Here is a 72089-nt window from a genome sequence, read left to right as displayed (position 1 = left end):
TTCGGACAATTTATATTTAATAATCATTCTGGTACCACTAGCACTGGTTAATGATTGGATGGTTTTCTCAAAATATTCAGAGGGAATAAGACCTTCTTGAATGTGATTCATGTTAGCTCCACTATCAACAAGAGCTATAGCATCTTTAATGACAAATCTATTATTAATAACAAATGTTACTTTTATATACCATTTCTGATAAGTAATTTGGTTTACGAACATTAAATATTTATTTTCAGAGGGGGTTCTTCGGATACTTCATTAAGTTTGGCTTTATTCTTTTGATCAGCTAATGTAGAAATTTGTTGTTATAGTTAAGTTATATCCTGCTTGTCTTGTTGCTGATGAGTTTTTAACTCTTAAATCTCCAGTTTTAATTTATTAACTTCTCTTCGGAGATCATTAAGTTTAGCAGGGGTTTCAGGTTTAGGAGTAATATTTTCCATTCGCTGAACAACCTCTTTAAAACTATAATAATTAGGTTGCATGTTTTCATCAGAGGATTCCTGAGATTTTTGATAACAAATTTCAAGCATTTTAAGCTTTAAATTTGGGTCTTTAATTTGATCAATAAGTTTTAAAACATCTCTTTGTTCATCAGTAAGAACATTAATACTAGGTTCTGTAGATAAGCCATTCATTTCAACAATAGCTGTCCAATAATTAGATTCAGCATTTAGATTGCAACATCCATTTCTACAACCTTCTTGTACTGGTTCTTCTGAAGAAGTATCACTATCTAAATATAATTTTGCAATTTCATCACTATTTGGATCAGAATTAGCTTCGGAATCAGAGGAGTTAAGCATGAGCTTATAAACCTTTATTTTTTGTTTAGTTCTGCATTTATTGGCATAATGGCCTATTTTGCCACATTTCTAACGTTTTGCTGAAGACTTATCTTTTTTCTAAAAAGATTTTGGAGTTAAACTTTTAACAATTGTTTTTATTTTAGAGGATTTTTGCTGAGGAAAGTATTTCTTTTTCTTTTTATTAGTAGATTTCTATTCTTTCATTTTTCTTGATTTCTTATTTTTCTTCAGGTAAGGAATTTTTAAGTCATAAGCAAATTGATCACAAAATTCTTCCAATTCTTTTTTACTAGAAAGATTTTTTCTTTTCATTTGATATTGTAATTTTAGGTCATTACAGAGGGACAATCCTTCTTCGATAATAATGGCTATTAATTGACCATAAGTATAATTATTATAAAGAATATTCATACCACAATTTTGGTCTCTAAGTTTCTTTCCGATTTTTTTGGCAAAAAGAGTAGGTAGACCATCAATGAATTTGTCTTTCCAGTGGTGTAGACGACCCCGAACGTCCCGGGAGGGAATCCTGTTTTGTTCATTGGGGCTTACTACAGTTCGGACTCAATGTCATGATCCTGTATCTAATCTCGCGGAGTGCAATGCAAGACCGATGAATCATCAAAGAGTCCAAATCCGGCAAATCGTTTTGAAAAACTGATTTTTAGAAAGAAGTATCAAACATGGACTGCTTTTCCAGATACAGAGTTGCCACCTAAATATTTTATTTTGGGGGAGTTTAGGAAACCCTGACTTGTGCCTAAGGCCACATGTCCGTCATCACCAAAGTTGTCTCGGCTCAGGAACTTGGGTACGATTGGGGAAGTCACTTTGTGAGCACCCCCGCTCACCTGATCAAAGATCGGCCTCTACTAACCATGATATCGAGTTTTGAAAACATTATGTGCTCTTATTCCGGTTTATTAGCCTAGAATTACTATGTGATGCGCACAGCATACAAGTATAAACTGGATCGCCAAAGTTGGAACAAAACATCTCATGTTTGTTTTTTAAAGCGGTTTGCTACTCGCAAGTAGGCTAAAATGCGGATTTTGCCACCCTTAAGTAGGCTTAGATAATATGGTGATTTGCCACTCTCAAGTGGGCTTAAAATTCACAATCAATGAATTGTTCCAATTCAAATAATCCAACCTCCACCCACAGGCATTCAGGCAATTATATCACATAAGCACATAGCCTCATGGTAAGCATGCTATCATGACAGTCACTCGCACGCATGCAAGGATGCTAAAACATAAACACTTACCGAGTACTCCGAGCTAAAACAGAAACTAGTTAGTAATCAATGCATGATCCTAACTATGCTAAGAATGTCTAATGCAACACATGCAAAAATGCAACTACAATAGACTCGGCTATTCTAAGATGGCATATGAGATGCAACAATCGATACGTGTATTCAACTTGAAATTGAAATACAATGCAGTTAGCATGATGCACCGAGCCCGGTGCATGCAATACAGATGAATGAATGCAAACATGCGAACATATAGAAGCTAATTGAAATAGGCCCTAAAACTAACCATCATAAGCTGGTAAATAAAAGGGAGAAAGACGTGGGGTTGGAAGACATACATATCACACACGCACACTTATTACAACATTGCCCTCTCTCAGAGAGTCCGAATGAATAGTACAGAATAAACTAGCTAATCTAAGCTAATTAAACTAATTATTACACAACATTAATTAATTAACGAATTAACTAAGGAAACTAGCGTGCAAATTAAACAAAATGGCCTGCCTCAGCTCTGTTCCGAATGATAGGGATGCATGCATGCTCAAGTCGCCTTGTCGGGAAATCCATCGCGATGCCCCGATTTGCCTCTATTTGCAACTGGTCCCAGAACACTGTACAAAGCTCCAAAAGGCTGCTGACCAGTTTTTGCTGCTGGTTTCCGGTTTGCTGCAACAGAGAGCAAGAAAGGGGCATGGCAAAGTACTTTCAACATATGTGTGTATGACCACTCTCTCCATCATTGCACAAGCTCCAGGGAGTGTAGTCCTCGATCCTCGTGCCACCAATCACGCATCTCGATGCATGATGGCCGAGGAGTCGGATTGCATGACTCAATGGGACATGAATGCACATATGAACAACTAAAACCAACAACTCCATCATGGATGGTCAAGAGTGTTGGTGACCGGGAATCGAGGCACATTTGATCACTTGGAGTATGAAACATTCCTCGTTTCCCGTGTTTGAACTAAACCCTACTCCAAACACAATGCAACAAATAGAATGGCATGGCATGTACAAAATGTAACTCTAGTATGCAATCCTAAATGTAATGCGACTAAGTGATGTAAACATGCAAAGGATGACATACAAGCATGCAAATGGCATACACAATGCTATGAACTAATCAATGTCATACTCAATGCACATGAATTATATGGCATGCATACACAATGCACTAACATACGCGATGTTATGAACGAGGCATACTCAATGCAATGATCGAACATGCAACAACATGGATTATATGGCATACACAATACAAGATGGACTTAAACCAAGATAGGTGAGCCTTAGCCACACCTAAATCAGTGGCCAAACATGATGAAATTAGGTAACCAAACACATGCAAATATACACAAATGCAAGGGACCAAACCTAAGGCACCAAATGCAACTCTACCAAAGCATGGCAATGGATGAAATATGGCATACAATCACACATTTTTTAGCTCTGAAATGACATGCAAGATGTTCCCGAATCATGTAAACACCTCACACAATGCATGCTAAATGACCCGGATACCGAAACTAGTGAAGTGCATTACACTAGAGGTACACAAAGCAATGCTCAAGTGACCCAACCAACCCCAAACAGTCCCTATGCAGGTCCAAGACAGTGGGAAAATGGTCTAAAATGGTGGCTCAAAGGGCACGAAAATAAAGCTCATGCAATGGTCCATAAATTAGGCATACAAGCACAACCCTCAAATGCATTTAAGGAGTGGAAAACATGGGAACATGGCAACCTTACATGCTCTGAAATACCATGCACAATGACCCTAAAACATGCAAACACCTCAATATAAGCATGCAATAGGCTTCAAAACTCAAAGCTAGGCAAGGGTATTGAACTACAACCATGCATAACAAACATCAATCGACCAGGAGGCCCAAAAATAGAGCTAAGGCAGTCCAAAACATGCACAAAATTAGTTTAATGCATGGCCAAAAAGTGCTAGAATCAAAGGCCAAACTAGCATGCAATGTAAGCTAGTAAAGAGGATTTGCACTACAAGCATGTGAGGCAATCAAGAGGCCACTAAACCAGCAAAATTCAGAGGTATGACATGCAAAATAAAGCCCAAAAACCCACTGAAACATAGTTAATGCATGCAAGAATGGGATGCTCATTTGATAGGCTATGAACAGGGTTATTCTACACATGCAAGATGGACACTCAATATGGAAAAACAAGCTTTGGACAGAGGCTATGAAGGTCCTAAAACTCACCAAAAACGGCCTGAAACATGGCTTGGAAGCATGCAAATAAGGGCTCCTTTGTTAGGCCAAAATATGCTAGGAAACAAAACACGGGGAGAGAGGGTCACCCCTCTCTTATTTTGGCACTCAAAATAGCATTCTAGCCACTAAAAATCCACTGGATTTCAATGGCTAAAATTTCAAACAAAGGTCAATGTAAAAGCCCTAATGCATGGCTCAAAATAAGGTAAAATGAAGCATGCAAGGGGGTAGATGACCCCCAACAGAAAAATGATCTTAAACAAACATGTTAAGGACCTCAAAATAAGACTTTTTTTAGTTTACACCAAAGCTCTAAAATGTTTGCAAGTATGGCTAAAAGATGAAGCAAAATAAAGCTCAAAAGAGGGAATAGGGTGTTACCCTTGTAGCTCAGCAACTCCAGCAGCTTATGGACCAAAAATGCAGCTCCTTGGAATCTCTCAAGACCCTCTAAGAAGCTTAGGTTGGTGTTGGAAGTGTTAGGCTAAGAGGTAGTGTGCAAAGGGGCAAGAACATAGCACTTTTTAAGCCTACAGGGAGAGATATAGAGGGAGATAGATGTATATACCTTAACCAAAACTTTGAACCTTCACAAAGGAGGGGGAGGCCCTCCTTTATATCCAAGAGGGTCCAAAGCTTCTCAAAGAAGCTAAAAAACTAGCTTGAAGATCCTCCATACACGTGCATGGAGGATCGATTATGTGTCTTCCAGCTGGCACAGCTGGTAACAACTCACAGAGACAAGACTGAGGGAGGCAGGTCGACCAGTTCAGGTGGTCGGCCGACCACTTGCCCTGGTCGGCCGACCAGTTCAAAAGGTTCAGGTGGTTGGCTAGCCACTTTAGGTAGTCGGCTAGCCAGTTCAAAAGGGTCAGGTGGTTGGCCAGCCCATTTGGTGGTCTCCCAACTGAATGCAAGCTAGTGGTGTGGTGGAAGACCAGACATCGTGGCCCAGAAACCAAGGAGACCAACTTCCTGTCAAGAAAATCGGCCGGCGAAGTGAAAGGTGGTCTCCATGGAGAAAAGGTGGTCTCCCACCCTTGTACCACCTTCCAAATAATGAAAATAGAGTCCATGCTAAAAATGAACCAAGACGGATGCAAAATGAGGGTTCGGGGCCAAAACGCGCAGCCGAGTGCCCCGAAAACTGACTGTTAAGCATCGAAAGTGGCGTGCAACCACAAAGGTGGTCTTCCAGGCCACAGTGTCCCTCTAGAGAGAGGAAACAAGGTGTGTGCCAAAAACCGTGCCAAACGGAGAAAGTTAAGTGGTCCCAAATCGAAGCGCATGGCCGACGGCTCCGAAAATCGAAAACTGGTCTCCAAATGGGAACAGTGGCCTGCGACCACGAAAAGTAGCCTACGTCCACTGAGAGATGGTCTACAAGACCTCTCCCTCCCTTTGGGAAGAGAAAACAAGATCTGGTTCGCAAACTGAGGCAAAGCACAAAAGGGTCCCGAGGTCCGAGGGTAAGGCTCTCAGCCGAAACTCTGAAACCTCAGAACGAGCACAAAATGCACCATCACCGAGCGCTCAATCAATGACGTCTGAGTTTTAAGGTCGGTCAAAAATGGGGTGTCTACAAGTGGCCACTATTAGCATCAGTTCTTTGCATTACTTTCATAGAAATAAGGATGTGGAGGCTAAAGATTAGAAATTGATCTTTATAAAAAAGCATAAACCTAAAATGAAAAAATTTATCAATTGAATTCTTCACAATTGCTCCATCACTAATAGTTACAACACTTGATGAACACCGACTCTTATTTGACTTGAATCCAATAAGTGCAAGAGAGAAGATTTATGGGAGGTGTGAATTACTTTTCATAATTTGTGATACTCAATTTTAAATTTTTAAAATTGATTTAGTCTTCTTTCTTTTTAAAAATCATAAATTAAGAGAAATAGATTTTTTTTTTAATAGTTATATGGCACACTTTTAAATTTTAAAATGGGTTAGTATACTTTCCTTTTAAATTTCATAAATCATTAGATAGTTATATTTTTAATGTTGAGAAAGTGTTACCCAGTAGATTTTTTTTTTAATTTTTTAATAATAAATAAAAAATTAATTAAGAAACTTAGTATGTGAGTTTGGAAATAAATAAAAAAATGTAATTTTAAAATCTTACTATATTGAATTTTGAAAGGAGCGTTATTATAAATTTTGAAAAAGATTTTTATATTAGTTATACAATAGATAACGTGACCATTTGAAAGGTTTTTATAAATTTTAGATTCTGTTGAATTGTTTATTATATTTAATGACAAATACTTGTAAATCTTGAAATAGAAAATTATATATATATATATATATATATTTATTTATATTTAAAAATCATAAATTATGGAATAATTAGAGTTTAATTGTTATGGTTAAATTAGAGTTAATCAATCGACTTTTTTTTTAAAAAAAATAATTAGATTTCAGTGAATTGCTTCCATATATAGTAGCACACAAATTTAAATTTTGAAATAGTTGAGCATACTTTCCTTTTAAAAATCGTAATTTATGGAATAATTAGAGTTTTATTATTATGATTAAATAAGAGTTTAACCAATAGAATTTTTTTATTATTTAAAAATCAAAAAATCATAAAATTTAGTTTGAGGGTTTAGAACTCCCACAAGTCTTGTCATTAGAAATATCCTTTTCCTTATATATATAGGTATCCATATCTTTTTTATTTCAAATTTTACTTTTTTTCATAAATATAATTTTTTTTAGAAATTATGAAAAATGGAAGGAAGATTTCTAAGACTATCAAATAGGAAGATAATAATAGAAGAATTGAGAGTAAAATTTTTCATTTATTTTTTTAATAATTAGATTTGAAATATTTTAAATTAGTACTTAGCATATCTTTTTTAGTTCAATATGTATATCGATATCTTTTTCCTTTCAAATTTTACTTTTTTTCATAGAAAATAATTTTATTAGAAATTAGGAAAAATGGAAAGGAATATATATAAGGCTACCAAGTAGGAAAGATAATCTCTAACTTTGAATGAGAGACCAAGTTTGGGAGTTTAGAAACATTGAAACTATACTACATTTGTATACATATAGTATAGATTTTCTTTCATTCTATTAAAACAACATTCCTTATATTATATACAGATATACAATAATATTAAATATTCAAAATAAAAATACACAATAATATTAAATTTTTAATATGATATTTTCCTTTCTTGTTGACTCATTTTCATTGCCTATATATACATATTGCAATAGCTAATCCGTACATATAAGGAACCACTTTCTCATACAACAAAGAGAGACAAAACAATAGCAAAAAGATTTAAGGTTTTGATCTCCCGAATCATCTCATCCTTCTAATTCTACCACTCCAAAAACCCTTCCAACTTCCTAGAAAATCTTGTCCCTTCATTCCATCAACTCTCCCTAAATCCCGTCTTCATTGACTGCCCATCGGTGACCCCACCCCCTTTCAAACCCCACCGCTCCTCCTTCAAGCACCACGTGTCCTCCATCTTCTCATCCGTCGACTGTGGGTTCGGCACACAGTACACCTCTAAAGATGACCTCACCGAATCGCCAGAATTCAAGTGGGACGAGATGCCGCATCGCGAAATCTACAACTTCTCTATCTCTGGCGATTCCGACAACGACCTCTTCCCTCTTCCTTCGCTGCACACGGCGACGAAGAAGAAATTACAAAGCAAAAAAAAAAAGCGATTACACGACACCGTATCAGCACTTCCTCGGCCGACAGTGGGTTGTTTGGCGACGAAAGAGACGAGCAAGAAAAAGAGATTGTAACGCTAGTTTCGTTTTCCCAAAATCACAAGTAGAGGATGAAGGGAGCGAAATGCAACGTTTCAAAAATGAGGGAATGTGTGGTCACCAGAGATTGAGTCACCGGTGAGGTTGTCGGGGTTGAAGAAGTTGATACCGTCGTTTTCGGCGGAGGGAAAAATGAAGGAGAGCTTCGTGGTGAAGAAATCGGAGGACCCATATGAGGATTTCAAGAGATCAATGATGGAGATAATATTAGAGAAGCAAATGTTTGAGGTGAGAGATTTGGAGCAGCTGCTGGTGTGTTTTTTCTCACTGAATTCGCATCATCATTACAGGGTTATTGTAGAGGCTTTTACTAACATTTGGGAGACATTGTTTTGTAATACTAGTTGAATTTTTGCTCATCATCATCAAGTTTCTTTCAATGTTCTTTGAAGTTCTTGATAATTGTTAAAAGGAAAGACTAAAAAACAAATTTACTGGCTTTGTGTTATTAATTATTAGTATCTATGATTACTAAAGTGTTGATGGGGATGAATTTGGTCATGCATGCTCCATTTTCCTTTTGTTTGTTTGCTTTTTCTTTCTTTTTTGTTTTTTGTGATCTAAAATATTTGACTTAAAAATGGTTCTTTTTTTTGTTTGTAGTGGGATTTGTATTGAACATTTAAAATTTCAGGTCTATTATATTAAAATTCCTAAAAAAATGTTAGTTTAGAAAATATTGCTAAAAATTAAAAAAAAAATTATAGTATTATTATTAGATTTGACTTTAATTGTCTCACTTTAGTCACTAAAAAAATTATGTTCTACTTTGATTTGTAAATCCAAATCCAACCTAATTTCAAAATTATCTTTACTGCTAAATCTACCACATCTCAAAATTTAATTTTTTATTCGACGAACCAAAATGAGAAATTATTGTAGGTATCTATACGTCATTCGTGAAGATGTTGTAAATCCAAATGTGGAGGAAAGTAGTGGATTTGAAAGGGAGATTTGATCAGCCCATGGGGTGACTTAACGAGGGGGTGGTCAATTGGGTGTGGGTAGGGATGACAATTTTAACCCGGCCCGATGGGGAACCGATCCCCCGACCCCGATTGGAACGGGTTTTTCCCAAAAATTATCCCCATAGGACCGGCGATGGTATTAAAAATTAAATCCCCGACTGTTTTCGGGCCAGGAATAGGGCATAGGTTCCCCATCCCCGGCCCCGGCCCAGCCCCACCCCGAATTATCCCCGCATAACTCCCCGAATATTCCCCATATATATATATATATATATATGTTTGACTCTGCCTCTCACTCACATGCATTTCGTTTCTCTCTCTCATAGTCTCAGTCTCTCTCCCTCTCTCTCTCTCTCTCTCTCTCTCTCTCAGCGCAATTGCTCTCACGGCGTCGCCGTCGTCCCTCCATTGCCAACATCCCTCCTCCTATCACCGCCGATCGCCGTTGTCCCTCCATCGCCGCTGTCCTTCCTCTCCATCGCCATTGTCCTTCCTCCCCATCGCCGCTGTCCTCCTCCTCCCTCCTCATCGCCGTCATCCCTCTTTTTTATCACCGCTGTCCCTCTTTCCATCATCGTCATAGTTCGTCGCCTCTCCATCACAGCTGATTGTTGTCGTCTCTCTCTCTCTCAATGTGTTAGATTTTTTTTTTATTTTTACATTTGAGCTCAGATCTGTTCGATCTATTGAATATATATATTAAATCTGGTGTTGAATATATATTTGAGGTCAGAGCTATTGAATATATATTTGAACTCAGAGTTCAGATCTGTTGAATATACATTTGAGCTCAGAGTTCTATTGTTGTTGTTGATGATGATGATGATAAACAGATATCATTGTTGTTGTTGTTAATGAATATGTTGAATCTTTGTTGTTGAATGTATATGTTTGTTGTTTTTTTTTTTTTTTTTTTTGGTCAGGGAATTTTTGGGGTCGAGGAAACCCGATCCCCGTTTAGGGGCGGTGGTAGACTCCCCGTCGGGGATCGGGGCCAGGGACGAGGAAATTTCTACCATCGAGGATCGGGGACAGGGAGTGTGATCCCCGACCCTGCCCCAGCCCGTTGCCATTCCTAGGTGTGGGCTCGGAAGGTGCATAGGTGGGGAAGAGGATAGGAAAGAAGGAAAGTGGAAGTAGAGTAAAATAGATAATATTTTAGTAAATAATGTGGTCAATCTATACTATATCTATACTATATATATAACCAAATGTAGTTGTTTTGTCAAAAGCCTCCAAATATTTATTCCTAAATTCTCATAATTTTAAAACACTCTCTTTCCTACATGGCAACCTTCTTTGATTGCCTTTCATGTTTTTTATTTTTCTTCATTTTTTATTTGTTTGATTAAGTAAAATTAAAATTAATTTCATTATTTATGGATAAAGATTTGAATTTCAAAATTTGTCCATATAGATAAATAGATAAACATATAAAAACTAAAAATTAATTTTATAATCTACAGATAAAGATAAAAAATAAACAATTAATTTTAAAAAATTAATTTCATAACTTATAGATAATTTAAAATTTCTTCCCATAAATAAACAAATAAAAGTTGATAAATAACTTATAAAAATTAATTTCATGGCTTACAAATAAAGATAAAGATTAAATAATTGATTTTTTTTAAAAAAAAAAACAAAATTACTCTCTTCCCCCCCCCCCCTCTCATTTCATACTTTAATTAATTTCATTATGGATAAACATATAAAAATTCATAAATAATTTATGAAAATTTATTTCATGACCTATAGATAAAGATAAAAATTTTAAAAATTGTTTAAAAAAAATAATTTCATGACTTATAGATAAATAAACCTATAAAAATTGATAAATAATTTATAAAGATTAATTTCATGATCTACAGATAAAGATAAAGATAAAGATTAAGATTAAATAATTTATTTTCAAAAAATTAAAATAATAAAATTTAGTTAAAGTTATGATTTGTTAATCTATATATCTATCAAAAACATATATATCTAAATCTTTATTTTGATTTACTTATTTTTTTTTCTCCTATCACATATTATCTTTTTTTATTTTAAATTTTTTTATCTTATGAAATGTTCTTATCTATAACTTCTTATCTCCTATTAAATTCTTAACCTTCTCTTGATAATTTTTATTATTCGTTATTATCTACCAAATGATAAAGATTAAAAAAAAAATTATCGCTCTGAATGAGAATAGCATTAATAATGAAATAATAAAGGCTACATGGGAGAAGGCAGCACAAAAATCTCACAAAATTAGTTTTCTTCACTATATTTATAAAAGGTAATAATCTGAGATTCTTTCTATTAGTTATTAAAAATAATTTGCATTAGATCATTGTTATGTTTTTTTTTTTAATTTTTTTTATAAGGCTGTCATTCGTTATAGTATTTCTTCAATCCCATTTCTAAATTCTCTCTTTGAAATTTTTGCTTTTTCAATAATTCAGTTTAGAATCAATTTCTTATCAAATTTGTTTTCTTGATCCTTATTTTATTGAAGGATCGAGACGAATAAAACTTTCATATAATATATGAAATTAATGAATATAATACAAAGATGATAGGAAAGTACTACATATTTGTCAATATCTCTATGTTATTATTACTTGATTTGCTAGATTATACTATCAATTTAGAGCCCATATGATTTAATTCAATGTTCATGACTCTATTTATATCTGACCATTTTTTTGTTGAGTAACCGATATAGTTTTTTTTTTTTTTTGGTATATAATGATTAAAGCTATCATTTGTTATATTTTTTCAAGTACAATTCAAAAAAAAAATTATCATTTTTTTTATAAATAAAATGGATTAAAACTAGTCTCTTATATAATTTTTATAATACTATGACATTCTTATCTTGATTAATTTTTTTAAAATGACGTAGGAACTATGCAAGTATTATTCAAACTATGGAGAATGATTTATATTTTGATATGATATGAGTATGTCATTGATAGAGGAAATCAAAGATAGAGAGTTGCTAATATAATCAATTAATGATTTGTTTGAGAAGTTCTTTTTATAAGTAAGGCAACAAACTTAGGTTAAAATTTTTTAAAACTACTTATAAATTATAATTAAAAGTTGATATTTATTCATAATTTGATCCCACAATAATAATATACACCGCTGATTTAAAAGTCCTAGTAAATTTATGATAACTTTTCTGAGCTTATAGAATTTCTCTATTTTAATGTTTTATTTAGTTTGATACAAGTTATTTATGTTATCAAGTAATTGTGACACTATTATTCTCAACAATTTTTATAATTAATAATTTCTTATGCATATCAAATTTTATTGTAAAATTTTGTGGGTTAATTATTGTTAACATCTACCTAGATGGCTTAATATTATGACTTGTCACTATTAAGATATAATTTAAGATTAAAATGATTTATTTATCACACAAAATATATATAGTCTATTTTTTCGTGCATCGTACAAGTTACCGCTAGTATATATATAAGTAAATGTAGTGGGGTTTTTTAGACTTTCAAAATGTCAATCTTAATATCTGAAACGTTCTCTCGCCTATATGATAGTTTCTTAAGTCTTTCTTACTTTATTTTCCCAATTTTTAATTTTTAAATATGATAAAAAGTCAACCAAAATATCAAAAAAAAAAATTAAATAAGGATATGATTGGTTAAAATCTATTTATATCTTTATTTTAATAAGTCACATGATTTACTCATATTTTTTCCTTCTCCTCTATCACATATTAAAAATTAAAAGTTTTGAAATAATAAAATTTAAATAACGATTTGATTTGTTAATCTATATCTATCAAAAGTATATGTATCTAAATCTTTAATTCGAATAAATCATAGGAGTTATTTATATATTTTCTCTTCTTCTATCACATATATTATTACCTTTCCTTTCTTGTTTCATTATGTTTTCCATTTACTCATGCGAGTTTCTGTTAGTCAAGCCAATAATAGCTTCTTCTTTTTTTTCTTTTTTTTCAGTCAAGCGAAGAGCAACTTCTTTTCTTTCTTTTTTTTTAATTTTATTTTTCTTACTCATTTGACCAACCATGATAGCTGTGACTTTAACCATCATTTTTATGCTCATTTTTTAATATTATTTTCTTTGTTTTATATTATATACATCAACTTGATTATTTATCATACACCATTGTCAGTCATGTAATCATGATCATCACCAACATCATCACCATAAAATTGTGGAAGGAGACCAAGTCCATCGTCGTCACTGCCATTGGCCTCAATATGTTAATGATTTGGATAAGGCATTTTGGATAGTAAATGCAACGAGCTAAACTAAAGTGAGTAACAGGGTGCAATTTCTGTTATTATTAATTTTTTGATATATATATGTGTGTGTGTAAAAAATATAAAAATTTATATGGAAGTTGATAATTTTTTAAGGTGATTATGAATTCAATGAAAGAAAGTTGTGCAAAATTTAAAAATTTTAACATTTGGGCTTGGCCAAGTTTGTCAAATTTAAAAACTTTAACATTTGGGCTTAGCCAAGTTTGTTTATTTCAAAATTAGTCAAAATTTATACATTGTATTCCTTACATATAATATTTTTTATTTAACTATCTAATTTTTTTTTTTTATAACATGATGTTTTCGCTAATAGTTTTGATTGTTATCTTAATTTCATAAATTATAAATTGATATAATTTTTTGTACAATATAAAAATAACATGAAGTTTGTTTAACAACTATAAATTCTATGTATAACATGGATTATATCATAACACAAGTTACCACAAAAAATTGTGTAATAACTCATTTTAAATTATAAGGCCCCCTTGCATGGCATGGGTTAGCACTAGTTATAGTTACGATTTTTTTTTTGTCAGTTAGGCATTTTTTGGTGGGTTAGGAACCAAGTTGGAAACAAGTTTCACTACAACAAAAACATACTTTAGTGGCACTACACTAGTGGCATATTTTTAGAAAATGCCACAAAAAATGATATTTAGTGGCACGTTTTTGAAAAATGCCACAAAACGACAAACATAAAAGGCTCTAGTGACATTTCAATGAACAAGTATCACAAAACTACAACAAAAACATACTTTAGTGGCACTACACTAGTGGCATATTTTTAGAAAATGCCAGAAAAATGATATTTAGTGGCACGTTTTTGAAAAATGCCACAAAACGACAAACATAAAAGGCTCTAGTGACATTTCAATGAACAAGTGTCACAAAACTATAACAAAAACACACTTTAGTGACACTATACTAGTGGCATGTTTTTAGAAAATGCCACAAAAATAATATTCATGACATTTACCAACAGATGCCACTAAACTTTATTAGTAATGGCATTTTTAAAAAAATGTCAGGATACTAGGTAGGTGCAAATTACTTTTTATGGACCTTAGGTGAAAAGTTTCATAAACAAATATTTTATAACATTTTGAGAAATGCCACTAAGTCAAAAACTTTCCAAGCTTGTAATGACATTTTTGAAAAAACAAAAAATGCCAATATATTTTTAAAATTCTTACAATGCAGTAAATGATTAAAAATAAATAAATTAAACTCAATATACACTACAAGAAAAAGCATATTCGGCGACTAAATTTCCTGACCAAAAAAAATTTGGTCGCTGAAAGTATAGCTTTCAGTAACCAAAACAGCATTAGTAGCCAAAAGTAAAGCTTTTTGGCGACTAAACAATTTTAGTAGCCAAAAGTCTACAATTGGCGACCAAAAATAAGTTTGGTAGCTGATTATATGGGTTTTAGTGACAAAAAAAATTTTAGTAGCCCAAAGTAAAGCTTTTTGGCAACTAAAAAAATTTAGTAGCAAAAAGTCTACAATTAGCGACTAAAAATAAGTTTGGTCACTGATTATATGGGTTTTACCGACTAAAAAAATTTTAGTAGCCAAAATTAAAGCTTTTTGGCGACTAAAAAAATTTTAGTAGCCAAAAGTCTATAATTGGCGACTAAAAAATAAGTTTAGTCCCCAAAAGTGGTTATTTTTAGCGCGGGAGAACTAAAATTCTAAGGCGGGAATTAAATTTTTTGGTGACCAAAATTTTGGTAGCTGAAAGTGTATCTTCAGTGACCAAATTCGATTTTGGTCAGCAAAAGTTAAGTTTTTTAGCAACTAAAAAACAATTTGTAGCCAAAAGTATAGAATTGGCGACCAAAAAATATTTTTAGTCGCCAAAAGTGGTCTTTTTTTATTTTACTAGTAAATAGTTTATTTTACATAAATTATGTTCAATAAAATAATTATGTTTATACATATACTTTTATATTAATATAGATGTATGTACTATATAAATAATATATGTTGCATGTATAATCATATGGTGCTATAGAGGTGTAGTGGGAAGAGTGTGGTGTATAAGGTTTATGGTGCGGGAGGTTGGCGGTTCGAGTCTCTGCAAGAGCGTATCAAATTGTTCTACAACGAATTATCGTCACGAATGGCACTTGATAGCATCACGAATAGTGCCTACCATGACATTAAAGTGTCACTGAAAGGTTTTAGTCTTGATGGTGTAATGACACTTATAAGTGTCACTAACTCTTTTTTTAATGACGCTTGATAGTGCCATAAATAATATCTACCATGACATTAAAATGTCATTGAAAGTTTTTAGCCATGATGGTGCAGTGACACTTACAAGTATCTACCGTGGCACTCGTATCTACCGTGGCACCGATAGAAGTGGCACTTGTTCAAAATGTCACAAGACCAAAAAATGTCATTAGAAGAATAGTTTGTGGCACTTTCAAATGTCACTAAACTAAGAAAATGTTGTAGTGTTTTTCTTTAGCACCCAAAGTGGAAAAATGTTGCTGAGTAAATGTGTAATTTACTCTATTTCCATCACAATAGTATAACTATTGTTAGAATTTAGACCAAAAGTGAGACGAATATGAACTTAAAGAGGGAATCCTTATTTGAAAATGGAGAAAAATGCTATAAGTATAAACAAGTTCTGGATTAATTAGTATGATTTTTTATTTTTTATTTTTCAATGTGCTTAGTGAAACCTATGTATAGCATTCACTTCAAGAAAATACACATTCGGTTACTAAAAAATTAGTTGCCAAAGCTTCATTTTTGGTCGCCGAAAGTCAATGGTGACTAAAAATTTTAGTCGCTGTAGTCGGGTATACCTTGTCGGCGATAGTATTGGGTACTAAAATTTGTTTGGTCGCTAATTTACAACTTTAGGCTACTAAAAATTCATTAGTCGCCGAAAGTTTTCACATAAAAATGAATTCCGCTATTGGCAACTAAAAGTTTTAATCGCCAATAAATTTGTGTCACAAATAATAATACATTTAGTGACTAAACATTTTAGTCGCTAATAATAATATATTTAGCAACCAAACAGTTTAGTTCTCTTTAGTTTCCACGACTAAACATTTTAGCCGCCAAAAGACTGGATATTTTCATTATTTTAGTTGCTGAAGGATGCCGCGTTCTTTCATGACTAGAATATTTAGTCGGCAATAGTTTCTTTCCTCATTTTAATTTGTTTTGACTACTAACTATTTGGTCGCCAAAAATATTTTGTTTTTTTTTTTTTTACTACTAAATATTTAGTCACCAAAAACATTTGCTTGCATTTTTGGCTACCAAAATATTTAGTCGCCAAAAACTTTACAATTTATTTCTTTTTTTAAATTAATTTCTCGGCCATCTGTATTTATTCCATTATTAGTGCAACATGTACCCTGTATATAAACAAAATAATCATTGAACACTAATTATATTAGGCACCATTCCACAACGCGCACACATTTCACTTTCAACTATCCAAAAAATTCATTTTTAACGTCAAATTCTAAATGTAATAGAAATTATGTACAAACCAAGTATAATCCAACCTCAAAAGTATAATTCCATACATAATAGAGGATTAACTAAATTTAATATTCAAAAGGTAATCTGTACCAAGCCAAAAGAGTAATTTGTACCACACCAAAAACTATTTTGTACCTCGTCCAAAGGTAATTTGTACCACACCAAATTTTAGATATATACCATGCTAAAAAAGAAATTTGTACGAACAATCCTAATCCTAAAAACAATGTCTTTTGTACTTGTAAAAAAAGTCATATCTACAACACCATGCCAAAAATCATCAGTAAAAATAAAATTAATCATTAGTATTAACTAAATATTGGCATATTTAAAATTATAAATAAACCATATAAAACTCAAATTTACTTAATCTTTTCAAATTAATCATTAGTTTTGCATACTCGAATATATATGAAAGAAAAATATGTAAAACTCGAACGCATATATTAGGCAACCAGCAATCTTTTACAAGTAATCATTGTCCATAATTAATAATTATTTCTCCATTTTTGGGCCTCGAACGCCCTTTTTTTGATTAAGTTTAAGACATTCTTGACCCTAACTCTCAACCTACGTGTCCTATTTACGTACCATCTGTCCTTGCAGGTCATATTTGGTACGGAAAAGCTGCCGTTACATCCCAACAGTGGTTGGGAAGCCCCTCGAATGTTTTTTTTTTTAAATATGTTTTGGGGATTTTCGACTCTAATAAAATACTTACATGTCTTATTCATTAGGGGTGAACAGCAGATATACCGATCCACCCAAACTGACCGAACTGAACCGATCCGCTACATTTTGGATGGATGCATGATGACGAGCAGACAGTTGCGGATTGATTTTTTCCAATTCGCCTAGTTTTGGACGGATGGCGGATTTGAGATTTTTTTGGCCGCAACTGAACTGCCAAACCGCGAATACCCCTAATAATTTGTAAGACTTTGTGTTTTCAATTTATTTAGATATTCTGTTTGTATTTCAATTGAAAAAGAGTTTAAATATTATGTTGAATATATTCGGTTGAAAAAAAGTTTTCAACTTGAATATATTTTTTAAATTGAAAAAAAATAAATGTATTATTTATCTATATTTTTTTATTTTTAAATCTAACTCAAAAAATAATAAATTAAAAAAAATGATATATGCTGGTTAGTTTTTGTTTGCAAAAACAAATATAGATGTAGCAATACAGAGGCATACAATCTTTACTACTGCTCTGTTCATGGTTTTGGTGGTTTGAATTGTTTTTATATTTTAAGAACCACAGATTATAATACTTTATGTGGATGAGGCATGCAGTGATTGTAATACTTTTTTAAGTCATTGACTGTAATACTTTTTTTTTAATTTTTTTTCAGGAAGGGCACAAGTTGAATTATGTTGCAAGTTTATAAAATTTTAAACCGCCAAACTGATTTGCATCCATCTGTCAATCCGCCAATCCGCTCAATCCACATCCGCCAGATTGGAGGATGAATGCGGATTGATTTTCTCCAATCCGCCAATCTGGTAGACGGATGACGGATTGGCTCCGTGGCCGTAACCAACAAGCGCCCACCCCTACTATTCATTGTTAAAGCTAACAAATTTTAACAAAGTATATATGATATTAATAAAAAGAGATATAACAAGCTATGACATGATTTTGCTGAATTAATAAGTCAAGTATCTTGGTTCATTATCATATCCAAATCATAAAAGCAAATACATCAAGATTCGACATCAACATCTGTATCAAAATCACTTTGCAGGTCATATTCTTCTTCTGTGTCATCACCCTCCCTTATTAATCCATCTTCATCATCACAGATGAAGGCATCATCTATAACACCCTCGGCTTCTACACCTCTAAGAGATTGCAAAACTAACACACATGTAACGCCCCCAAATTAATTATACAATTCAACTCCAAACATCTAATACAAAGTGATATAAGTGAAATAAGAAGCTTTCATTAATTGGAATTAATATACAAAAGATGCCACATGCAGTGTATATTCATAAATAGTTCACCCTGAAAGTAATAATAAAGAATGAAAGCTAAACAGGTATTTATATGCTCTAAAGGCTTACATCTTTCCAAGGCTTCACTTGGTTACAAAAAAATGAGTCAGAAGGTCAATACACATAAAGTGCTAGGCTTGAAAAGAAAGTAAATACAAAATGAACAAAAATGAGCTTTAGCTGCACAGTCCTCCCAAGTTAAGTTCTTAGCGGAGGTATATCACCAGCACCTGAAAATGGTTTTTCCCAAGTAGGGTGAGCCAAAGCCCAGTAGAGACAATCTAACACAATATATGAATCTTAACAAAGATAAAAACATGAAGTGTATATACAATGCCTGTGACAAGTTCATTTACAAATCTTTCGCATGCCATGTCAAGTTTTACATCACAATCCATGTTATCTTAATCCCCTTTTTGATTCAATTCATTTTATCTCAATTCATGAGTTATCTCCATTTATTACAAACAACCAACTGAGGACACAACTCAAAAGTTCTCAAATCAATCTAGTCATCACACAAACACTTCTATTTGCCATTTTGTGAAAATTTCGTTCACAAAAATCGGCACTCATGTATACACAATGTTTTCGGGACTTCCACCCTGGATACATAGGCTAACTTCTTTCAATGGAGTCCATCCCATTTCTTCTCCCAAACATGGAGTGTATCCCCTTTCTCCGATCAAACATCATACATATACCATATATATAAATCATAATCATATTCAATGATAATGGCTAATTGATTAGTTTTAATTCGTCTAATCCTTATACAATTTCTACAACAATCATACATATCCTTCACCGATAGCCCAAAACAGATATCTATAAACAGATAGACAATCTCAAAGATAGAAAATTATCCAAATTTTCATAGGTGAGAGGTAATACATATCGAACTCTACCATTTATATAAGCATTCATCCAATTTCATGTTTCCAATGCCAATTTCATTATTTATGCAAAATAATTATTTAAGAAGTTTTAAGGTAAAACCTCATTTTCGTCCAAAATTCCTCTCAAGTACCAAAACCACTAAAATTCTCAGAACACACCCCATCTCTATTCCCATAATCATCATTTTGCATTTACATTACAAAACCCCTCTTTTGATTTTACAACCTAAACCCTATGTTTGCTCAACATCATTCCAAGTTTCAATATTTCTTACACAACAACAGATAACTAAATTAAAACTCATAGAAGAGTATAAAAAGTAACCTCAAGTCTAGAAGTCGAGAGAGAAAATGGAGACACTTCAAACATGTCGAAACCCAACTCTATTCGGATGAGAATGTAGCCCTCGAGATGCTTTATCTTTTTATCAAAGAGGGTAGGGTGGAGAAACCACTAAATCTAGGTAAAAAAGTAGAGAGAGTGTGAGTTTTAGAGAGAGGAGCTCTACATCTAGGGTTTTAAGGAAGAGAGTGATGAAAAAAGGTGCTGTTGCGAACTGATACACGTACAGTCCACTCGAGCGCAAGAAGTGACGCTCGAGCGTCAGACATAATAAGTTGTTCCGCTTGAGCGCAAGAAGTGACGCTCGAGCGTCAAGACACAAAACAAAAAGGCATTACCGCTCAAGCTCAAGAAATGACGCTCGAGCGCAGAATATATACATCCAGTAGTTTTGTAGACAATAGACCAACTCTCGAGCGCCAGAAGTGTCGCTTGAGCGTAAGAAACGCCGCTCGAGCGTAGAATACACCCTCCCAGTAGTTTTGCAGACCTACAAAAATGCTGAGAGTTTACAAAGCCCGCTCAAGCGCAAGAAGTGTCGCTCAAGCGGAGAAGCAAAATTCTAGCCAGCAAAAGTTTGAAAACTAAGCAACCAACCTATTCCAAATACAACCACTACAATCCAATCACCCAAATTTAAGGAGATACAATGGAAGCAAAAAGGTAAACAACAACATGAAACCATGAAACCCGAATCCGAGATACAATAAGGGTCGGGTCGAAATCGAAATCGCTATAACACAGTTTAAAGTAGCAACTGATCTCTTTAAGTTAACAAATTATCATAGATTTGTTAGAAAATGAAAAAAAGAGTGGGAAAAAAAGAAAAGAAAAAAGAACACCAAGTTCTTTAGCAATGGAGCTGCAGGTTTAATTAGGGATACTACTACCATACATGCCAATAAGTTACCACACCAAGTAATTTCTTACGTTCAAGAGGATGGACAACATTAGAGTAAGATTTTTACCTTTTTTTTTATTATTAACCACATAAAACACTAAACCTTTAGCAGTTTCAGATCTTACCTAACAGCTACAATAACTATAACGCCCCAAAATAATTATAATAAACTAACCATAATGATAATTAAATAATAACATAAATCAAAGTACGATATCCTTCAATTTCATGAAACTCAGTTGTACAAAAGAGGTGACACATGCGAATATACATTCATAAGTCCTAACCCTAAATCTATAGCATGTGACAACAACAAATTAAAATGTAGAAGGTAAACAGATAATAAAAATGCCCTGAAGGCTACAATTTTTCAAGGCAATGCTTGGTTACATCAAAAGTGAGTCTTAAGCTCAATACATATAATGTCGTAGGCTTGTACAAACATTAAACACAAAATAACAAAACTGAGCTTTCAACTCCACTGTCCTCCCAAGCTAAGTCCTTTGGTTGAGGCATCTCACCAACACCTGAAAATGGTTTTCCTATATAGGGTGAGCGAAAACCCAATAAAAATAATCCAACATAACATATGAATCTTAACAAATATATAAGGGTGAAATGCATCTGCAATGCTCATGACCAAAATGTTTTACAATTTCTTTCCAAAACAATGTTATGTCCAGTCTATATCAAAATTCTCAAAGTCATGCTCTTTACAATAGAAAACAAAGGGGAATTCTCAAACCAATACAACCTTTCACGAATGTTTCGCCTGCAAGAAACCGTCAAACGACACCCATATAAACGTAGTCTATACAAGCACTACTATTGCCATTTTACGAATATTTCGTCCGCGAAAATCGGCACCCATGTATACGCGCGTTTTTCGAGACTTTCACTCTGGACACACAGGCCAACTTAATTTCGTGATACACACATCTTTCCAACATTCACCCATTTTCTGAAATTCACATACATATGCAACGTATTAAATTAGTAACAATGTTCAATGCACAAATGAGAAATTAGTTTCAATTTACCTAATACTCATGTAATTTCTACAACAATCATCGTTATCCTCCACTGATAGCCCAAAATAAATATTTCTAGACAGATATATAAAATCTCCAATACAGATAAACTTTCCAAATTTCAAGGTGAGTGATAATACATTTCAAACTCCACCATCTATATCAATATCCATCCAATTTTACATTCCCAACATTAATTCCATTTATTTATACAAAATAAATATTTGAAACATTTAGGTCAAAACCCCTTTACTTCCAAAATCAAATCCAAGTATCAAAACCAATAATTTTATCACTACTCAACCTCATTTTCACTCCCATAGCCATTTTCCATACAACCATTTGAAAACTCCTATTTTGATTTTAAACCAAAACCCTAGGTTCGTTCAAAAACCTTCAAAACCACAAGTTTGTTTTATAAAAACAAATAGCTAAGTTAAAAATCATAAAAGAGTATAGAGAACCCTTACCTCCAAGCTAGAAGACCAAGGAGAGAATCGAGAAACCTCAAGGAAGTCGAAATCTAACTTTGCTCGGATGAAAACGAAGCTCTAAGTAAGCTCTACCTTTTTCTCAAAGGGAGTAGGGTGAAGAAATCAATGGATCCAAGTGTTTTAGAAGAGAAAATGTGAGTTTTAGATAGAGAGGGTCTCAACTTAGGGTTTTAGAAAGTTTAGAAAGAGATATATATATATATATACATATGAAAAAGTTATATAAAATGATCTTTTTACGAATTAATATGCACAGCTCGCTCAAGCGCAAGAGTTGGCGCTTGAGCGATCAGACACAATAAGTTGTTCTGCTCGAGTACAGAATACACACTCCCAAAAGTTTTACAGACAAAAGATAGTCACTTGAGCGCAAGAAGTCTCACTTGAGCGAAAAACACTACCTCCCCAATATCTTTGTAAGCCTGCAAAAGTACTGGGAGCTCATAAAGCTCGCTCGAGCACAAGAAGTTTTGCTCGAGCGAAGAGGCCAAATTTTGGACAACAACAGTTTGAACTGACTAGCAACCAACCAGTTTCAAACGCAACCAAGACACTCCAATACTCAAACTTAATGAGAAATAAGGAGAAACACGGTATGAATATCTAAATAAGACAAATGAAACCCGGATTCAAAACATCAACGAGTCGGGTCTAAACCAAGAACGCTATAACCTCTTCCCTTAAGGAATTTCATCCCCGAAATTTTAAATCAAACATTAAAATCATGTTTAAACCAATTACAACAATGATAATCAATCAATTCCAACATTATGACCCATCCTTCGGTCATTCATTCTTATCAACATGATAAACAAGTTTTCCATACTGAATATACAATTCACATTTTCAAAACATATACAATATTTATATTACATCAACATCATAAAAGTTTCAATACATGGTTAAACATTAACAAATAGATTCGGATACCTCTCACGGACTTCCAACTCACGTTTCCAAGTTACTTCCTCGACTCTGTGATGTCACCACAATACTTTTACCAAAAGAATTGTCTTGGCTCGCAAGACTTGGTCTCGAGTATCCAAGACTTTCACTGGTCTCTCCTCATATGAGGCATCATCATCTACCTCTAAGTCGATCCAATCCAATCCAACACGTGCGATGGATCTAACTCATACTTCTGAAGCATTCAAATATGAAACACATTATGGACCATGGAAAGCTGTGGTGGTAACGCCAAGCGATAAGTTACCTCTCCAATCTGCTCAAGGATCTCAAAAGGTCCAATAAATCTAGGAAATAACTTCCCACTCTTTTTAAATCTCATCAAACCCTGCCTAAGTGATAGCTTCAAGAAGATATGATCTCCTACCTCAAAAGACAAAGGTCTCCTCCTACGGTCTGCATAACTTTTTGGGCGACTCTGGACAGTAACCAACCTTTTACAAATAAGTGAAACTTTCTCCGTCGTTTCCTAGACTAACTCTAGATCCAACAAAGGTGCATCACCCACCTCGGCCCAACACACAGGGAATCTACACGGTCGGCCATACAAGGCCTCAAATGGTGCCATGCCAATACTCGACTGGAAGCTATTGTTATAGGCAAACTCTACTAAGGGCAAATGTCTCTCCCACGATCTCTTAAAGTTAAGAACACAACCCCAAAGCATATCCTCTAGAATCTGATTAGTGCGCTCTGACAGCCTGTTAGTCTGAGAATGATATGCGATGCTAAAAGTCAATCTCGTGCCCAAGGTCACCCATCTTACACCAAACAAGATCGGAGATGATGATGAAAATGAAGAAGAATAAGAGTCCCAGCTCTACATCAATGGCGATTGGGCCTTATCTTTTTTCAATCTTCTCAAGAATCTCTCAATTCTTTCTCTTCACCATGTTCATATTGATAGTAATATATATATAATCTGTGAGTTGTTGATTTGGGTGATTTGTATATATATCATCATCACTAGGTTCATGGTGATAATGATATATACGTATGTATATTCATTTTCATTTTCTAGATATATGTGTATGATGGAGAGGACAATGAGGGTTGTAGAAAGAAATGGAGAAAGAAGGGTCGAGTTGGGTTCCAACTTCTATGCTTTTTTTTATTGTATTTTATAAATATGTTCAATTTTCTCTGGTTTGGTGAAAACAAAGACAGAAAAAATTAGTCAAAAACAGAAAAATTTGTGAGCAAAATTTTAACCTAGAGAGCAAAATTTTAACCTAGAGAAATTCTCAAACACAGAGAAAATTAGAAAAATTGAGCAAACCGGAGAAATTTTGATTCAGAGAAATTTCAAAACATAGACAAATTTCTCTATGTTTTAAAATTTCTCTAAAAAAATGTTAAGAGACCTCAACCACTATGCAAATATTGTATGTTCTTTATCCTATAAACTTAATACCAAATGCCTTAAAAAAAAATTGCCCAAAAATAAAAATGTAAGCAAAAATGTTGTAGAGTTACATAATTAATTTTAATTATATTTGGATTTAAATTGAGTGTCGTCCTTATACATTACAACAAAATCAAACACATAAATTAAAATAATTGAAGAAAATAATATGATGAAAAATAAATGGGATTGAACAAAAATCTTCTTCAAACTCCTGGTCTCTTTGAAATCACTTTGAGTTCGAGGGGGGACCATTAGTAAATACAATAGTAAATATATCTTTTATATATATTATGTATTATTTCCATAAAAGGATAAATAAGATAAATGGGGAAAAAAGCAAATTAAATAAAACTCTAATAATAGAAGAATTGAGAGTAAAATATTTCGTTTATTTTTTTAATAATTAGATTTGAAACATTTTAAATTAAAGTTTATCATATCTTTTTTAGTATATATGTATATCCATATCCTTTTTATTTCAAATTTTACCTTTTTTCATAAAAAAATAAATTTTTATTAGAAATTAAAAAAAATGAAAAGGAAGATTTATAAGACTACCAAGTAAGAAAGATAATAATAGAAGAATTGAGAATAAAATATTGCATTTATTTTTTTAATAATTAGATTTGAAATATTTTAAATTAGAATTTATTATATCTTTTTGAGTTCCATATGTACTAGTATAATACCTGTGCTATGCACGGGTTAAAATAAATAACTAAAATTATTTTTAAAATTAAATTATAACAAAAACTTTATTTAAAATATAAAATAAAATTTATTTAATATTAATTAGTTCCCATATAATAATTATATTTACGATAAAATATAAATATATTTCGTCTTGATGAATTTCGTAATTTTTGTTTTTCAATTTACCAATTATCTCATATCTGTTATGTAAAATCAATTACCTTATCAATAAATCAAAATTGAAGAATAAATAAAAAATAGAAAAAAATATAGAGTATCAGTAACCCCAATCTTCAACCCACTCCTCAAATAAGATTTTGATAATTTCGATCCTACTAGGTTGCTAATTATAACCTCTAAAACAGTCTTATTAAATATTAGTTAATTATATTTACTAATATTTTAAAGGTTAGACCAATTAAACATTTTGCAAACCCTATAGCCATTTTCTTAATTTGAACTCCATATAGATCATTTTTAATTTTTGATTTTTCATATTTTTTAATTGTTTTATATTAAAAAAATTTAGAACTAATATACTACACAAATAAATTAAACTGAATATATATATAAAACAATTTACTCTAGCCCATAGGCCTAGAGTATTTGAATGAAGATGTGCTAGACCATTTTAATAGCTAGTACCTAAATCTCAATATTTATTTAGTACGTAACTTGAGCAAAAATGATTACCTGACTTATAATTAGCATGGCTCAAATAAAAGGTAATGCATGTACTATATGTGAATTTATAATTTTTTTTTCTCATTTGTTAATAAATTTATGCATAATCCACATTTCAAATAAGAATTTTATAAATTTTTAAGAGTTAATCACAAACTTTAAAAAATAAAATAAAATAAAAATAAACATGATACATTATAAATATGTATGAAATAACTTTATTAATAAACCATTTTTATTAAAAAAATTCTATACTTAATCAAATAGTTCTTCTAGCATTTGAAAATTTAATATTTATGAGTAAATTTAATATTTTCAAATACTCCAAACATTTTTCATATTTAAAATTTATGAATAAATTTATGTAATTTTAAAATTTTATACTTTATTAAAACTTTTAGCATTACAAAATCAATAATTAAGTTTTATCAAATATGCTTTAAATCTAATCATCAATCCATTTTTTAAACAAAATTTTCTCATTCAAAATTTTACCAAATATTTATTTAAGAAAACTATCCACATATTAGTGCACCATGTTTACGATCATTATTAAGCTTATGTAACTTAAGCCCTAATCTAAATGCACCTTGTATTTTTTAAATTTTGTTTAATGTTTGGCATGACACATAAAATGGTTATAAATTATAAGTAAAATTTAAATTATTACCTTAAAATAAATTGTAAATTTATTTGGTGCAATATAGCTTTTGATAATCTAACATTTTTATTGTGTAAATATACATAATGCCTCAAAAGTTATTACCAAGACGAAAGATATGAAACTCTTATATTCATATGTATTTAAGGATTTCAAATATTTCAAATAAGTTTTCAAAAAAGGAGTTACAAATTGTAATTTAAAAAACCTCTATATTTTAGCCAAATAAGCTATAAAAATATCAAATAAATTATAATTTAAAATTACAACCAAATAAACTATCACACAATAAAATGTAATATAATATAATATAAAAATATAATAAGTATAACATTATTTAAGAAAAAGTGCACCAACTATAAAATCTGAAAATTAAAAACAAACCTTATAAAAATTTAGAAATATGAAATCATGAAAATTACAAAACATAAATGCATAATTTATAACCATATGTATCACCCAAAAGAAGAAGAAACTTCCAATAAAAATTTGTTAATAGAAATGCAAATTTTCTCAATAGCCTTTATTATCCATATTTATGTACTTGATAAATATAGATTTTAAACCGTTGAACCTCGACCAAAGATATTGGAGATTTATTTTATAAAATACACTTAGATTAAATAAGCATGCAATAAATTTTTAGAAATTAACATAATTGTTAGATGCATAATAGAAATAAGGATGCAAAGGCTAAAGATTAGAAATTGATCTTTATAAAAAACCACAAACTTACAATGAAAAAATTTATCAATTGAATTCTTCATAACAACTCCATCACTAACAGTTACAACATTTGATGAACACCGACTCTAAGTTGACTTGATTCCAATAAGTGCAAGAGAGAAGATTTATGGGAAATGTGAATTACTTTTCACAATTTGTGATACACAATTTTAAATTTTTAAAATTGATTTAGTCTTCTTTCTTTTTAAAAGTCATAAATAAAGAGAAAATTAGATTTTTTTAAATAATTATATGGCACACTTTTAAATTTTAAAATGGGTTAGTATACTTTCCTTCGAAATTTCATAAATCATTAGATAGCTATATATTTATTGTTGAGAAAGTGTTACCCAATAGATTTTTTTTTTTAATTTTTTAATAATAAATAAAAATTAATTAAGAAACTTAGTACGTGCATTTGGAAATAAATAAATAAATAAATAATTTTAAAAGCTTACTATATTAAATTTAAAAGGAGCATTATTATAAATTTTGAAAAAAATTTCTATATTAGTTATAGCATAGATAATGTGACCATTTGAAAGGTTTTATAAATTTTAGATTCTGTTGAATTGTTTATCATATTTAATGACGGATAATTTTAAATTTTAAAATAGAAAATTATATATATATTTAAAAATCATAAATTATGAAATAATTATAATTTTTTTTATGATTATAGTTGGATTTTAGTAAATTGCTTCCATACTACTGGCGCACAAATTTAAATTTTAAAATAATTAAGCATACTTTCCTATTAGAAGTCGTAATTTATGAAATAATTAGAGTTAACCAATAATTTTTTTTTTAAAATAAAAAAACAATTAGATTTTAGTGAATTGCTTTCATATATAATAGCGCACACATTTAAATTTTCAAATAGTTGAACATACTTTCCTTTTAAAAATCGTAATTTATGAAATAATTAAAGTTTCATTGTTATGATTAAATAAGAGTTCAACCAATAAAATGTTTTATTATTTAAAAATCAAAAAATTATAAAATTTAGTTTGAGGGTTCAAAATTCTCACAAGCCTTGTCTTTAGAAAGACCATTTTCTTTATATATATATATATAGATATCCATATCTTTTTTTATTTCAAATTTTACTTTTTTTTTCATAAAAAATAATTTTTTTTTAGAAATTAGGAAAAATGGAAAAGAAGATTTCTAAGACTGTCAAATAATAATAGAAGAATTTAGAGTGAAACATTTCATTTATTTTTTTAATAATTAAATTTGAAACTAGTATTTATTATATCTTTTTAAGTTCTATATGTATATCCATATTTCAAATTTTACTTTTTTTTTCAAAAAAAAAAATAATTTTATTAGAAATTAGGAAAAATGGAAGGGAATATTTATAAGGCTGCCAAGTAGGAAAGATAATCTCAACTTTGAGAGAGTTTAGAAACATCGAAAACTATACTACATTTGTAAATATATATAGTACAGATTTTCTTTCATTCTATTAAAACTACATTCCTTATATTATATAAAGATATACAATATTATTAAATATTCAAAATAAAAATACACTAATATTAAATATGATATTTTCCTTTTTTGTTGACTCATCTTCATTGCCTATATATACATATTGCAATAGCTAATTCGTATATATAAGCAGCCCCTTTCTCATACAACAAAGAGAGACAAAACAATGGCAACAGGATTCAAGGTTTTCATCTCCCGTATCATATCATCCTTCCAATTCTACCGCTCCAAAAACCCTTCCAACTTCTTAGAAAATCCTGTCTCTTCATTCCTCCAACTCTCCCCAAACCCTGTCTTCATTGATTGCCCGCCGACGACCCCACCCTTTTCAAACCCCACTACTCCTCCTTCAAGCACCACGTGTCCTCCATCTTCTCATCCGTCAACTGTGGGTTCAGAGCTCGGCACACAGTACACCTCTGAAGACGACCTCACTGAATCACTAGAATTCAAGTGGGGCGAGACGCCGCATCGCGAAATCTACAACACCTCCATCTCCGGCGATTCCGACAACAACCTCTTCCTTCCTCCGCCGCACATGGCGGCAAAGAAAAAACAATACGACGACACGACACCGTATCATCACTTCCTCGACCGACAGTGAGTTGTTTGGTGACGAGAGAGACGGGGAAGAAGAAGGGATCGTAACGCTAGTTTCGTTTTCACGAAATCACAAGAAGAGGATGAAGGGAGCGAAATGCAATGTTTCGAAAGAAGGAAAGGTGTGGTCACCGAAGATTGAGTCGCCGGTGAGGTTGTCGGGGTTCAAGAAGCTGATACCATCGTTTGAGGCGAAGGGGAAAGTGAAGGAGAGCTTCGCAGCGGTGAAGAAATCGAAGGACCCATATGAGGATTTCAAGAGATCGATAATGGAGATGATATTAGAGAAGCAAATGTTTGAGGTGAGAGATTGGGAGCAGCTGTTGGTGTGTTTTTTCTCGCTGAATTCGCATCATCGTTACAGGATTATTGTAGAGGCTTTTACTGACATTTGGGAGACATTGTTTTTTAATACTAGTTGAATTTCCGCTCATCATCATTGAGTTTCTTTCAATGTTCTTTGAAGTTTTTGATAATTGTTAAAAGAAAAGATTAAAAAACAAATTTACTAGCTTTGTGTTATTAATTATTAGAATCTATGATTACTAATGTGCTGATGGGAATGAATTTGGTCATGCATGCTCTCTTTTCCTTTTGTTTGTTTGCTTTTTCTTTTTTTTTTTTTCTTGTTTTTTGTGATCTAAAATATTTGACTTAAAAATTGGTCTCTTTTTATTTGTAGTGGGATTTAGGAATTTAATATAATAGACTTGAAATTTTAAATGTTCAATACAAAATCCCACTACAAACAAAAGAAAACCCATTTTTAAGTCAAATATTTTAGATCACAAAAAACAAGAAAGAAACAAAAAGCAAAAAATAGAAAAAGGGCACATGCATGACCAAATTCATCACCATCAACACATTAGTAATCACAGATTCTAATAATTAATAACACAAAAGCCAGTAAATTTATTTTTTAATCTTTCATTTTAACAATTATCAAGAGCTTCAAAGAACATTGAAAGAAACTCGATGATGATGAGTGGAAATTCAACTAGTACTACAAAACAATGTCTCTCAAATGTCAGTAAAGGGCTGGTAATGACTACGCGAATTCAGCGAGAAAAAACACTCCAACAGCTCCAAATCTCTCGCCTCAAACATTTGCTTCTCTAATATCATCTCCATCATTGATCTCTTGAAATTCTCATAAGGGTCCTCTGATTTCTTCACCATCGCGAAGCTCTTCTTCACTTTTCCCTCCGCCGCAAACAACGGCATCAACTTCTTCAACCCTGACAACCTCCCTAGTGACTCAATCTCCGGCGACCACACATTTCCTCCTTTCGAAATGTTGCATTTCGCTCGCTTCATTCTCTTCTTGTGATTTCGTGAATACGAAACTAGCGTTACGATCCCTTCTTCCTCGTCTCTCTCGTCGCCAAACCTCCTACTTTCGGTCGAGGAAGTGCTGATACGATGCCGTGTCATCGCTTTTTTTTTTTTTTTGCTCTGTCATTTCTTCTTTGCCGCCGTGTGCAGCGGAGGAGGAAGAAGAGGGAAGAGGTCGTTGTCGGAATCACCAGAGATGGAGGAGTTGTAGATTTCGCGACACGGCGTCTTGTCCCACTTGAATTCCGATGATTCGGTGAGGTCATCTTCAAAGATGTACTGTGTACCGAACCCACAGCCGACGGATGAAAAGATGGACACGTGGTGCTTGAAGGAGGAGTGGTGGGATTTGAAAGGGGGTGGGGTCACTGACAGGCAGTCAATGAAGACGGAGTTTGGAGAGAGTTGAAGGAATGAAGGGACAGGATTTTCTGGGAAGTTGGAAGGGTTTTTAGAGTGGCAGAATTGGAAGGATGAGAAAATTCGAGAGATCAAAACCTTGAATCCTTTTGACATTGTTTTGTCTCTCTTCGTTGTATGAGAAAGTGGTTACTTATATGTACGGATTAGCTATTACAATATATATACATAGGCAATGAAGATGAGTCAACAAGAAAGGAAAATATCATATTAAATATTTAATATTATTGTGTATTTTTATTTTAAATATTTAATATTATTGTATATCTTTATATAATATAAAGAATGTAGTTTTCAATAAAATGAAAGAAAACCTATACTATATACTATATATATATATATATACGACCGTGCTAGGGAGCTCGAAAACGAGCTCCCCCGAATCCCCCTAATCTTGATTTTTTTTTTCAGAAGCAGAAAAAGAGAAGAGAAGGGAGAAGGAGGAAGGAGAAAGGAGGAGGAGGAGGAAGAGAAGTGGACTGGAGGGGGCCATAACAGTGGGAGGAGGCGGAGGCGGGGCCGGAGGCGACGGCAGAGCTGCTGCAACGATCGGAGCTGGGCGACGGGCTGGGCGATCGGCGGCGACGTGCTGGGCGATGATCTCTTCTCTCTTCCCCTCTTCTTCTCTCTTTCTCTCCCTCTTCCTCCGAGCTGTTGCAAAGTCGAACATGGAAGAAGAAAAAAAAAAAAAAAAAAATCCCCAAAACGACGTCGTTTTGGGGATTAGGGGGATTAGGGAGAGCCAAATTCGAGCTCTCAAACATTATTCATATATATACAGATGTAGTATAGTTTTCGATGTTTCTAAATTCTCAAACTTGGTCTCTCATTCAAAGTTGAGATTATCTTACCTAGCAGCCTTATAAATATTCCTTTTCATTTTCCCTAATTTCTATTGTAAATTATTTTTTTATGAAAAAAAGTAAAATTTACAAGAAAAAAGATATGGATATACATATAGAACTCAAAAAGATATGATAAATTCTAATTTCAAATATTTTAAATCTAATTATTAAAAAAATAAATGAAATATTTTGGTTGATATAACGTTGGCCAGTCTTCCTCTACTTAAGTTCATTCACAAAGTTTTTTTAGGGATTTTAACACTTTTGTTTCCTGCTGTGTGTGAAAGCCTACAAAAAGGTTTATCAGACAAGGTCTAAAAGTCAGTTCAAAGTCGCTTTGCTTCCCTTTCTCTCTGCGGGAAGTGAGAGCATTAAAAGCACAAATATCAGTCTCTTGAGAATGGGGACACAGAAAATGTTACAGTATCAGGACTCATTAGGCATTGCCCATTGTTGATGAGAGGCTGATTCCAACGCTAATTTTGCTTCCTACTCGGTGGCCTCATCCCCAAACCAACGAAAAAGTCATACCTTCCCTCACAGCAAATCCATACATATATCCATTCATGTGTATATATTCATATTTTGTGGGGTAGTGAATTAAATTTAAGCCCTTGACTATTCATTGTATTTGAAGTCCGTACGTTAATCACATTTTCATTGCTTCACTTCACCCATTCTTGATCAATTTTTGAATCAATCGTTACGGACAATGAGCCCAAATGTTGCAGGACAGAAGGCCACATGGCCCCATTTGTTTGGGATTATAGGAAAGGGATTGAGATTGATACTAAGGTGAGACCCACTATATGAGATGTTTGTTTTGAGAGATGGAAAGAAGACTCATATAGTATTAGGACTGGCCTTGAAAGGGGAATTGAGATGGAAAAGGTAGAAGTGGTGTTAGAAAAATAGTCCTAAGGACTAAATTTTTTTTCTTTTTTTATAATTTTTTACATGTTGGGCATATTTTTATTTTTTTTTTGAACATTAATGTCTGATGTTTAATGTTTTTGCATTTTTTTATTTTTTTAATTATTTTACATAAAAATAATTTAACAATCCCTACACTAACAACTATCATCAAAACAAACATAATTTTACTTAATCCCCTCACTATCAATCCCCTTACTATGAATCCCTTCCATTCTATTTCTGAAAACAAACGGGGTTGATAATTGAAATGGTTGCTGAAAAGAAAACCAGGAAAGGAAAGAGAAACCTATGATGTATTTGTTAACAACTCACTACAGATTTATCTATTTAAACAAATAAATTCTATTTACAGTCGAAAAATATCAGTCCATCCCTCTATTCAAACCAGGGGTTTTAAATACCGGCAGTTATGTATTGTATGGGCCATTAAGTAACAGGATTTTGAACTTCTGATACCATTATTTACTAATATATCGACAACTACTGTCCAATTTCGACCACTACGCCGATGTTTATACATTCCCTATGCTCTTGTTTAAATCTATGCTCCTGACCCTACATGCTAATAACCAAAACCCACCACAATTCCATTTATCCTGCGGAACTATTAAATTTATAGGTTACTTTTTAACCTGTAAAAGTACAATAGAAAATCATGTGCCACATAAATAAGGAAATTGATTGACCACAAACAAAAAGAACAGAAGGAAGTAGACTTACTGGGAAGGTTTCTTAGTACAAGTACACTTTTAGATTGTCAGCTTTCACTGATTAGAGTGTTTAGTCGATCAACTGCAGACTGTATTTTGTGCCTTTCTTCAAGGACCATGTTGCCTTCCTCAGATGACTGCATTATGATCATATGGAAGAGAATTAACTTACATGTGCATGGAAACACAACTGATGACTAGTTGCTAAAAGCATAAAAATGGTGTTGGGCTATTTAGTCACTAGCTGTTCAAAGATAGAACTGATGTGCTGCAACAGTGCAAAAATCAGATTTAATTTAGTAAGAAAAGAAAATAACTCCAATAATTGTAGGCTGTGTGAGCATGTTAATTAACCAAACAGTGTAACATTTTAAGTACTTACCCTAAGAATGAAGCTCCTTTGGGAAATCTATGTTTTGGACATGCTCAGGAACTACTGCTTTTGTTAGAGAATGAAATTTAGCAGAGGGAGGAAACTGACAAACAAGGAAGTAGTGATTACATCACGTAGTGACTACCCTTGTAAATATACTGACAATCATGCTCCACTAAAATCTCAATAACCTTTATTTTCTAATTCCTTAAAAGTTCAACTCAACTGGACAAAACTTGATCCCTGTTTACTAGGGTAGGAAACATAAAATTGTCTCCTCTAATTGGATCCGTACATAGCCATAAACTCAAGTAAGTTCAAGGGTCTGTGTCCTTTATCTTGACATCAATCCATGCCTCATTTGGCCTACTTCCTTCTAAACTTTCAATTTAGATAAAATTACTCTTTTGTGACTTTGCGCCAGTTGGGCTTCTTGCACACAATAATACCATCTTCATCGGCTTTACCTAAATTGATATTCAACTGGTGCCAGTTTTAACTTCCTACAGATGCATTCACTTCTTATTCTATCATCTCTTTTAACACCTTTGACTCATCTTACCATCTTCATTTCAACAATTACTCAATTTTTCAAACATATTTCTTAACTATCCAACTTATATACAAGAAGCACAGACACAACCCAACATGATAATTTTCAAAAAATGCAAGACACAAAACGTGAGGGATATGCACAAAATATATGATTTTATATATTTATTACATGTCATATATAAAAATATATCATCCAAATATAATAAAAATGCAAAATAATACTAATTTATTATAAATCTACATTTTTTTTGGAACAAACATTACTGTTTTTCTTTTATCATTATATCTTAAATTAATTTGCTCAAATTTATAATTAGTTTAATGTGTTTTAAGCGAGAGCATGTTTCCCCCAAGTGTCCAAAGTGTGTTTGGGACTACAAAAATTAAAATAATTAAATAAAAATTAATATAACACATTTGGACAAGTTTCTGTCAGGAAGTGTTTAAGCGAGAGCATGTTTCCCCCAAGTGTCCGAAGTGTGTTTGGGTCTACAAAAATTAAAATAATTAAATAAAAATTAATATAACATGTTTGGACAAGTGTCTGTCAGGAAGTGTCCAATGACTGAGTGTCCAACATGGATCCAATACAATAACACATGAACATGCTAGTCCATGCTTCTTAACTTATATCATATTAAGCAGTCATTTGATTTCATTGTAGCTAATAAATATACATTTTTATCATCAACAAGGCATGCTGCTGTCACTACATAAGGGTCTACAAGCATAGAAATAGGAAACATTAAATGAATTCTGGAAACAAACCTTCCAATCTTGCATTATTATATTATAGATAAAGTTCTAGACTATATAATTTTATTGTCCTTGAAATAGAAACATATACACAAAGCTCAGTTCACTATAAAAAACAAAATGATCAAATTTTGGATAATGTTTTATTGCCTTAAAATGAAAGATAAACTTTAAAGGTAAATAGGACGACAATGATGTCTCTTGCTTTAGGTGCAAAATCATACCTGTACCACGAGTATACTCTGTAAAATGAAGTCAATATCTGTCTTGCATGATGAAAGAATTTTCCAGACTTTAACATCCTTATGCATCAGTAGGACAACAGAAACAATTGCAGTTATCCTACTCTTTTCAGTTACCAAAGATCCCATCTTCCTTAAAACAAGATTGAGTAGTTTGTTGCTCCTATAAAACAAGATATAGCAAGGCAGGAAATAATAATGTCTTGTGCTTCTAAGGACTGGGATGCGGGATTCATCATCATCTTCTGGAAAGGACTGCATCAGAAGTAGAACGATTCAATATTAAGTGGGTATTGTGACAAAAAGTAGAGGCCAAAGAAGTAGCATGATAAAACAATAAAACATCTCCCGAAGATATACATGCCCATAGCTTTTGCTTGGGCCCATGGAGCACCAAGGACCTAATTAGAAAATAAACTACAAAAACTAACCATGATCTTTTTTTTTGGTTGCAAAGTTTCAATCAAAAATATGCGGGAACAATTCAAAAAAACCAACCACCAAAAAAATGTGGAAAATATTTTGAGGATTCTTTACATCTGGAAAACCAATGCCAGTAATTGATGGATGACAAATAAATATTATACTAGCATATGTTGGTCCAGGGGCATGGAGGAGGCTTGGTAACCAAAAAATGGTTGTTAGCTCTAGGACATAAGGTCACCACCACTTTTTTCAGAGTAAGACCGGTTAAACAAAATGCCTTGGCAACATGGCTCTATATGGAGTTTTCTCGATTGAGCCAGTTTTTGTGTTCTACGTGCTACAATGTTGAATAATTTGTAACATACTCACAGGTTAAAGCTTGAATGACCTTCAACAAGGGTTGTATCCAAAACCAACGTAGAAATTAGAGAACATATACGATGAGAAACTTCTATGGAACTTTGCAAAATAGACAGTCAGTCACTTTTTGATCAACAAAAGCAGTGTCTCTTGATAGCATATGCAACAGTGACTAGGCCCAGATGATCATTTACGAAACCTCTAGTCTCCATATAGTTGCGGGGGGCTGTTAAAACCTATCACCTACTTCACCCACTAAACCTAACCCACTACACCACTACCACCTCACCTACTCCACTAAACCCACTACACCACTACCACCTCCACTTCACCTACACCACTACCACCTCCACTTCACCTACTCCACCTACCACCTACCACCACCTACTCTTCTATATATAGGAATCATTGTAGCATTCAATAATTCAACAATTACAAACATCAATCAATAATACAATTCTCTTTTTCTCTTTATACATTAAATTTCTACATGGTATCAGAGCAAGGTTAAGCACTTAGTATTTTTCGCTTCACCGGCGGGCGGCAACCTCGCCTTGGCCGTCCGCCGGACCTCAACCTAATCTGCTAAAATTTTTCTACACATACCTTGAAATTTCCTTTCTGAGTGCACTACTGTTCAGTCGCCGGAGACCACCACCGCTTGCACGTCGATGTCCCTTTGCCAAAGCTCCGTCGCGACACCGGCCTTCCTTGCGTCTGGTTTCAATCCCCTGCTATTCCAAGCCACAAAATAGGGCACGACTTTTGAGGGCTCGATATCTATATCCATGTATATCTTTTGGGTAGTCTATATACACACTCATACAGTGTCTTCTACACCGGTAACATGGTACAAGGGCCCAACCCTTCTTGATGCCCTCGACATGATTACAGAGCCCAAGAGGCCATCAGACAAGCCTCTTCGTCTCCCACTTCAGGATGTCTACAAGATTGGCGGTATTGGTAATTTGGCCCACTTTTTTGATTAACACCAGCATATAATTTCAAAGAGATAACTATATTATATAATTTTTTCTATTTTAAAATATTTTTCCACCGTCCAAACCTTTTTTTTATCTTATATATATAAAAAATTGGATGGAACTCACGTGGGTGCTACTTTTTCTTTTTCTTCTTTCCACAGCCCAACTTTTCCTTGAACCTCAATTTTTTATTATTAAAAATAAAAAAATAAAAAAATAAAAAAATAAAAAAAATTCATTCCATCTAATTTTTCTGCTCAGTCTTGTACCTTCAAGCCATTCGGATTTGCACAATACACTCATTTTATTTCTATCGGGATTTCGCCCTGATCACAATTTTACACCAAAAAAAAAAAAAACAACAACAACAACAACAAACCCAAACAACCACATCCACAGGCGGGATTTTTCTTCTCTACTCTGCCGCCGGTCTCTTCTTCTTGCCTCCGTCCTGAGCGGCCCTTGCCGGTGCTGCCTCCGTGTTTTCCACGCCGCCCAGCACGTTCACTCCCCCATACTCCTCCACTGCAGCATATGGCGGACCTCCAAATCGGAACATCACGGTGGCCTTCCGCTTCAGCTCCTTATTTTCCGCCTTTAGCACACTTATCTCTGCTCGCGCATCCTTATACATGCGCTGGAGCAGAGCCAGTTGGGCGTTTAACTGCTGCACCTCATTTGTCCTACTCTGCAGCCGGTGCGACAAGTTTGTGACCGCAGTCATGGTTTCCACACATGACTTCAATGTATACTGATTGGCCTCAATATCCGTTTGTACTGCCATTTTTTGCTCCACCGACCGCATCGGAAAGTTCAACGGAGCAAAACCAGAGGTGTTTGGTTGAGGTTCACGGGCCACCGCACCTGTTATCTCTCCTGTTGACTCGTTGAGGTCGGGAAAGAGAGTGAGCAGACCACGGGAAGAGGAGGCCATGTTCTGGGTAGCTGAACGGGAAGAAGAGGCCATGTTTTTTGGGTTGTTGAGTGTTTCCGAGAAGGGTTGGATACAGAGTATTTACAGATTGTTTCAGAATGACAAGTTCAGAGGTTTCAGTCTGGTTTGGTTTCCTCCGCCTCCGCATTGGTTTATATTGACACTGACGACGCGGCCGACACGCCGCTCTGTCGCTCACGTGCCTCGCCGCGTCTCCGGCTCACCTTTTGATGGCTCGACGCTTTCTGTCGGGCACGACTTTTGATGAAGTGGGCGCGCTTTTTGAGGGCGCAACTTTTGATGGCACGCCTTTTTATGGATTGGGCACGTCTTTTGATGGCACGCCTTTTTGAAAAATTAGGCACACATTTTGAGGGTGCGACTTTTTAAGGGTCCGACAAGACTCTGTAAACTGTCCCGACATTGATTCCGGTTAGCTCCTTCATGGGTCCGACAAGACTCTGTAAACTGTCCCGACATTGATTCCGGTTAGCTCCTTCATGGGTCCGACAAGACTCTGTAAACTGTCCCGACATTGATTCCGGTTAGCTCCTTCATGGGTCCGACAAGACTCTGTAAACTGTCCCGACATTGATTCTGGTTAGCTCCTTTATGGGTCCGACAAAACTCTGTAAACTGTCCCGACATTGATTCCGGTTAGTTTCTACAAGGGTCCAGCAAGACTCCGTAAACTGTCTTCTACAACGGTCCGACATGACCCCATAAACTGTCTTCTACATCGGTCCGACACGAGCCAGTGTCTTCTACATCGGTCTTCTACAACGGTCTGACACGACCATACAGTGTCTCTTATCCTCTTTTATTTTTTATGTATTTTCTTGTTTTGTTACTCTCTCCAAACTCAAGTTGGTTAGTTCCTATCCCCCTTGAGTTTGCGGGGGGCTGTTAAAACCTATCACCTACTTCACCCACTAAACCTAACCCACTACACCACTACCACCTCACCTACTCCACTAAACCCACTACACCACTACCACCTCCACTTCACCTACACCACTACCACCTCCACTTCACCTACTCCACCTACCACCTACCACCACCTACTCTTCTATATATAGGAATCATTGTAGCATTCAATAATTCAACAATTACAAACATCAATCAATAATACAATTCTCTTTTTCTCTTTATACATTAAATTTCTACATCTTTGTACACATTTTCTCAAAGTTAAGGAATTTAGTTCTTGCAATCTGTCCCACCAAATGGTGGCTATAGCTATAGGAAGACTTGGTGACATAGACGGGTCAGTGAATAATGGCCTTGTTGCTCTGATGGAGAGAGGAATCTATGATTCACTTTTTGGGAAATTGTAACAAATAATTTCAATAAAATATTTCAATTTCTTAATTTACTATGTTCAATTCAATTCTATGTATACTTCTATCCATATCATAATTGAATGTACATAAATGGCTGTACTGGTGCTCTTATTTGAAATAACAACTATTCTACGACGTTTTAAGTGGTAGTGCTCTTATTTGAAATAACAACTATTCTACGACGTTTTAAGTGGTGCTAATGATTTAACGTTTATCTTCCTAGAGTTTCAAGGACTGCTACTACTTGTTAAATTAGGCTTGGGATGAACAGAGAAAAGGTAATCTGGAGGTAAAATTATTTTCTGGTTTTTTCTTTTTTCCACCCTTGGGTGGAGAGAAGGAACCATTCTAAATTGCTAGAATCTTAAATAATAAAGGTGTTCATGAAAACCAACACTGCCAGCTAAATTAGACAGAATTAGTAATTTGATATGATGAGACAATCCACAATGCTCATTGTAATCTTTATAAATTGATTGCAACAAAAGTTCAAGGAGAATAATTACTTACAGACACAACATCAATTAAGTATCCTGGAAGGAAATTGCTTAGATTGATAATACTCTGTTGAGAAAATCTCGTGGGTCTAGCGTCAAGCGCGACAAGCATCCTGAGCAGAGCACATAAATTGTCTAAAGCTGGGTTCAGTATCTGAAATAAATAAATAAAAAAAGGGGATGGGGCTACAGTAAGAAGTTTATTTTTGCAGACACATCAACAGTAACAGAAATAAATAATAATAATAATCAATGGAATCAGCGAAATGAGGAAGAAATAATACAATATAGAGTCTAAAAATGTAGTAAACAACAGATAATGAGACGAGGGTGATTGAGTCAACTCACTATCTGGTCAAGAACTACTTTCTCTAGTATCTGGAAAAGAAGATAATAATCACCCATCTGTAACAAACAAGAGCAGACGGCACGAGTGATTGACTTAAAAATTCCATAATTTGAGATCTCATCATTCTCCAACATAGGACAACTCTTTTCTGCATAACACAAGCCACGCGTCATACTAAATATAACCAACTCATTAATTGAAGATCTATTTCAGAAGCAAAAAAATTCTCTCTTAAAAGAAATTATAAATAGTGATATTGGTAGATGGAGAAACAGGAAAGCATATTTTTCTTCTCCTGATAGAGAAGACAGTCATGAAGTTTCAACCACATTAGACATACAATAACTTTGCTTATAACCATAGACAACTGACAGAAAATCTTGTTTGCGTGGAGGAGCTCAATATTTATAAGCAAACTCAAGGTCGAGTTCATTTTCTCTGTCGGTTTAGCACTTACTATTTATTGTATTTTTAATTAGAGGTTAATTAAAAGTTTTTTAATTTATTTCCTTTTTCTTAGGGATTCTAGTTTCCTGTTTTTATTAGGGTTTCAAGCTTATAAATATTAAGTTTTTTGACATTGTATTTTTCAACTTTGGAATAATATTGAGTGTTTAATGCTTTGGCCGTTGTATGAGGGTTGTGGCCCTTCAGCTCTTCCCCTCTCTTCTTTCTTGTCTTTCCCTATGATGTGTTACATCACACAGATAGTAACTTTATTGGTTTTGTGTTCTTTGGTGTGTTAACACTGAAGATTCTATTTAGAACACAGAATGCCTCAGGGAGAGATGGATGAACCTCAGTATTAAACAAAATAAGAGCAAACAACTAGGGCCTTCTTATTTAGGAATTTTGAAGCTCCATTTAAAGATAAATTAAGTGAAGAAAATTGGAGAGAAAGGAGAAAAAACGAGTTTAAAAATCATAACATTAGAGTCACCAGGCTTCATCACAGGAAAACAATCTCATATTCTTCAAGGTGTTATCACTTAGAAATACAAGGAAATAAGTTATGTGTCGAAATGGGAAAGATAAAAGTTTATGATATAACTAGAGATTTTGTGAAGACTCCACAGGAACATGGAATTAAAATTTTAAGAAAAAATCTAGAGCACAAAATTAGCAATCTCTGCTTATATGGTGGAGATTGTTGATATATGGTGCCATCTAAAAGTTGTAAGTAATAAAGAGCTTGAGACGAATGATTACTCATCAGAAAATATAAACATCCCACCAAGAGATTACCCTCATCCAAAACTACTGCTTCTGTCACAAAATTACCAAATTACCATTTAGTAACAACACAAAACTGGCAAGGGAACAATGCCTTCTACCAACAGAAAATTTTATCAAATTGAATTCATGCTTACAGCAGGCAACAGAACCCATATATCAGAGATATCGCTGAAAAAATAACTGGGTGACAAGTAAATGTATCCAACTTACCAGCATAAACTTTGAAGCATGAGAGTAAGGTGACAAAGAAACTAATGTGGTCAGCAATTTGAATATGTCCAGCTTTATAGGACGAATGCAGAACCTCTATGATTCGAAATATTATAATTGGTTCCAAACCATCATCTGGAATAAATTGGGAAGTAAGATGATTAGACAAAGAATAAATAAATAAACACGCTCAACAGAAAAACAATGACATAGTTTTAGCCATCTTAAAGTGCCAATTTTTTAAGTTGCATTGCTATCAACAATAAATATATTCCCTAACTTGGATTTTGCCTCACGAACATCAATTTATTAAATAAAAGCGGATAACCTTGCTAGTATTGTATAACACATTTAGTATTCACCTGTTTTTCAGCTTACTCCATGGGCACATTTACCCTTAAAATGAGAGAAACACTTTTCAGTTGTAAATGCGGTGTTTTAGTGCTACACAAACCTTTCAATAAATGGGTTGTTGATGTATTTAAAAAATAAAGCCACTTGCAGTTAAAATAATGGAAATAAAAACATGTACAGCATAAGTTGACACATATACAGGATGAGTCTAAGCCATTATTTGCTGTCAGTACTGAAACCACGCATCATACACCCAGCATCAAAATGACAGAAATGGAACAACATTAACTTGTCAATGCATCTAAGATTATCCATAATGAAATTTGTCATGGTGTTTGAAACAACAGATGTACTCACATAAGCAGCACCAAGCTAATGACTTGAGCAGAAGGGAGTCCACATGAGAGAAATAATAAAGACAACAGATAGAAAACTCCTGAGCATCTCTATTGAGTTTAACAAAAGGACCATAAGATATATTTCCTGCAACACCACAAGTCACCAAGAAGTTAACTAAAAGTTCTCTAATCTGCATATACAAGTATATTTGGCCAATATAAAATTTTCAGACTTAATTCTTACTTTCACCCATGCAATTACAGTAAAATTCTGCCAATGAGTCCTGCATGTTGTCATACTCCTGTGCAAAGAAAGTGTTTGCAACAGCACATTGTCCCAGCCGAAGTAGAAGACTCAGTACACTCTGCAACAAGCATTGCAATCACTCAGGGAAAAAATACCCATGTGGCAATTGGATATGAAAACTAGTATCTAGGAAGCTAAGATTCTAATGTCATCATCTCCAATTTCTAGAGAAGATTTTAAACAAGCACTTGTTAGATAAAGTAAATGCATACCCTGGAACGTAATGGGTGTTTATCATCTAACATGATTAGCAGCAGAGGAAGCTCTCTCATCCAAGTAATCTGATAGTCTAACAATTCTGGATCACTTGCATCTAGCTGCTTCAAGCCTTGTCTCTGTGATTTGCATCAAAAAATTGGATTTTGGAGTTGAAAGTAGGAAAGAACAAAGAAGAAGGAAAAAAAAATTACTGTCTACATGAGAACAGCCAAATGAGTTTGTCTTGTCCACCAAAGAATGTCAAAAGAAATCAACATAGATACAAAGACACAGACTTGTGATGTTTGTATGCAAACAGCCAAAGGCTTTACAAGAATGTAAAACGTGGATAACTGTAGACAATACCATAAAATATCAAATATCAAATATCAAATTACAAGTATAGAGCGCATTGTAGAACTATAAAACCAAGAGCTTACCGGAACCAGCATTTCTTCAATTGCAGAAAGGCAAGCCCATTTCAGTGAAGACTCTAGATTGCAACTTTTGAAAGTCTCTGTAAAAGCCTGCAATTGAAGTACCAACCATTCAAAATTACAATTATAAAATTCATAATTTTTTCAGGAACTCCAACATCTTAGAGAAAAGATCTAGAAGTACAGGATCACCGAAGTTCTTAAACAGATGCCATCATCAAAAGAAAAGTAAAAAATTTGAGATGAGAAATGGCTAAGAATAGCCCCTAGTACCAACTTATTTGAGGAAAAAATAATGCAAACCTGTAGAATACGAGACTTCCAAAAACCCGCTACTTGGAATACAAGTTTCGGAATAAAAGGAATTAGTGAAAGTATGTGCTTTTCATGGAATGCTTTACCAGACTGTGTGCCACTGCATATCTGCAATTAACAAATACCAAGTTACCTTGAATTACTGAAAGAAAAAATCATCCCAAAAATCTCTGAAGTATAGAGACCAGATGCCAGAAAGGCAAAAAGAAGAGTAAGATTTAAAGCCTTGAATTAGTAGCACCCACTCCACATCCACCTCAAAACATATGATATAAATTGACAGATCATATTAGATTTAGGCTGGCCTCGATCTGGGAACCAATCATTCAACAAGCACCCTCTCTATTGAGACCAGCTTGCATTAAGATGGTTAATAGGTGGTTCAGTGTTGAGCAATCAGACTACGTAAGATTATGGCATGGAGTCTCTGATCATTAGATTGCGATAAGGACACGAGCATATAGGTAATTTCATATGAGACATTTGTGACATTGCACAAGAAAATTTTGGTTTAATTTTGACTATTGTATATGTTGTCTTTAAGTTAGAAAGTGTTTGGGATAATCTAATTAAGTATACTTTTTACGAAAAAACATGAAATATGGGTTGGATTTGAAGTGATGTGGTAGAGAGGTGATGTGACCCAAATAGGATAATATGCTAAAATAGCATGTGCTATTTTAGCACATGCCAAACACTCCCTTAGTCTCATTACTTAAGTTAGTTCACAATTAGGGTGTTACCGTATTTTCAAATCATGGGCTTAGCTGATTAGGTGGTTTTAATGACCAATATTTCTTGTTAGTGGTTGCTTGGTTGGGAAGTGTATTTGCTTTTAGTTTAGTATCATTAAAGTTAGTTAGCATATTTTTGCTAATATTTTTTATACGCATAGGCCAAAATCCGGACTACACCCTTGTGGTTTGGCCATGGGGCACTTTACCTCCCCAATTTTTAAATATATGCAAATTCATCCTCACATGGTTTAGGGCTAAAGTGTTACCATTACAAATTCCATCCAAATTAACAATAATTGTGACATGAGCCTAATTTGAGAAGGCACAGATCTCTGTTTGTGTGTTGCCCAAGAACCCTACATTTCATGTTCATAACGTGAAGTTTGAAATTTAGTTGTAAATAATTTGCTCTCTCATACCACTTCACCAAAACATTTCTTCATCATCGTTGTTCATTTGAGGTATGTTGACATAACCAATTTAATTATATTGGTTGGTAACCTATGGAGCATGGGTACTTTGAAAAACAAGTTGTATCCGTACCGGGTACTTACCAACGTATAGTACTTCGTATGGTACTTCTGCATACGTACCGAATACACGAAACATGTACTCAAATTTTTTCTTCTTAATTTTTGACGTACTCAAACGTACCTAGTATATATACAAGCCAGACCATGCCTCAATCGAAACAATATTTTCTTCTATTGCAAAGATAAAATTCATTTCACTAGACTTCTTTCTTATTTTTAATTTTATACTTAGCATGATTTTAAAATTAAGCTATGGTTATAAGTTATTTAGTATAATGGCATTTAATTTTGGTTTATACCTTTACTTTTGGCATTAAATGTTAATTGTAAGTTGAACCTTAACAAATTAAACCATTTAATCAATTTTTTCAAGACTCCAAATCAAAAATAAATATTTTTTTACAAATGTACCAAGCCGTATGTATACCCTATTTTTTTGAGATTTTACTGTATTGATGTACCCGTATCATACCGGTACTCGTACCCGTGCTTCATAGCTGGTAACATTCAGTTCAATTTTTCTGAAAAATTCCATTGTTGGTTGAATAATTGGCTGATGTGAAATTGGTTGGAAATTTCCATAGTTCACTGGAAAAATTCAAGACGCTTGCTAAACTAATTGGAATGGAGTCTAGAGCAATGTTTATTAATTTGATGAGCAATGTTTACCTTGCCCTGTATATTCAATGGACGATGTTGTTAAGGTGGTTCAATCTGCTGGTGGTGGTGGTGGTGGTGGTGATTGTGACCCAGTGGAGAGGAAGACGCTGTTACAGTGAAGAGGGTATATTACTTATTACCAGGTAACCAACTTTTATTAGCTGCTAGAGAATAGTTTTCTCAATGCGTGGCAATACACAGAAGTGTCACAAAAACAAAAAGTCTCGGCTTGAAATTCCAAGATCACAAAGCCTCTAGCGCAGTTAGCGACATCTCCATGTTCTCAAATTACAGCAAAACAATGACAACTAACATGCAAATGCTCTTTCCACATAGTTGGTTCCAGAGTCTTGAAATAAATAATGAGTATAGTAATAACTCATCTACCTGTTTCACTCAACTCCCAATCTTAAATTCATGTGTTGCCGATAAAGGCTTGACAGATTCTACAGAAAAAACCTTCAAAGAACATGAAATTCAATAGTTCAAGTACCATACCTCTTCAGAGAGAGCACATGCAACGAATTCAAGAAATTTTTCAGACAGAGCAGCAGGACATTGCCAGTCAGTTGTGTGTAAAAAGATTTCTGTAATTATAATATTGACGGCGAAATATTTATCATCATCCTGTTTCAGAAAATAGAAAGAAAAAAAATTTTAATCCATGCTACAATGACAGGGAGTGCAGTTAGAAGAGTTTCTATTGCAAAAATACTAGAGATCCCTAATGAACTACACACTAACTTACCAACTACTCACAATGAGGTGAGGTGTGGACCCCACACGTCATTGTCATCATTGTGAGTAGTTGGATTATGTATAATCTATGAAGCACATTGTCATCATTGTGAGTAGTTGGATTATGTATAATCTATGAAGCACAGACACCTCTCCTCTCCAAAGATCACGTACTAGTGTCCAAAACACATGTCAACTACAGACACTGTCGGACACGCTGGAGGAAGTGTCCCATCTTGTTTTTTTTATCCCCCTTTTTTTCACCGGAGTAGCATATGCACGGCTGATAAGTTTGCTAAAAATAAATATTGGACATATAATAAATATATAAATATCCAAATATATAACATATATTAAATATATAAAATTATATGTTTTGCATGTGTGTGTTATTTAAATTCAAAGGAAAAACTAAAGAGGGAAAAACACTATAGGAGCAATAAAAAAACATTATAACATCATATTTAATACAACCGTACCTTTCCTGAAAGGTGATGTGTTGGGTTGAGGGGGAACAAATCAAATAACTTCTTTAATGACGATGGCATGATAGTTTGACTTCGTATGGTTGCATCCAATCCTTCACAAGGCAGCATAGACACTTGTAGCTCATGCTGACTGTTATCGATCCCATAAGCAAAGAACCTGACTACAAGGTCTATGCTCTGAAGTATAAATAGCATACAATCAAACGATTGCACATCAAGGTGTCGCATAGTATGAACCAATCGAATAAAATCTTGGAAACAACTAAGTAAAACGGGCATAAGGTCCTCTAGTTTCTTTTTGATGACAGAAAATCCTACAAAGCCAAAGATAGCAGCAGGTAGAACATTAAAATCATTATTATCTCACTTTATCAAAAAATCAAAATCAAAATCATATAAGAAAAATGTAACCCAAAAAGAAAAGTGCAAGGACCATCATGAATTACAGAAAACTTCATGGTGCTGGTCTAGGACCCAGGTAGTCCAAAAAATCATACAGATTCAAACACAGAAACATTAAAATTCAAAGATTAAAATGACCTGAGAAATCTGATGCAAACAGCAGTGGAAGATGCAATGGGGAAAACGTTAAAATTCAAGGTATAATGTCCTTTCACTTACCAGCAGCATGTTTAGGTGTGTCAGGCTCAAAAGCATGTAAAATCCCTTGTGCAGCATCATCCTAATACATAAAAAGATCATTATATACCCAGAGTGTTCTAGGGTTTTTGTGTTTTGGCTCTGATACCAAAAAGAATGAAAATAATTATTTGGCTTACCTATGAATGAGGTAGAGCCTTGTATTTATAATGAAACAATATTACAAAATAGGAAACAAACAAAATAAGAAACGAACAAAATAGGAAACGAAGATAAAAAAGGTATTAAATCTGTGATTGACACAATCACAGATTTTATACATACTACCATAATTACAATATCACTCTTTCCTAATTTCAACACTACCATAATTATAATATCACTATTTCCTAATTCCAACAGCTACTGATGCAAAATAGTTGACATGCCGGACAGGGGCATAATGATTTACATGCAATTAGCACTACAGTGTCCATTCAAAAAACCATAATAAGAAATTTACTCCAAGTTGTCAAAAGAGGATTATGTCCTAACCAGCCAGGAGTGAAAGATTATAAGGAACTAACAACTCAATTCAAAAGAACTTTTTTAACTATTCGGCCCTGTTTGATTGCTGGATTGGGAGGACAAGAGAGAGAGAGAGAGAGAGGAAAAAAACATAGGGCTCCCAATTGTCCCCTAGTCCATGGTTTGGTTGGCCTTTTGTTGCCTGGGATAAGGCCCCCTGGATTTCTTACTAATTGGGATTGTCTGGATGAGCTTCCAGATTATTTCCCCCTTCACCAAATAGCAAATTATCTGAATTAAGCAGTGAGTTAAGCGCTTAATGCTAATCCCAAGATACAATTATATTTTATAATATCAAAATAGTAAGACATTAAACATTCTATATTATTGGAAAGGAAGTGTGAACAAAAATTCTTAACATCTATTTTAAAAAGGTCATATACACAAATAAATTGGAAGTTTTAAAATTTAGAATACTAAATATCTAACAAAGGATTATAGGTATACACATTATTTTTATTTTATCATTGGATCCTAAGTTATTTTCTTCATTCATGCAATAGTATCTAACTTATAGTCACGTGTCCCCAAGTTTCTGAAGCATGTCTGGTTCTAAAAATAAAAAATAATGACGACACATTTAGACTTGTGTCCAACACATGTAGAGAGTGTCCAACGGGTGTCCAATGCGGATGACATGTTCTTGGAAGTGTTAGCGTTCTTGGCCCACGCCTCTTTCCACTAATTTGAATCCTCCCTTCCCAGCATTGTCTTCAATCTTCAGATCGAATGTCGCCCACTCAAATTGAAAGAGAACAGTCCCACAGAGAAACACATCGATACTCACAAACCTATTGCAAGAACGAGGAGTGGTCAAAGGGAAGGCTATTTGTCCTACTTTCTAAGCCAGTCCAGTATAGTTCATTTACTAGGAACAAAAACAAGCTACATCTACATTACAACAAAATTGATGCTAGCAAAATATGAAATTCATATGGAAACATCACATTCAAGCTCAGCATCTTAATATCCTAGACTAGAAGTGGTGAGATTCCTCTAAATGTTAATAAACAAGATCAGGCAAAAATATGAAAAATTGACAAAATAAAAGTAGGAAACCAAGGCTAAAAAATGAAAGCTTCAAACAACTTCTTTCAAACAACATTGTGTTACAAATATAAATGAAAATGCACAAATTAAATAGTCCTCTAGGTTGACAGCAAGAAAGTACCTTTTCACATGGTGAATCATGATCTGCCTTACTACTTGGCAACAATAACAAGCAGTGAACTAGCCCTGCAAGAACATTCTTAAGCTTGCCCTTGTCCTGTAAATAGAACTGATTCTTTCGTAATACATCTTCGTAGTTTTGGAAAATCTGTTGATGGCGTATCAAATGAAGAAATCTATTACAAACATGAGCTTCAAATACAAATCAATTGACAAACTAATTGGACCAGTCACAATATTTGAGCAAAATAATAAACAAGAGGGAGGAAGAGGAAAAAGAAAGAAAGAAAGAAACAGAAAGGAAAGGAAAATAAACAAACTAATGGAATCATTACAAACATTACCACCTACAACAGTTGTAATAGCAAGAACAAGTTTCAAAATTAATAAAGGAAAAACCAGTATCTACTTCACCAAATTCACACATAAAGAAACAGCCATAGTATTCTTTTGGGTGAATCAATTAAGCATATGATAAAGAAATATATAGCTCAAGTATTGTTGACTTGAACCTTAAATACTATTTTAATAGAGAAAATCACATAGTTTGGTGTGCCTCAGAGGCAACTACTATCAAGAAATGGAAGAAATAATAAATGCATATGTCAACATCAAGTAATTAATTAACTCACAACTCTAATATTTTACCGAAACAAATAATTTAACTACCTTTTCAGAATATAAGGAAAAGGACGATGGGTAGTACTGAACAACAAGGTCAAAAAATTTGAAAGCCATCAACCGAACATCAATTGCCAAATGTGTCATTGCATTGAAAATATATGCCATCATCAGTGAAATGAAAGGTCCTTGATTGTCCTGCATAAAAAAGGCACAGGATCAGCTACAATGGACAGAGAATCAGCCACTATGGACAATTGAAGAAATCAACAGTAACAATCAAACAATTAGAGGGAATGTCTTCTCAAGATCTGCTCTTGCTAGAGTCAGAAAACCTGCAGATGTAATAAAAGTACGAAACACACAGAAGCTAAAGGGTTGCAAACCGAGTGAAGCAGTTCAAATTTTGACTTTTGGAAGCGGGCACCCATTTCTGAGTTTTTGCTTCACTAATGCACTCTCCCACATTAAATTCAAGCATCAGCCCAGCTAGTGGTGTTTTAACCTTTTCAAAATTTTGTTTAAATTTTTAAACATGAAAAATGGCATATATTTCATAGATTCTCTGGCACTGTGGAATGGCCTGCAAGGAGGGTGCTTTGGTGTTTGGGGGAGGGGTCCAAGAGGGCCCAGTGGACAAAAGTCAGGATTACACACACCAAAATAAGGGGGAGAAAACCTTATAAAACCTAATAGTATACTGACTATAAATTTTGGTGCACAGAACATGACCCATTGATCTCTCTAAATCCAAATAAAAAATCACCATCAAATATGAGCGAAACATCTCACCATGGAGTCCTCCCATAATGTTTTTAATCAGTATATATTCACAACCAAATACAGGACAATAGATATCAAGAACACGTACAAATAGTATAAAAGGTTTCCTTAAAAACAGAACGTTAGACAAGAAAGGGTCTTGGGCCACTTGGATGTGTACTGTATGTATGTTAATGAAATAAATAAATAAAATTCTCTGTTGGCTGTTTTAGACTAAATTAGACACAGAATAAAAACATTATGTATTAACTATTGAACATAGTTTATGAGACCAAGTGCAAGAAGAATTTAGCAAGGAAATACTGAATTGAGGAAATGCCAGACCTGGCATTTACAGCAAAGGAACAAGAATCAAGAATTACCTCTTTACAGGTAGGGAAAATCACTGACTTAAGAAGTTGATATAGTGTTTCCCGAACCAGTTTATCATCATCACTAATGCGTTCACGCAGCTTCTCTATAACGGCAAGTTTATGCAATCTCAACTCTGTTGGGTATTTAAGAAAAATATCCCTAATGCCAATCAAAGCATCTTGGAATAAAAAGAGGAAGTCGTGTTAACAAAATGGCCAATCAATATAAAGAACCTCAAATTTAAAACAAGTCTCTCAAAGGGGCAGTTATAATAGTGAACTACTTCAAGTTCAACTTAACACAGTTAATGACTTAATAAATCACATAATAATACGGCGGATACCTACATGCAAAAATCAAATTAAAGTCATACAAAAGCCATCAGTAACACATTGGACAACATGGTAACGCAAATAACAATGACAATGTAGCAATTTTTATTGCAGACAAATTGCATAATTCACATTATTTAAAAATTATGATAAGTAGTTTTTTCAAGATCATGACAATAATGTTGAACTAAATGAAATTGTAGGGTAGTTATTGTGGTAACTAGAAGCTCTATAGTTTAGATAGGATATCTACTGAATGTAATCTTTCTTGATAATAAAAAAAAGAAAGAAAAATATTTATGTTTTTTTCTTCTCTTTTTTTTTTTTTGGGCTGAGTGAATAACATGCTAGGGGGCAAGGGGACAACCACAGAGCACCAAAAAAGAAGCAAAGCAAGACAAAATGGAAACCATCAAAACAAAAACAAACAAAGCTAGAGGACTGCATCAGCAACATTCAACTTCACAGCCTTCTGACAGCAATGGGAGCCTCTGCACCAGAAAGGGACCGTGAAAAATTGATCCTAGAAGTCCAAGCACCCAAACTCATGCACAGCTTGATTGCTTGTCTAGGCCAATTCTTCTTTGAAGCTAACAGCAGATTAATGTCACCCACCAATAATGGTATCATATCAATAGACCAAAAAGAAAAATATTTCATGTCAAAAAAAGGGATTCTTTTTCAAGCAACCACTTCATGTATAATATCCCATCAAATGAATAGCCTATCAAGAAAATATTTCTTCAACATAATGTAACCAAAATTATATTCTGCCAAGACAATAAGAAATTTCACAGTTTGAAAGAGGCAAGCAAGAATAGCATCTCCAAGGAAGGGGGAAGCATCAAGCTTGTGAGAAACAAATGGTTTCAACTTCCAATCCACAAATAGTATAAATTAATAAATCAAACACAATAAACAAAAAATATAAATGGTTTGGCAATGTGCCTACATCCACGAAGATCAAATCCACTATGCACCATAAGACTACAAAGCTCAAAGCCTCCGGGCCAATGAGGGGGGCCTCCACAGGCCCATTACAATAAATCCGATTGAACAGTAAAAAATACAATGCACCCTATGAAGCACAGGCACGGGCACGGACACGGGACAAGACACGGTGATTTCAAAAAAATTAGGATACAAACAGGGCGGGGGGCATGGCACATTTTTTTTTAATTTATTTTTATATATATTTGCCATGTAGATTAATATTATGTTACCAAATAATCAAAATTAATAAAAACTAACATTAATTCAATATATAAATATATATATATATATATAAACCACTATATTTAAACAAATTAATAAATTATCTATATTTGGACACGCGTGTCCCCGAAGTGTCCCCAGAGTGTACCCAACAAAAAAAGAAAATGTGTGTCCCAACCATGTCCCCGGCGTGTCCCTGTGTCCCTGCCATGTTCTCTGCAAAAAAAATAAAATAAATAATAATAATAATAATAATAATAATAATAATAATAATAAAATTAATGGGACAAGCCATTTGGCATGTCGCATACGTGTCCCCGGCGTGTCTCCGTGTCGGATACCGCTATGGCTCCTATTTTGAAGTATCCATACTTCATAGAATACACCTCATTACAAAAGGTGAGCTTAAGCATTAATATTCATTTCTATTCATTTGTAGGTCCACAGGTACAAAAATCCAACCACTATTATAGCAAATCCTTTACACTAGTATAGAGTTTTAGATTAATAACAAAATACCTTTTCGGACTTTGGAATTGTGATGAGATGTTTGCTGAAGAAGCTCTTTCAATGTCAAACCTTTTTTGCTCACTGCCAAACCCGCCTTTTCTGATGCTACACTCTGCTCGGGAAGGATAATGGCTGCTCATAATCCACAACATAGCGCTTTCTTTAGGAATGTAATTCTTGTTCTTTTCAACAACATTAATTCAACTCAAACTTGTTGTCATTTCACGTAAACAGAAAAAGAAAAGAAAAGGAAAAAAAAAAAAAAGGGAGTTCAGTTGTTATCTAATATATATATATATACTAGATAATTAAGATTTGCTAAAATTGTTGCATTGTTTATCAATTTTTTTCATTTTTCCTTTCAGACATTTGGAACTGGGAATATTACTCTATTCCTCTTATTGGTATAGAATCATCTATCATGTAATTGAAAAATATGCCATGCCACTTCAATTCTATCTAGGAAAGTTCTATCATTTGAACGTTGACATTAAACATAAATGACATGAACTTAAACAACACAGGGAGCAAATATATATTCTATCTATACTATTATCTTCTATATCTATCTATACTATTATTTATGTGAAGGCTAAAGTTGGTGTTGACATCTCATTTTTTGGATTTCACCAAAATACCCCTATATCAGTAGTTACATGGCCGGCAATGCACTAAATTCAGGGTTTTTTCTCTTTTTTTTTTTTTTTCTACCAAATCTCTCAACTTTTGATTTTTCCAAATTCATTTCAATTCTCATATTTTGAATTCAATCATACAGTTTACAATCTTATTTTTCTGAAACAGAATGATCATATGCACAGTCACTTCTAGTATGTATGTATGTATCTATATATATATATATATAAAGCATTTGAAGTACAAAAAACTTCACCTTTGGATTTGATTTCAGTGTTTGTAGCATTTTTTGGCGGTGGCAATTTCCGACCAATCTTTCGTTTTATTTTCTACGAAATAAAAAATAAAAAATCAATAAATACAGTAAAAAAAATTAAAAATCAATTTTTAAAAATTTTAAAAAAAAAACTCAAAATAAAGAACTTACTTTGAAGTCGACACCGCGCTGTTGCTGCTTCTTTCGGGGAGCCTTAGGCCTCACCATTTTGCACTGTAATTAAAACCCACATGAAAACACAAGCAAACTACATTAGCACTACAAGACTACAACAATATTATAATCTCACCATTCTGTTTGATTGCCAGGAAAATAGTGGAAGGGAAAGAAAATAAAACAGAAAATAATTACAGATAGCGCAGGGCGAGGAAGAAAAGCGGAGAAGAAGAGGAAGCGTTGGCAATTGATTACAGTGCTTGGATGACTTATTTAAACTATTCTTCTTTCCTGTAAGGTTAGGGCTTTTTTGCTGTGATCTAGTAGGCCCATTAGGGTTTTTGGTTCAATCGAGCTGAACTCGGCCATGTTTGGTTTATCCACATGAAACACTTGGGCTTAACCTGCAGTCCTCAAAAGATCCTGAGGCCTATCATGGTTTCGCTCTACTGCTTTTTTTTTTTTAGCTATGATAAAAAAATTAGTTATGCTTATAACTCATGTTATATTTAGTTATAGTTTTTTTTTTTTTTTTTTTTTTAACGCTAAAAATTGAAGGCTCTATTTGGTGGAGCTCTCAAACTTTAGTTCTACCATTTAGTTTGAACATGGTGTTTGTTTATAACTTTTAAAAATTAATTTTACACTCATTTTTGAAAACACTGTCGAAGGCGGACAAATTTGGACTAACCGGTTGTCCCCCAGGACATCCAGTCGGTTGATCGGAACAGTACACAAATTTATTTATTTTTAAAAAAAATTGCCACATTTTATTTTTTATGTTTAAAATAAAAAAGTAAGAATTTTTTTTTAAAAAAAATTATGAACTTTGAATAGAATTTTGAGTTGTGTATTCCATTATAAGTTGTAAGTTTTTGTATCAAATATCATATGTCACATCAAAAATTTCACACTCAATTCAAAACTCTTTTCAAGACTCATCTACCAAACAAATTTTCCACACTCAAATCATAATTTCAAAACTCGCAAATTCAAAATACAACTCTATTCTCAAATCATATTTAGAAAACTCTACCAAATGCTACCGAAGTTATTCTATTTTTCTTTTTAATTATAAGGTGTATATGGTAAATACCTTTTAAATATACACTATAGTGTTTCCCAATGATGATATGAACCGTTTGTTTTGTATGACATTTTTATACTCTCCCGTCCTGAAATATTAGTCCATTTTGAATAATTTAACTCTTTTTAGTAATACGATTATTGCATTTCAAAAATAACTTTCCAAAACTACCATTTGATAGTAAAATTATTACACTTCAAATAATGTTAATAAATTTAAAAGAAAGACAAAATAGAAAATTCATATTGTTTTAGTCCTTACTTTTTTAAAAAAACTAATACATTGGGACAATGAAAAATTGAACAAGTGACTAATATTTTGGAACGGAAAGAATATATCGTTTATAAAAAATAAAAAAATAAATCAATTTAATAATTTTAACTTATTCATTTTATCAAATTTATTTTAAAAAAAATAAACGACAAGTTTTTTTTTAAATATACTATCTTTTATTTTTTTAAAACATAATAAAATGAAAATATTAAGAGATTTGTCATTAAAAAAAAAATCACTTATATTGTTCTGCTAGCATAATTACTCGTGCTATGCACGAGTATAAATAAATATACAAAAATTAATTTTTAAAATTAAATAATAATCTAAAAAAATTATCTAGAATATTTAGTAAAAATAATTTAGAATCAATTAAATTTTATTCATTTTTATCACAATTACATATAAGATAATTTTTTTTTTATTCTTATATCATTAATTGTGTACTCTAAGTTCTTAATAACAAATACATGTCATAATTTAATTGGTAAAAATTAAAAAATAAATCACAAAAATTATATTTATGATAAAATATAAATACATTTCGTCTTATGTGTTTCGTAAATTTAATTTATTATATGATAGTGGTAAATTACATTTGTCAATATATTAATTTTTTCATATTTTGTTAAGTCTAAAAATTAGTCTAACATCAAAATTAAAATTTATCTTATATTATAAGATTTACATAAAAATTAGAATTCACTTGTGATATTAAATTTATGCTTAATATTAGATTTACGCCAACTTGTACTTCGGCTAATCATTAAAAATTATCTTTGTCTATTCCCAACTTATATGAATTATTTGACCTATCTATTTATTAAATTAGTAAATAGATATTTGTAAGTATTTTTTATAATAATTAAAATTTTGAACTTAGTTTTAAAAAACTATATATTTATGTTTAAAACAATTAAATGAATAGTAATATATATTTATGGATGAAAAAATTATCTAAGACAGATCCACCATAAATTGTAGGTCATATTCTAGTCCTAATAAATTTAAATTTTATCATAGCTTATCAATTCATGACTGATATATCAAATTTGAGATATTTTAATATTGGATTAAATACTAAAAAGTAGCTAAGAAAATTTAACCCTGGTTTGGCTATCATTTTGGGGCTAAAAAAGTACAAAATGACAAAATAAGCTAAATAAGCTAATAAAATAAAATATCACATCCAACCTATAATCATTACACTTTTTATCTCACAAAAGTCAAAATAGCCAAGAAAATCCAAACCAAACGAGGCTAAAAAAGTTAAGCTAAAAAAGTCTCAACACAAAAAAATTGGCTATATTAGCCAATGCTAAACGAAGATTTAGTTCAAGTCATTTTTTGCCAATAATTATTGATTTAAGCCTAGTCCTTAGAGAATTGTCTAGTTCATGTCCACTCCATGAGTTAGTAGCCCCACCTATTTATTTAATTTTTAATTAGTAAATATATTTTAAAAAAATATAACAAAAATAAGAATTATGTACATATTTGTTTGGTATATTTATTAACAATTTTAAAATTAATTAAAAAATTATGTAGTTATTCTTAAAAAAATAAATTACATTGGTAGTTCTTATATTTTAACTCTTGTGTTATTTTTGTCCTTGCAATTTGAATTTGCTCGACTTTGGTTCTAAATTTATAATTTTGTCTCAATTTGATCCAATTGTTATAATTGTTAGTGTTGTTTTCATTGAAAATATACACATGAGTAGCATCTGTTATAATTTTATAAATAAAATTATAAATTTGTTTAACTCAGTAAGTTAATGTCAACTAACTCAATAACTATTTTATTTTAAAAACATTAATTGACATTATCAATTGGACCAAATTGATACAAAATCTAAAATTAATTGTCAAAATCAAGCTAATTAAAATTATAGAGATTAAATTGACATGAGAGACAAAATGCGAGGATTATCGATATAATTTACCCTTCTTAAAATATGTCTAATATTAATTCTATTAATATTAAGATATATTTATATCTGAAAAACTATTTGAAACCAGATCAGGATAGAACTTGAATAAAAAATTTATGGCTTATTAAAAATATTTAATAATTATAAATTTAAATTTGATCAATTTTTCATTTAATTTTTTTTGTAATAGAATTAGGTTGTTTGATAATTATAATTTATAGTTCAAATTTTTCTTTGTATTTTTTTTGAAATATTTTAAAACTATATATAATTATAATTTCTTTTGGAACTTTCTTTTTCAATCTCAAATTAGTTATAACTTGAATTATATATAATTTATTTTTGACTTCTCATCTACAAAAACTAACAATGAACATAAATTATTTTTTGAACATTGTAAAAAATAAATAAATATATATATTATCAATAATAATAATAACGAAACATATTTTTTTATTTATCATGTGACATTTCATTACTACATTGATAATAGACATTAATAATAAAACTCATTACAATAATACAGTAATAATATATCAGATGATAAATAACATGTGATCATAATAATTGTTTATAGTTATATAAGTACCCAAAATGATATACAAAAAATAATATATAATCCATATTCAATTTTTATATAGTAGAATTCATGTTTAATCTCAACCACACATTATTTTTCTAAATCAATTCATCACCCAAACTATTTACTATTCTTTTAAGTAATATTCACTTTTTCAAAACCCATCCAAATAATACTCTGACCGAGCTCATCATCATCCTTTGTTGTTGTCATGTTCACTACTAGGGATGGTAATTTGAACCCGGCTCGACGGGGACCCCCTGACCCCGATTAGAGTGGTTTTTTCCCCAAAAATACCTCCGACGAGCCGGGAATGATATTCGAAAATGAATCACTGATGATTTTCGAGTCGGGGATGGTGATACATTTCTCAGCCGTGTTTCTGGCTCGTCCCAAGCCTCGACCCCCCCCAAAGTAAAATTACGATTATACCTCTGTCTATATATATGTGTGTGTCTCTCTTTTGTTGACTCACTTTAGGGTTTGGTTGACAGACCCTCATACACGGCTGCTGCTCCCTTGCACACGACTTCATGTGAGAAAAATAAAGATGATGGTAGATAGACATTCATATACGGATGTTGCTCCCTCACACACGGCTTCGCATGAGAAAAATAGAGAGGATGGAGAGAGAGAGAATAAGAGAGAAGAGAGCCGCCATGGACCTCACCTCGCCCTCTTCACAGCGCCGTTTCTCTACCAACTCCTTCGCCGATCTCCTCCGCTTCTATACCGACTCTTTCCATCTTTCTCTATTCCTTTCTCTCACTCTCTTTCTCTATGTGTTTTATATATATACGTATTACAGGTTGCAGCTCAGATCTATGAGATCTACGATCATGATGATCTGTTGTTGCTGATTTTTTTTTTTTTTTGTGATTTGTTGTTGATTTTTTTTTTTTTTTATCTATTGTTGTTTTTTTGTTGATCTGTTGTTGTTGATCTCTGTCTTTTGCCATGTTGATTTGTTTTTTTTTTAATCCTCCGTAAAGCTTCAAAGTAGTTTTCAAAAAAAAAAGGGTCGAGGGTTTTTCGAGGTCAGGGAAACCTGATCCTTGTTAGGGGGCAGAGACGGGAGGTGATGGGTTCCCCGCCGAGATGAGAGGTGGGGACAGGAGCGGGGGCAGGGACGAGAACGAGGAATTTTGTATCTTCGGGGATCGGGGACGTGAAGTGTAATCCCCGGCCCCGGCCCCGGCCCGACCCATTGCCATTCCTACTCACCACCTCAACTAATCACTATACAACTCTGGTATAGTTTTTTATATTTGCAAATTTAGAAAAACAATGTTGGGGAAATGAAAAGGTACCGTTGGAGTTTTAAAGAGTTAAAAAAAAAAATGAAAAAAATGTGTGGTTTTAGTTTTTCTTATTCCATATAGGGGTGATTAATTTATTTTTTTTTAAATCCATAAATTATGGAACAGTGTTCATTATTTAAAATTTTATTTATTGACGGGCAAGTGAATTAAATATTTTTAATTTTTTAAAAATAAAAAAAATTGAAAATTTTGTTTAAAAAATCAAAAAAAAAATGGCCAAATTATAAAGAACAATATAGGACATCATATTCTATTAAAAGCTCATAACTGTATTATCAATTTACATATATAAAAAATAATAATAACAACAATATAAAAAATAAACAAACATCCACCAAAAAAATAAAAATAAAACTTCAAATTAACTCTCAAAACAAAGATAGTTAAACATATATATATATATATATATATATATATATTATCAATTTAGTTGGAAAAAAAAAAGTCATATAGAGAAAAAAAAATACTCACACGAAAATAGAAATTTACAAAAAAAAAAAGAAGAAACAAATAAACTTGAAATAAGTTTGGACTATTAACAAAAAGAGAGACTAATCTTTGCATCATTACATTTGGAGAGGAGTTGGTGGAGCTGAAAAAAAGATCAAATATTGACTGTTCTAAAGAGAGAATTGTATTTAATTTTTAATTTAATTGAGTTTTTAAAATTTTAGGATTTATATTATTTTCGAAAAAGATGAGAGTGACTTACTATATTATTTTGAATTTTGAAATTTAAAATCATAGATAATTAGTACTTTTATTGTTTCTTTATTTGAATTGTTTTGATCAATATTATTTTTGAAAAGAGTGAGGGTAACATATCATATTGTTTTGAATTTTAAAATTCAAAATCATAGATAATTAGAGTTTTTTTTTTTTTTTTTTACTTAAGGAACTAACCAATAGGGTTTTTTTATTTTTTATTATTATTTCTTTAAAAATTAACAAATTAACAAAATTAGTTTGGGAGTTTGGAACTTCCACAATTGATGTTCTTAAAAAGTTCCTTTTCCTTATATATATAGATTTAGGTTTTGAATAATGCTTGGGACCCCCTTTTGGGGGTCACCCCCTCACCCCCTTTGTCACGTGGCGGGTGGTGATAGGGGAAGCAGGAAAAAAAAGAAAAAGAAAAAGAAAAGGTAACCAATGAGAGAGAGAGAGAGAGGGGTCAAAGGGGGTGGGAGGAAAAGGGGGATGAATTATTGTTGTTATGTTTTATATGATTGATTTTGTTTCCAAAAACTTATTGTTGGGTTTGTGGTGTTTTCTTCCCCTCTCAGTTACTGTTTTGCTAGAATATGGTTGATGGGTGTTTTGATAAGTAGGTTCAAAGTTAATTTTTTAATTTTTTTGATTTTTTTTTTATAAAATTGTGTAAAAAAAATAAATAGATAACATAACCCAAAAAAATTTAAAATTAAAAATTTAACTTTTAATTAACTTGACAAAATAAGCCAAAAATCAAGGAGGTGTAGGGCAATGCGGGAAGCATAGAGGTGTCGGAATAATTTGTTATTTTTAGATGGAGATGGTAATGATAAAGTATATGAGAGATAAAAATTAATTAGCAATGAAAGTGGAAAAAAGTAAAGGGAAAATCGGTCCAGGGTCCCTCTCACACTTTTCGTAATGGAAAAGATCTACAAAATTATTTTTTGATGTCTGAGGTCCCTAAACATTTCTTTACCTGAAACAACCTCTTGACCTCGATCTGAAGCAGCTTATGGACCTCACCTCTCTTCACCATCTCCTTCAAATTCGTCTCCATCACCAAATGCCTCTCTCTCGGTATCTTTTCCGTCTTCTCTCTGTCCAATCTCAGGCGTTCGATCTTCTGGCAGATCGCACTCAGCTCCTCCGCTAGGGACACATCGATCATCTCGATCTTCGCCGGAGCGGCGTTGACCAGATGAGGATTCTCCTTGTTCGAATCGTTTATCGATGAGATCATGCCGAAGCTATTCCAAAGTCGCCGCTGCCACACCCTCCTCTACGACCTCTTCCTCAACACCTTCTCCTCTGACTCCTCCCTCCGATTTGCCACTGTTGTAGACTTCCGCGCCGCCCGGATCCGTGACCCAGAAGTTCTTCATCAGATTCTTCAACTTTTTCACTGGATTCAACAACAGGACTTTCTTTTTGTTTAAAAAATAAATCAAAAATAGAAGTAGGCACATCAACATTTTCTAAAATTCTCATTGCCTTCAATGTGGTTTGTGTATGCCATAGTTTTGGCAAGTATATACCAACACGTGAAGCAATTATGTAACCACAACTTGCAAATAAACTTCTGCTATGATCTGCACAAACCACACCCAATAAACTTCTGCTTTGCAAACCTGTCAGAAATTCTCTGTGAACTGTGAAGTCCAGAGAAAATTGGACTAGAGAAAATCTCTTTAAACTAGAATTTCTCTGTGAAATCCATTAAGCATTCCAGGTTCCAAATTGTGAATTGATTTTTTTTTTCATTTGAAGTTGAAACCAGAGAAATTCTCTCGTTTTTTAACTGAATTTTCTCCGAGTTAAAACCAGAGAAATTCTCTGGTTTTTTAACTAAATTTTCTCTGGGCTGGTCCAGAGAAATTCTTCCCCGAATTTTCCCTAGACCAATTTTTTCTGGGACTAAAATTTCTCTGGACCAAGTTTAAACATGAGTAATTGCAACATTCATTCTATATTTTGAAGGGCATGGTAATAAAGTTCCTATATCGAAGCTTATTCTCTCTGGAGTAACATATGCAGATGTGTCTGAAGCCTTTCTATATGTTGAAACCAGTTCCCTATCCTTCTTGGACATGTCCAACTCTTCTCTTGGCAGATTTTGCTTTGTCTCACATGAATGCACTAGAACATTTGGATCTCAGCTCTAGTTTGATTGACGATAATTTTGTGTATGCTCAGTTTTCAAATACCCTTACATTGGATGTGAGTTTACTGTTATGATCGTTTATTTTCCCTTCCTTCCTTAAATCAGAGAAATTCTGAGAATAATTGGACTAGAGAAATTCTGAATTTAGACTAAATTTCTCTGGTCCAGAATTTCTCTGGACCAATTTTCTCTGGACTAAAATTTCTTTGGATCAAGGTTAAGGGACCTTAGACATTATGAAAATATTGTTGAAGGACCTTAGACATTATGAAAATGTTGAACGTCCTTTATGCTATACAACCTTAATATCAGGGACCTTAAAAAAAAAACCCCAAAAATAAAACCACAAAAAATTATATATATATATATATATATATATATATATCTATATATAAGAAGCTCTTTCTTCATCATGGTTCATCTTTTTTTCTTTTTTGTATTTTTATTTTGAATAATTTATTATTTATGGCCTATATATTGAGTGAATGTTTTTTCGTAATTACACAAACATTCTTGATCAATTATGAAATAGGTTTTTTTTTGTAATTATGCAAATATTCTTGATCAAGTATAAAACATAAATATTTTATTTTTGAACAAATTACAAATGCACTCATAAAGCTTATTTAAAATATGAATCGGTCCTATAATACTATAAATTACCACTATCGTTTGTTATAAATTTTAATTCAACACAATACCCAAGGGAAAAAAATATATTTTCCTATGCAATAATAAATTATTAAAACTGTTTATTGAAAAATATTTCTCATATCATGAAAAATTGTTAATTGACTTAATGATTTATTTATTAACAAAATGGTTAACTGAAAAATATTTTTCATATCATTAAAAATTGTTAATTTACTTAACAATTTACTTATGAATAAAATTGATCATTTGTTATACGAATATGATTTACATATTAATAAAATTAATCATTTGTATATATATATGTGTGTGTGTATTTTATTCTGCTTCTTGATTAGTTCAGTAACTTATCTCGGTAGTTTTTTTTAGATAGGAGAATTATTTTAGTATTTGTTTTATATTTATCTGTTAAGAAAAGTTGCACACCATAATTTTTTTTTTTTTTTTTTAATAAATTCGGAAGAAATGTTAAAACTCATAAATTCACCCAAAATGATATAGTAATGGAATTGGAGTCGATATCATTGAGTGTATTTAGTTAGAGATGAACTAATTTTGATCACTTAAATTATTGTTAAGTAAATAAATTAAATTTAAATATTTTTTAAATTTGTTACTTTAATTAAAATTAATTGGAGATCCTTTCAAAACACAATATATTTAAAATTGACTAAAGCCCCTATCTAAAAAAAAAAAATTGAATAAAGCTATACTAGGGAATAAGAACAAAACTTGGTACTCCAATTCTATCCAATTTTATCTCTGTAATTACAACGAACAAATGCAGAAAAAACTAGATGGGTACGAGAGGTTTGACAATTATTTTATAATTATATTTTTACTTTGTAAAACAAATTTAAAATTTATTAAAAAAATCATATTTTTTATTAGCTAGAAAATTAAATTATTATTTGTTAATTGTAAATTGTTTTAGCCGGAAAAAATATAATATTATAAACTTATTTAGCCAAAAATAAAATTTTCTAGATGTCTTGGGCTTACCTCTAATTCATGATTTAGACTGAAGGATATTTTTCAAGTCTATGGGACCCATCATAAGTTTTATTTTGATAAACCATTCATTTTGTAAATATCTTTATACATATCGTTTATAAAAAAATTAATTGTATGATAATATATATGGAGAAAATTATTTTATATAATTGATTCTATTTGTAGCAACACTTCTTTTAGCTTTTCAAAATTTAACATAAAAATGTCAAGTTTCACTAATTCAATCAATAAAATACAAATTAAAACATATCACTATGCATGTTGCAGCACCCACAAGTTTTCCACACCCATAAGTTATCTATGGTTGTTTGAAGATTAGTTGCTATTTGGAAGGACCATGAGCATTTGGGTCCACACACACACAGTCTATGCCTCTGTCAGCAAATTAAAATCACAAAAATTATAAAAACAGGCATTACCTGTAGCACTACTACTGTACAAAATGAAAAACACACGGTTATTTCATAAAAATTTCATCAACATCCACACCTCTGTCAAGTTCCTTTATTGTGTTGCTCAAGCATTGAAAGTTTTATTCTATTTTTTCATATATATATATATATATATATATCTATATATATGAAGAGAGTGAGTGTGATGGAGAAATTGGGAAACCAGGAAGACAAAAATCAACATATACATTAAACTTTAGACAGCAAAAAATGAGTATTTCCCACTTCTTATGGAAGCAACATAAGGTGTTATCTCAAGACTATTACCAACTCATATCTGCCAATAAATAAGTTGTGATAGAAATGATAGTTCGTCCATAATCAAAACATGTGACACAAATGTGCACGTCTTTTTCTAAGCTTCCATTATTTCATAGCCCTGTGTTATCAATTGTATATGGTCCATGGAGGGCGAGCGGATCCTCTAGAGTAACCCTCTAGAGTGATCTCCTAAAGTGAGCGGATCGGACGGCTCAGAATACTCCTCACCAAAACGACGTCGTTTTGGTGAGGAATATTAAAAAAAAAAAAAAAAAAGAGATTTAGGATTTCAAACTTCCCCCCATATGAACAACTATACAGACGGTGGGAAGAAGCGAGCGAAACGAGAGCGAAGAAGAGTTTGTTTGAGGCCGATACCTGCATCCCCGTCGTCGTGTCGATCCCCTGCTCTGCTCCAACCGATTGAAACGTATATAGGTATAGTTCGATTTTGTTTTTTTTGGTCTCTGCTGAATCGAAGTTTCTGAATCTGTGGGTTTGTGTCTGAATCGAAGTTTCTCTTATACATACATGAACAAGCATTGTTTTTAAATTTACAGATTCATGTTTTAGAAGAGACCAAACCCACAGATTCATGTATGAAGCTCTAAATTTTAGTCTGAATCAGAAATTTACACGAAACAGAAATTTACAGATTCATGTTTTAGTATAAAGCAAACCCACAGATTCATGTATGAAGCTCTAAATTTTAGTCTGAATCAGAAATTTACACGAAACAGAAATTTACAGATTCATGTTTTAGTATAAAGCAAACCCACAGATTCATGTATGAAGCTCTAAATTTTAGTCTGAATCAGAAATTTACACGAATCAGAAATTTACAGATTCATGTTTTAGAAGAGACCAAACCCACAAATTTTAGTATTCAGAAATTTCTGAATACACGAATCAGAAATTTACAGATTGAGACAGCAATTTTAGTATCTGAAGCTGAAGATGGTAATATATTTTTAATTGTAATAAATATCTACCAAAATTAATAATTGAACCCTGAAAGAATGATTAGTATGTGGAATTTAAACTTTGAAGCCCAAAACAAACACAACTGAACTCTCAAACTTATTTTAATAAGAGCCAGAGTCAGAATTTTATTGAAAGTATTAGTGAAGTACTTATCAAAAAAAAAAAAAAAAAGGGAACCAAACTACAAAAGAATTTAAACTGTAAGTTAAAATTGAATCCACTAGTAGAATTTAAACTGTAAGTCAAAAATGAATCCACCAGGAGTATGCAGCACTGTTTATTGACTAAAGCAACATACATAGTTTAGGTAACATATATATATATATATATATATATATTTGAATTCGATTCTCTTTCTGCTTCATTTTTATTGAATTAATTGAAGTATGATTTTGTGCTTATCATTTACGGTGTCACATTAGTATGTTTACTGGAAGTAGGTATCTGGTTGATTGTAATGTGTGTGTGCGCACATGTAGGTATCCAGTACAGACCAATATGGTTAGAATTGGATGCTTCAAATTATTTTGAAAAATACTTGCTTCAAAAATAATTATTTCATACCCTAATTTTTCTTTTACAGTTCCTTGTTTGATATGGAACCTAACAATCATGAGAATGAGGGGGGTGAGTGTGATTGGAAGCCTAGAGTTCGCATGACATTTGATACAGAACAAGAAGCATATGATTTCTATAATACTTATGGAGGAAGGTTGGGCTTTAGTATTAGAAGGGGTTATGTAAACAAGAGCAAAGACGGGCAAATCACTTCAAGGCAATTTGTCTGTAATAAGGAAGGATTTCGGGTTGTCGACAAGCGAGATCCATTAACAAAAAATCCTAGGCAGGAAGTGAGGACTGGTTGTCAAGCCCGACTTGTCATTAAGTGGGATAGGAATATTCAGAAATTTTTTGTTAGTGATTTTCTTGAACAACATAATCATATCTTCGTACCAGCAGAATGTACGCATATGTTACCATCCCAAAGGAAGATATCTGCATCACAGGCAACCGAAATAGATTTAGCCGAAAAATCTGGAATCCGTCTTAATGCTGCATTTGAGCTCATGGGTAATGAAGTTGGTGGAAGGGAGTCGCTTGGGTTTACAAAACTTGACCAAAAAAATTATTTGAGAACGAAGAGGCAAAACAGTTTAGCATATGGGGAGGCAGGTAGCATTTTGCAATATTTTCGTGACAAATCATTGGAGAATCCATCTTTTTTTTACTTCGTCCTATTAGATAACGAGGAGCAGATTACGAACATTTTTTGGGCCGATGCTCAGATGATCATGGATTATGGGCAATTTGGTGATGTTGTCACTTTCGACACTACTTACAAGTTAAATAGTGCACATAGACCCTTTGCGTCTTTTGTTGGATTGAACCATCATAGGGAAACTGTGGTATTTGGTGCAGCTTTGATGTATGATGAGACCGCCGATTCTTTCGTATGGCTTTTTAGAAGATTCTTGGAGGCAATGTCAAGTAAGGCTCCAAAAACAATTTTTACGGATCAGGATGCTGCAATGGCTAAGGCTACACCTATTGTCATGCCTAACACAACCCACCGCCTTTGCACTTGGCATTTGATGCAAAATGCATTAAGGCATGCAAATTCTATCTTCAAGGATAAGTCGATGAAGGATAAGGGCGTGAAGAGTGTTTTGTACACGTTTATGTACGACATTGAGGATGAGGAAGAGTTTATGTTAAAATGGGAGGAAATGCTTGACAAGTATGAAGTAAGAGATAATCATTGGTTGAAGTTAACATTTGGGGTCAAGGAAAAATGGGGTTGGCCATATGTTAGAAATGCATGGGGTGCAGGCATGAGTAGCACCCAACTTAGTGAATCCTTTAATGCTTTCTTGAAGGATTTCATTCAGTCTGATCATAACTTAATGCAATTTTTCATGCATTTTGATCGAGTTCTGTCTGAGAAAAGGTACAAAGAGTTACAAGCCGAATATGCTCTATGCCAAAAGTTGCCCAGGGTGAATATTAAAGTGAAGATTATGGAGCAAGCTGCAGATGTTTACACAAATAAAATTTTTGAAGAATTTCAGGATGAGTATGTCAAGTCCCTTGAAGTCAACATTGAAGAAATTGAAAATGATGGTGAGAGTACCGTTTATACGGTTCTTGATAGTGATGGTATAAGGGTGAGGAAGGTGAGGCAGGAGTGTGATGATTCGGTCACTTGCAATTGTAGGAAGTTTGAAATGAAGGGCATTTTGTGTAGTCATTGTTTGAAGATCCTTAGAGAAAGACTCAAATTGAAAGAGATTCCTTCACAGTATATTCTGAAGAGATGGACTAAAAAAGCAAGATCTGAAAATGTGAAAGATAGGTGTGGGCATGATATTCAGGTTGATGTAAGATTGCATCAAACTTCACGTTATAGGTCATTGATGGCAATATTCAGATCAGTAGCGTGTAGAGCTTCTGAAAGTGAGGAAACATATAATTTGACGGTCGAGAAAGCGGATGAATTAATTGCAGACATTGAAACCATGTTAAGCGCAAAATTCAATATGCCTTGTTCAGATACTATTCAACAAGAAAGCCCCCCCAACACATGCCCCGAAAGCTTTGAAGTGGATGGTGTAGCGGATAAAAATGTAGTCCAAGCAAAAGGACTGAAGAGAAAAGAGTGCACTAGCAAGGGACGAAGGCGGACAAAAGGTGGTTTGGAGCTTGCGTTGGCAAAGAAAAATAAAACAAGTTCACATAATGCTTCTCAAACTTCCATATCTGTTACTCCTCAAACTCCTCCCTTATTTTCGGCAAGTGCACCTGAAGCACCTCCCTTAATTCCTCAGTCTGCACCTTTATTTTCAAGTGTTCCTCAACTTCCTCCATTCTCGCCGAGTGTTCCTCAAGTTAGAGCTTCTTCGTCTCAATTTATGTATTCCGCCTATGATGTAAGTTAGTTTAATAAAAAGTTTTAGTACGAATTTGTAGCTGACTATTATCATTTTAGATTGATATGTGTTTGTTATTGTTGCAGCCAAGTTTTGTTCATCACAATATGCATTTTTCAATGCCATCGATGTATTCCGGCCATGGAACCTATCAAGCATTGCTTAACAATGCAAGTAGTTATCACTCGCAGGCTTCAAATAGTCCCGCATGTAGTGAAGTAATTTTTTTTTCACCTTTTCTCTTTTATTTTGTCATTCATTCATTTAAAGTTCCATTTTATTTTATGGTTCCTTTGATGTAATATATATATTTTTTTTGTAGGTACTATATGGTCGTGGGCGCGGCCGTGGGCATGGGGATGTGGATCACACTTAGCGTTATTTTGTTTTGGGAATTTGTGTAAATTTTTTGTTGGATATGTAATATTCAAAACCTTTCATCAAACTGTTGCTAACAATTTTCTGTTCAAATTACTCAGTAAATGTTGTTGAAACTAATGTTGAAATTTTGATTAATTTTTGAAATGTTGAAATGTTGAAATTTTCTGTTCAAATGTTCAAATGTTCCTGCTGACAGCATTCCTTGGGTTCTTCTGCTGAAATGTTCAAAATTTTCTGTTGAAATGTTCAAATTTTCTGTTGAAATGTTCAAATTTTCTGTTCTTCTGCTGTAGGCAGTCTATCTGCTGGGGTTTTTGTTGCTGTCACTCATTGTTGTTGATGGATGTATATTAAAGGTGTAAAAAGGTTGCTGCTGGATTTTGTAGTCTGTAGAGATGGCTGTTGGATTTTGTAGTTTGCAGAGATGGCTACTCTGTTGTCAATCTGTCAATCTGTTTTGCAGTCAATCCTCTTTGCTCTAGGTTGATCCTCTTTGTTGCTCTACTTTGATCCTCTTTGTTGATATTCTGGCTACTACTTTTTTCAGTCCAAAATAGCTTTAGATGGGCAGACTTCTCTTCTATGGAGCATATATGGAGTACCAATGTCAATAGACAAATTGGAATTCTTGTCCTGATATACATATAGTGTGGGAGTTCTTCTTGACCCTATGTGTTTTTTTTCCCCATCCTGCTCCAAATAGCTCCCATCATTTATTTTTATATGCTGAAGTTTAATGTGCAAGTGCCTAGAGTTAGATTTAAACTTTGTATTTAGAGCTCCTTGAACCTGTTCAATTAAACATATTTCGCAGCATACATCAATAGATTTCATCAATTTGGCAGCATACCTGTTCAAGGTGTATTTGTACATCAATTAAACATATTTGGCAGCATACTTGGCAGCATACATCAATTTGGCAGCATACCTGTTCAAGGTGTATTTGTACATCAATTAAACATATTTGGCAGCATACTTGGCAGCATACCTGTTCATGGAACACATTGAACCTGTCCATTACAAATACACCTTGAACCCGTTCTTGATGAAATCTTTGGCAGCATACATCAATTAAACATATTTGGCATCATACATCAATTTGGCAACAAACACCTTGAACCTGTTCATTGAACACATTGAACCTATCCATTACAAATACACCTTGAACCTGTTCTTGATGAAATATTTGGCAGCATACATCAATAGATTTCAGAAACCTGTTATACAACATTCAACATTTTCAACAGTTCAACATGCAACATTATTCAACATTTCAGAAACCTGTTATACACATTGTTAAGCAACCAACATAATTCAATAGATTTAACAAACTGTTCATTCAACATTTCATCTGAAATAAACCTATTACACACTTGTTTTTGCAAACCTTCAGAATTTGAAGCACCAAAAAAAAATTACAAAACAAGTAGAAAAGTAGATTACATTCATAGGATGTTCGAAAACCTAAGAACTGAGTCATTTACATGAAAAAGTACAAAAACACACAAAATACAATGACATAAGTCACTGCCTTCAAGATGTTCTCAATCCTTTGAAGCCTTCTATCATGCTCACCAAGCCTTGAAGTAATGTCGTCGTCGTCAGCATTGGCACGGATTGATGAGGTAATGTCGTCGTCGTCATCATCTGCGAACCACCTGAAGTAATTGCAGTGGTCGTTCGAATCCTACAATGGACAAGAATCAATTAATCAATAAAGGACAAATGAAATTTGTAAAAAGTAACAGATTCATTTATATAACAGGTACTTACATATTTTCTTGGGCAAACAAAATAGACACGTCCTTTATTTCCATTCGCATTGGTTCGTACAATACGCATGGAAGCAATTCTTCCACAAGTACAAAACCTTTGCTTTAATCTTAAGTTCGTATTATCAATAGAAGATGAAGCCATTTTTTTTTCCTACATAAAAAACAAGTTATCAACAAGTGTGTTAGGAAAGTCAAGTTATCACAGTATAACAGCTCAATCCTAATGAAGTTTATATTTTTATTCAACAAAATTATCATAAATTATATATTGTTCCCCATTTATATAGCATCATATCAATCCCTCCATTCCGTATAGTCACTGTTACCTATGTTATGATCCTCTATGATTGAGGCTTTCTTTGAGCTAACAAGTCAATTTATTAATTTCAAATAAGTCTATGCACCCAGAAAATATGAGACACATAATGCTTAGATGTGTGACAATATTGGCAACTACAAATGAGAACATTTTATTCACAACTATTTTGTAGTCAAGTTATTTGAAAATGCTTTCCAAAATTTTCCTCTACAATTTTACTTTTAAAATTTTTCAGTGGAACCGTATTAAATTCGGATTCAACTTTTTGTATTCAGAACTACCACTTATTTTGATCTGTTTTGCTTGAAGCTTTGTTATTGTTGACTGATTTGTATGACTGATATATAGTGGTGACTGATCTGTTTGCTTGAAGCTTTGTTGTTAGAGGTGTTGCTATGGGTTGATTATGCTACTCTACTGAGTCAGATCAGTCCAGTTGATATACTTCTATGTGTTGATTACTATAAACTCAATCAGAACATAGATGGTGTTTTCTGTTCTGTTTTTTAAACCATTTCACATCCAATGGTTAAATTTTGTGAAAAACTTAAGAGTTGAGATCAATTAACAACTTGTCT

At 33.0% G+C, this 72089-nt stretch overlaps 3 protein-coding genes and 2 pseudogenes across 23 annotated transcripts; 3 read left to right on the top strand and 2 right to left on the bottom strand.

The window, feature by feature from the left end:
* Window positions 1-7899: 7899 nt before the first annotated feature.
* Window positions 7900-8475, top strand: LOC114270703 (uncharacterized; annotated as a pseudogene).
* A 10387-nt stretch (window positions 8476-18862) lies between these two features.
* Window positions 18863-55133, bottom strand: LOC114270634 (uncharacterized). 21 transcript variants are annotated; one of them, XR_014346705.1, is made up of 22 exons: window positions 54869-55133; window positions 54668-54730; window positions 54497-54569; window positions 53614-53736; window positions 51556-51725; window positions 50459-50608; window positions 49791-49937; window positions 48074-48134; window positions 47444-47766; window positions 46725-46853; window positions 44285-44404; window positions 43985-44071; window positions 43559-43681; window positions 43284-43404; window positions 43059-43184; window positions 42348-42482; window positions 40901-41049; window positions 40566-40706; window positions 35992-36264; window positions 34094-34220; window positions 21832-22038; window positions 21277-21604 (listed from the first exon to the last, which is right to left on the bottom strand). XR_014346705.1 is itself a non-coding variant. In XM_082899087.1 (21 exons), exons 2-20 carry the CDS (start codon window positions 54722-54724, stop codon window positions 34131-34133), a joined length of 2598 nt encoding a protein of 865 aa, XP_082755213.1. In that variant the 5' UTR covers window positions 54725-54730; window positions 54869-55133; the 3' UTR covers window positions 18863-19164; window positions 34094-34130. The 21 variants fall into 21 exon arrangements, 12 of the variants coding, with proteins under 12 accessions (XP_082755213.1, XP_028067976.2, XP_082755214.1 ...); XR_014346712.1 differs by having other exon boundaries at window positions 51556-53310; window positions 54869-54918; XR_003631996.2 differs by having other exon boundaries at window positions 54807-54912.
* Window positions 28895-30394, top strand: LOC145803700 (transcription repressor OFP7-like; annotated as a pseudogene).
* Window positions 30718-31706, bottom strand: LOC114270704 (transcription repressor OFP7; the record flags this gene model as incomplete). Its single annotated transcript, XM_028212274.2, is given in 1 exon segment — window positions 30718-31706. A coding segment is annotated over 1 exon segment (849 nt), but the record flags the coding sequence as incomplete, so codon positions are not given.
* Window positions 55134-66705: 11572 nt separating the features above from the next.
* On the top strand, window positions 66706-69412 carry LOC114287984 (protein FAR1-RELATED SEQUENCE 5-like). Its single transcript, XM_082897018.1, has 3 exons — window positions 66706-69036; window positions 69123-69254; window positions 69359-69412. Exons 1-3 carry the CDS (start codon window positions 66706-66708, stop codon window positions 69410-69412), a joined length of 2517 nt encoding a protein of 838 aa, XP_082753144.1.
* Window positions 69413-72089: the final 2677 nt, after the last annotated feature.

This window comes from Camellia sinensis, chromosome 12 (genome assembly GCF_055761805.1).
Source record: "Camellia sinensis isolate YWXY chromosome 12, ASM5576180v1, whole genome shotgun sequence".
NCBI lineage: Eukaryota > Viridiplantae > Streptophyta > Magnoliopsida > Ericales > Theaceae > Camellia > Camellia sinensis.
This window is presented reverse-complemented; position numbering and strand designations above follow the sequence as displayed.

What these genes read in the sequence shown, in the direction of transcription:
- LOC114270634 (XM_082899089.1), bottom strand. An exon ending in CACATCACCTTTCAGGAAAG is followed by an intron (nt 46,854 to 47,443) that starts GTACGGTTGTAT and finishes TTTCTGAAACAG; the next exon opens with GATGATGATAAATATTTCGC. An exon ending in CATGTGCTCTCTCTGAAGAG is followed by an intron (nt 44,405 to 46,724) that starts GTATGGTACTTG and finishes TGTTAATTGCAG; the next exon opens with ATATGCAGTGGCACACAGTC.
- LOC114287984 (XM_082897018.1), top strand. Translation starts at nt 66,706, where the DNA reads ATGGAACCTAACAATCATGAGAATGAGGGGGGTGAGTGTGATTGGAAG. An exon ending in TTATGTATTCCGCCTATGAT is followed by an intron (nt 69,037 to 69,122) that starts GTAAGTTAGTTT and finishes TTATTGTTGCAG; the next exon opens with CCAAGTTTTGTTCATCACAA. An exon ending in ATAGTCCCGCATGTAGTGAA is followed by an intron (nt 69,255 to 69,358) that starts GTAATTTTTTTT and finishes TTTTTTTTGTAG; the next exon opens with GTACTATATGGTCGTGGGCG.